Raw genomic sequence first — 72,089 nt, forward strand, 5'->3', positions numbered from 1 at the left:
TAAGACTAACACTTAAGGCATATGAGAGACTCAGTGCTGCTCAGTTTCTTTTTTTTGGGGGGGGGGTCCGGTAGTGGGGCCTGAACTCTGGGCCTGGGCGCTATCCCTCAGCTCTTCAGCTCAAGGATAGCACTCTACCACTTGAGCCACAGCACCACTTCCGGCTTTTATCTTTTTGCTTATGTGGTACTGAGGAATCGAACCCAGGGCCTCATGCATGCAAGGCAAGCACTCTACCACTGAGCCACCTTCCCAGCCCTCAGTTTCTGTCTTCTGATCAGTAGATTATTTCATGTTTCATTTTATCTGGAAAATAAATGATTCCAAAACCATTTTATTAATACTTTGGGGGTTTTGGTGACTGTACTAGGGCTTTAGATTAGGTTCTGGATACTGTCCCTTAGCTTTTTCACTCAAAGCTAGTGCTCTACCACTTGAACCATAGCTCTATTTCTGTCCTTCGCTGCTTGATTGAGAAATTCCAGTAAAGTCTCTTATCTCAAGTTAAACACTCAGAAACTGCAAGTGGAGCTAGGAATCAACTTAATAAAATCCAGCCTTGAGTAAAAAAATTGAGTTCAAAGCACACAACCTGCAAAGTTAATCCAAAGCTGGGAGAAATTCAACCATGGAGCCAGTGAGAAATGAGAAAGAAGATTTAGGAGCAACGTGGTAAACAGGATATCTGAGAACTTAGAACACTTTTGACACAGTATGAGCAATAGGTCTACACTCTTTCAGGTTAACAGGGCACTGTGTTCCTAAACCTCAATTGATTGTCAAGCTGGAGCAAGATGAAGAGCCATATATGGGAGAAACCTTAGACAAGAATTTCACAAGTGAGTTAAAGCATCCAATAGTGATCTTGGATCCAGAACCCAGTTGGTAAGTTCATCTTGCTCTGTACTGACCAATAATATTCCTAGTTCCGCTGAGTCCCACGTGTGGCAGAGAACTAGGGGATCCGTTGTGTTAGATTTGTGAATCAAAATACATGTAGATGTATACTGAACTGTGTATGTCAGTGAAGTGAAAGTTAGCAACTCTTTGTCTTTGTGGAAATTTTTCTGACAAAAAAAAATTAGAAATGTCAAAAATGAGATTTAGTTTTCCTTGAAACTAGGACTAGGTAGGTATAGCAAATGAGTATGCCAATGCTGCTATCCTCTGATGAGAATAAGCTGGGTATAGGCTGGGATACAGAACCAAAGCTTTTAGTCTACAGGGAATGACTAACTAGGTGGTGAGCTGGTGTGGCTTTGGTCTTCAAGGAGTCTGAGGGGCAGGAGTATCAGAAAAATAATTTTGATGAGACTTTTTCTAAGATGGAGAAAAATCAATTTTAAAATTCTACAGATATTTAAAGTAATTAACAGTGAGAACGTAGAACTGAAGTGATGTAGTTATAAAAGCATATTCTCAGGTGAAAGGCAAAAGTTTTTTTTTAATAAAAAGGTACAATCTCCAAAGTTAGAAAATACTCTTCCACTAATGTTTGAGAAGTAAAGTATCACAATATATAAATTATTTTAAGAAAATGAAACAAAGCATCTATTTCCCTAAGATCAAACAGAACAATATTTGGAAAAAAACCCAAGAACACTAAATACTAAAGTATACAGGTGAAAACGCTAGCAGTAAATAGCTTAGTAATTTGTGTAAATTATTCCTCTGATATAAAACAGAAGAAAAAACTGAAACACAGAAAAACATTTTCCATCATAAAATACCAGTATTACTTTCCTAATTAATACATTGTGGTGAATGAAATTTATTTCTCATCAATCAATTCCTACTTTAATATTTTAAGATCTGTAACAGTTAAGATGGGAAAAATGTCTTTACCTTTACATAGAAGAGTATTTGGATCTCATTTATGTTTTTTTCCTTCGTTTAATGATTCAATTTAGATGTGAAACAAATATAGCATGTGATTAAGATTTACCAGGGAGATCTAGACAGATGTCTGGGTGAAGTAGCTGTCACAGATATTAACACAGTGGACCAAAGAGTGCGATTAGTACCAACTTCTAACTTACCCTCAAAACAGAAGCTAGAACTAAATAGAAATGATGAGAATTCCTTAAGGATTAGGACTGTGGAGTTCAGTCAGTGTCAGAACATGCCACCTGGTGAGATGCCGGATGCATATATGCCTGGTGTGCCTCCTGTAGTTAAACAGTCCCTTAGATATTCTGATCCTTTTAGTCAAAATTATGAGGGACCAAATGAGCTTCTATATTTTGAATATGGAGGAGGGAAGATATTAAACTCAGAGACTATATTCTTTCAACATAATTGGGCTTGTGTCAGAGATGCCACCTATATCATAATGAATAGAGAAGAATATGATAACTCTGCTCTCCTTGCCCAAGAAATTTGTCAGGGAGGGAGGAAACACCTGAGAGAACTATATGTGAAAAAACATTCAGAATGAACTCATACATCCCTTTGCATCAGAGAATACACACAGGAGAGAAATCTTATGTATGTTACAAATGTGGAAAGTATTTCAGACAGAAGTCAGACCTTACTGTTCATCAGAGAACACATACAGGAGAGAAACCTTATGAATGTAACAAATGTGAAAAGTTTTTAAAATGTAACTCATACCTTCATCTTCATCAGAGAGCACATATAAATGTGTTCATGTAAATGTAATTCATGTGGAAAGTCTTTCACCCAGAAGTCACACATTAATATGAATGTAAGAGGGGCTGGGAAGGTGGCTCAGTGGTAGAGTGCTTGCCTTGCATGCATGAGGCCCTGGGTTCGATTACTTAGCACCACATAACTAAAACGAAAAAAGGTCAGAAGTGGCGCTGAGGATCAAGTGGTAGAGCACTAGCCTTGAGCTGAAGAACTGAGGGACAGCGCCCAGGCCCAGAGTTCAGGCCCCATGACCGGACCCTCACCCCCCCACAAAGACACAGATGAAGTATGAAATTTAAAAATTCCTTCACCCAAAAATCAAACCTCAACACATAAGAGAATTCACACATGTGAGGAACCTCGGTACGTAACAAATATGAAAAAAATTTTACCTGTATGGTACACCTTCATCTTCATCAGAGCACACGCACAGGAGAAAAACCTTATGAATGTAACACATGTGGAAAGGTTTTTATTCATATGTCACACCTTTGTCATCATCAGAGAACACACAGGACAGAAACCTTGTGAATGTACGAAATATGAAATATGTTTAACCAGTAGGACACAACTTAATCTAAATCAGAGAACACACACAGGAGAAAAACCTTATAAATGTAACAAATGTGGAAAGTATTTCAGACAGAAGACATACATTACTGTCCATCAGAGAATACATGATCTGTTTGAATAGCAATAATAGTGAGCTGCCACGCTCTAAGACCACTCCTCCCACCCACAGGATGCTTTTCACTATTTAAATGAAGAAACTATTAAAGAAAAGATAATGTCAACACCATGAGTTCAAGCCACAAGAGCAACAATGAACATCAAAAGAAAGAAAGAAAGAAAGAAAGAAAGAAAGAAAGAAAGAAAGAAAGAAAGAAAGAAAGAAAGAAAGAAAGAAAGAAAGAAAGAAAGAAAGAAGGAAGGAAAGAAAGAAAAGAAAAGAAACGAATGGAAAAGAAAAAAAAGCTGTAAAGGAAGGGAAAATTTTGGAAACAGCCAAGAACTCCTTAAGATTTCATAAATAGAATTTGGGCATTTCTCAGAAATTGTTAGATTTTTGAAAAATTTAACTGGTGCAAGGATTATGCTGTATATCTAGCAATTCTGCTACTTTATTGTAGTGGATACATTAATGCATGAAAAATGATAGAAGAATGAGTTTAGTTCCTGTGAATAGCTTTTTATAATCAGCAGGGAGCTATTCCAAAATGTAAACAAATCAAATACAGTTTACATTTAACAGAACTTATCTGTTAAACACAAACAAAAACAAAAGTCTCATAACCTCAATTACATTAGTAGATCTGAGAATTAAAAAGCCGACTTATTTCATGCTTACAATGCATGTCCATTTCAACAACATTTTCTTTATTGAGTTCTTAAAGTTCTTTTATTTACAAAATAGTTTATTACTAAATGGTAAACATACATGGATAACTATTACTTTATGTTTGGAAACTTTTTTAAGGACATCATTTGTATTATACAGTATAATGAAATAATCATCAGATTTTTACAATTTTTCTGGTTTATAAATGTAAATTCAAAGCCGGGTGCTGGTGGCTCCCGCCTGTGATCTTAGCTACTCAGGAGGCTGAGATCTGAGGATCACGGTTTAAAGCCAGCCCAGGCAGAAAAGTCCATGAAACTCTGATCTCCAATAAAAACAACTAGAAAACCGGAGGTGGTGCTGTGGCTCAAGAGGTATAGTGCTTGCTTTGAGCTGAGGAGCACAGGGACAGCACCCAAGCCCAGAGTTCAAGGCCCATGAATGACAAAAAACAAATAAATTTAAATTCATGTGAATTTTTGGATCAATTCTTCTATTTCATTGAAAAATGACGTTGAGATATTGACAGGTATCACATTGAATTTATAGGTAGCCTTTGGCAGTATTGTCATTTTCACAATGTGAATCCTCCCAATCCAGGAACATGAGATTTTTTTCTACTTCCTTAGTTCTGCTTTAATTTCCGTTTTCAGGTATTTAAAGTTTTCATCATGGAGGCCCTTCACTTCTTTAGTTAACTCCTATGCATTTTATTTTTTGTAGAGTTATTACAAAAGGAGTTGTTTTCCTGATTTCAACCACGTTCTTCTCATTATTGGCAAACAGAAAAGCTATTATTTTTTGAGGGTTAATTTTATACCCTGCTATTTTGCCAAAGTTTCAGATCAGTTCAAGTAACTTGGGAGAGGAATCCGTGGGGTTCTTTAAATACAAGATCATGTCATCTGCAAAGAGGGAGAGTTTTCTTCATCTTTCCTTATTTGGATCCCCTGTATGTTTGCATCTTGCCTTATTGCTCTAGCTAGGCATTCAAATACTAAATTGAATAGTAGTGGAGAGTGTTAGGTAAAGACTTACAGAGAGACTTCTCTGAAGAGGAAATAAGAGTGGCCAATATACACATGAAGAAATATTCAATTTCTCTATCCATAAAAGAAATCCAAATCAAAACAACATTGAGATTCCTCCTAATCCCAGTTAGAATGACTATAATCAAGAAATCTAATAACAACAGAGGCTGGAGTGGATGTGGCCAAATGGGAACCCTACCACATTGTTGGTGGGAGTGTAAACTTGTTCAACCACTCTGGAAAATATTATAGAGATTCCTCAAAATACTACACAGAGAGTTCCCTTATGACCCAGCAATCCCACTTTTGGGCATTTACCCAAATGATCACAAACAAGGCTACACTAAAGCTACCAGTACAACTATGTTTATTGCAGCTTTATTCACCATAGCTATGATATGGAACAAACCCAGATGTCCCGCATTAGATGAATGGATATTCACACACACACACACACACACACACACACACACACACACACACACAGACGATGAAATTTTATGTCTTCAAGAAGGACATCGCCCCATTTGTTAGAAGTTAAGTACAGGTAAGAGGCTAAAATTATGAATATGTGTTAAGTACAATCTGTCAACTTCACTAAATATAAAACAAAAATTCTAAATCATGTATTGAGATCAAGTTACATTTTCAGTTTCTTTTGTAGTGCCATGCAAAACAATGATGTAATTTATATTTGATGTTGATTTAGAGTAGATAAAATTTAATATTATTGGGTAAATGATACTATTATGTGCAAAGTGCCCTTGCTACTGTAGAAAAGAATTACTCTTACCAAATACATAGTAGAAGCTATACATATGTAATGTGGTGCTCTGCATTGAGTCACAATATAACATACTGGCTACATCTAGATTAGCTGGATTGAATTCTCTCCTCTTCTGTTTTTGCAGCTGTGGTACCTTGGAATGTTACTTAATTTCATTTTTCAGTTTCTCATTTGTTTAAGGAACATAATAATGTAACTTATCATAAAGTATAGAAGTAAATGGAGTTCATTTACATTAAAGTATTTCTGGTGATCTGTGAACTTACAAATAAATGTTACTTGATCTATGTGTTTTCATTGGAGATTATCAATGCATAGTTTCCCTGTAGTCTTTCATTTGGATAAAATGTTTCTTATAATTAGGCCAAAGAAGGGAAGTAAATGTATTTTCAGTGCCTACCATTTTTGAAATTATAATTGACACAAAGTGGTTAAAGGTACTCACAAGAACTATACATGCACATGTAAAGTCTCTATAGGCAAAATTACCACCTGTGAATTTTGTGAGTACCGATCATTCATCATTGCCTCTTGGAGCAATATCTTTGCATATCTTTTTCTGTGTGACCTCTTCTTCCTTGCTTAAGGTCTGCTAATAAGTCATTCACAATTACATTTTAGGCAAAAGTTAAGAAAAAGAAAACATAAAATAAATCTTTGCATTCCTAAACGGAAGAAAATATTGAGTCCTTCTCAAATAGAGACAGTGAATTAGACAACCTCACAGGTAAATATTTTTTCCTGATTTCAATAAAAAAAATTCAGTTTTCCTGCTGTTGTATGGGCAATCCACATTCAGAAGGGCATTTATTGTTTCAGGAGAAAGATGGTGCTTCCACTTCTGTTTAGTAATTCAGTCAGGAAAATTGTATCTTGTGTGTGTGTGTGTGTGTGTGTGTGTGTGTGTGTGTGTGTGTGTGTGTGTGTGTGTGAATCCTTATGTGAGATAAATAACCTTGCCACTTTTCATTCAAACTGCATTGCTTCTATTCTGCTTTCTCCTCCAGAATTCTTTTACTACTTGTTATTTACATCTTTCAGCTATTTGCGGATCATTTTCTTTTTTTTTTAATTTAATTTTATTTTATTTGTGAACATACTGTACAGAGGAGTTACAATTACATGGGCAGGATAATGCGTACATTTCTTACCAAGCATTGCAGCCTCCTCCTTTGTTTACCCTTCACATCCCTTCCCAGCCTCCCCCCTCCCCCTCAATCCCAATCCTTCTCCTTCCCCCCCTTCCCCCCCCCCGCACCGACGTTGTAAAGCTTGTTTTGGACATGACAACTTGTACTTCTCATTGTTGCAACAGGTCCACCTGTATCCTTAAACAACTGGTTTTTCCCCATCTCCTCCACAAGTTATACTGACATCAATATCTCCCTCCCCCACTATAACCCCTGCTTGCGGATCATTTTCATATTCCCTTAGAGAGCTATAAACATCATGTTGCTTTAATCTCTCCCTACAAATCAGACAATCCTTTACCTTATTAAGGTTTTCTTTTTCTTTTTCTCTGACATCTCTCTAGCATTCCTATATCTATCTGCCTGGTATTGAATCTCTAAATTAACAGCACACTTTAGCTGCACTCTTTCTAATGATACCATTAATTCCATGCTAAATGCATGATCTCTCTCTCTCTCTCTCTCTCTCTCTCTCTGTTGCTATATTTGTGAAGATTGTTTCTTTACTTGACAGGGGCACACCACCTTTCTTGATGAAATTATTATAATTAACCCAATGTGTCTATATACCATCACTTTTAGATGCTTTTATTTCTCTAAGGAAAACATAATTTTGGTCATATTTGGTTGTGAGGGCTTTTTCCCCCAAGAAACTCTGTCCTTATGTATCACACTACTATCATTCCATTACTATTTTTTTCTCTTAGAGAACCAGGACTTAATATGGAATGCAAAATAATTATCTACAAATAGATATTTCTTTAAGAAGAATTTATTATTGTTAACTTTATTAAGATGTTCATTAAATTATAAGTCAAAGAAGAAAAAGACTCATTCTCATAATTGAGAATACATGGAAGTAGAATTTTGAAATGTGTACATAGTGACATGGTACCTTGGTTCTATTTGTTGGTTACTTGTTTCTATACTAGTTTTCTTTTATTTCTTTTTTAAATTATTATTGTGAAAATACCGTACAGAGGAGTTACAATTACATGAGCAAGGTAATGGGTACATTTCTTATCAAGCATTGTTGCCTCCTCCTTTGTTACTCCTTCCCATCCGTTCCCATCTACCCCCCTCCCCCACCCCCTTCTCCCCCAACCCCTCTTCCCGCGCCAAAGTTGTAAAGTTCATTTTTTCGACATAATGACTTGTGCATCACATTGTTCCAATGGGTCCAATTGTATCCCTCGTTAAAAATTTTGTTTTTTCCCTTATCCTCCATAAATTATACCAACATCAAATACAGTGAAAACAGGGATTATACATTGGGGGGAGTGACATGCAAAACAACAAAGAAATCATCTTATAAATATGTTAGAAACAATAGCAAGAAAGAAAAATCATTTGACTCCTTATCTTGGGGTTCATTTCACTTAACATCAACTTATCTGACAGTTTCTGCTTGTCCCAGACATATACTTGTTATTGCAAATATGGGAAACCATGTGACCTATGTTTCTTTGGGCCTGGCTTACTTCACTTAATATAATTTTTTTCAAGTCTTTCTAGTTTCTAACAAATGGAGCAATGTCATTCTTTCTGATGGAGGCATAGAATTCCATTGTGTTTGTACACCACATTTTCTTGATCCATTCACCTACAACTATTCTTTTATTTCTTATAAATATTTCTATTTCATTTAAGATGTCATATGTTGGTTTTCAAGTTGGATTTTGAATAATCTTCCATAGTGTAAGTACCAGAAAATTATGAACTTCCTAAAACATACTACATAACCTCTTGTTTGCTGATGTAATGTTGTGCCTCCAGCTCCCAAGGTTCTATCTCTATTACAATATTTGTGCTAAATTATATATATATGTATATATATATGTATATATATGTATATATAATATATATATATATATATATAAAGGTATTCTCTTCGTCTTTCCACAGAGAAGTCTGAATAAAATGAGTAACACTCCATTTAAAATTTTCTCTAATAAATTTAATGTATATTAGAAGTGCAAAGTATGACTATAAAGTTAACCACAAAATTGAAAAGATATATGATGAAAATACTAAATAGAACATACACGCAGAAAAACTCTTAAAATAATGTATTTTTGGCACATCAATTTTGGTTAGATGAACTGTTTGTAGAATTGAGATGCATTCAGGAATAAGTCCAAGAGTCAGGCTTGTCATTTCTCCAGCCAACTTCCCCTTAGCTTGTAGTACATGGGTGTTTTGACAGAGATTTCTGTAAAGCTGTGGAGACAAAAATGGATTAAACCAAATAAATAGCAAAACCTTATCTTTCCTAATCAAATTGTTGATTGCAAATTGACTTAAAGTTAACTGAATTTTTTTCTTATTGCTGACTGAAAGCTTTATTTTTAGTAGACAATTGAATTAACTCAAATGTTCATTAACAAGTGAAAGCTACACAAAATTTACCTATTAATTTGGGAGAAAAATGCTAAAGGAAGTAAACATACAAAAATATACAAAAGCACAACCAACCTGGTGATTTACTAAATAATTTTACCAACTTATAGATGGCAAAACAGGTGATATACTATATTATTTTGTATATAAAACTCTAGAAACTGAAAACTAATCTGTTTTCAATGTAGGCCAAGAATAGAGAGACATTGCTTCTTCTAAAGGACACAGGAAGCATTCAAGAATGGCAAGAGTATAATTTTGTTTAATATCTTAATATTTGGGACACTTTCCTAGGTATAACATTATGTAAAATCTATGCAAATGTGTATATATACATATCCACACCAGTATGAGTATGTATTATACATGTCTATGTACAGATATCTCTTTGTGTGTTTGTTTATATATATATATATATATATATATATATACATATATATGTTATTTTATATTAGTGTTGTATAACACTTTCCCATTTAAATTACTCTCTTTAGCCAGGCACTTGTGGGATCATATCTGTAATCCCAGATATTCAGGAGGCTTGGATATGAGGATCTATGTTAAATGCCAGCCAATAAATTCCATGATACTCTTATTTCCAATTAACCAGCTATGGCTCAAGTGATAAAGTGTCAGCCTTGAACAACACCAACAAACAGATTATCCTTAATTCTTCATCCATTGGTTTTGATAAAGTATCTAAGATGAAACACTGTGTAAAAGTTTCATTTGGATTAAGAACTTTTAAATCAGAATTTGCTTTTGAACAATGGAATCCCCTAAAAACAACAGGACATTTTTATTCTAATATAAAATACAGATGGTAGACAATAATGACATAACAATTTAGCTACACATACCAAGATTATATCAAAATATTAGAACTCAAAGGAGATGGTTAAAATTCTTAGGCCATTTTATCTCTTTTTGTATACTCTTCAAAATACAGTCAAGTAGAGCCAGTATTGTATAAAATCAAGTATGGTTAAACCCATGATAACATTATTTGAGTCATAATATAGACTTCAAAATTTTTCCATATTTCTGGATAAAACTCAAAGAAAATTAACAGAAAATGTAGTGGCATTGTGATTAATTTTTACCGAATTCTCACTTTTAATTTGCCAGTTTCATGTCCTAGACATCATGTTCATGTAAATTTCTTGTTAAAGGCTGTCAGTTTACCATTTGAACCACAGTTCCATATCAACTTTGTGATGGTTATTTTGGAGATAGAGTCTTAAAGTGGTCTTTACCTGGGCTTCCAGATACTCCAGATCTATCTCCCGAATAACTAAAAATATAAGTTTAAAACTCTAGCACTTGGCTCAAATATTTTATGCTTACTGAAATATATTTCTGTTTGTTAATTTTTATTATTCTAAATTACAGTATAATTTAGTAATTCATTGAAATAAATGAATGTCTTGAGACACCTGAATATATGAGTGTTCATACATATGTAATCTATATTATGTATGCAAACTATACTTAGCAATTGCTTAACTAACAGCCTATATATAACTATACAAAAACATAGTTATAAATAGCACATTAATTTACAGTAGTTTAACACTGTAGCACTATATGTTAACTATATTTGCATTGAAATATGTAAATATTTAGTCAAAGTGGAGGAAGCTTAAAAATCATAGCATAGGAAATGACCCTATACTATGCTTTAGGAATTAAAATATGCTTCTATATATTGTAGGTAAATTAGCCCTCTTAATAATTCCATGGTGTCTACTAGTGAAGATAATAAGCTGGGAGCTAGTGTCTAAAAATTGTAATCTTAGCTACTCAGGAATTTGAGATCTGAGGATCCTGGTTCAAATTCAGCCTGGACAAAAAAATCCATCAGTGTCTTATCTCCAATTAATCAGCAAAATGCTGAAAGTGGAAGTTTGTCTCAAGTGGTAAAATGCTAGCCTTGAGGGAAAAAACTAAGCAAAATCACCATGACCTGACAGGCACAAGAATGAAAATAAAAAGAAAGAAGATAGGCAGAGGGAAAGAAAGAAAGATAGAAAGAAGGAAAGAAAGAAAGACACAGAAAGAAAGAGAGAGAGAGAGAGAGAGAGAGAGGGAGGGAGGGAGGGAGGAAGAAAGGAAGGAAGGAAGGAAGAAAGGAGGGAAGGAAGGAAGGAAAGAAAGAAGGAAAAAGAAAAAAGAACTTGAACATATATATATATATATATATATAAGTAGCAAATTAAGTCACTAAAATTGAAAATTATTTACTAACTGAATCTGTAACTATCTACTGATAGTTTTATGAATCTATTATTCGTTATGAATTTTGCTATATTTTATGAATCTATTAATTTTAATTATGTCGATGTAAATGATTATGCTACAAACTCAGATATCAAATATTTCTTACATATTTGAACATCTATATTTTAATTTCCTTCTTATAAAAATCTTGTGATGAGTGGCTGGGAAGGTGGCTCAGTGGTAGAGCACTTGTCTTGCATGCATGAGGACTTGGGTTTGATTCCTCAGCACCACATAAGCAGAAAAAGCCGGAAGTGGTGCTGTGGCTCAAGTGGTAGCTCTAGCCTTGAGTTCAGGCCCCACAACCGACAAAAAAAAATTGTGGTGAGGTTATCATTTTAGTGTCAGTTTTCTATGTGTTTTGATAAACCTCTGTTTGTACACTCCGTTCAATTACCAAGGAATTATCAAATTCTGAGAACTTTTTTTCATTCAGTTCTGACTTTCTCTCAACTGATTCCAAATCTGCTTATTTTAAATGCTTGCAAAATGAATGAAAATCTGCTGAATGCTTAGAACTTTGCTTGTGGAATTAAATGTGAAATAACTGCCAAGCATCACAAATATTCTGTCATTATTTTACTTAATAAGCAGCCCTTTCTCATAGATTTTTCATAGTTTTTATCTAAATTAACTGAGTATGAGCCAGTCTAATTTAGATTCATCTGAAGTAATCAATGACAAAAATGGAGGGTTTTTTTCTGTAGACAAACATGAAATTAAATTGTGAAAAAAAAGAAGAAATATTACAAATAAAAACTACCTTTGGGAAAAGATCTCGAGGCCACTATTAAAAGTTGAACAAAAGTAAAAACACACTGGAAGGTTGACAAAATTTTGTCAAAGGAATATTTCTCAATAAACATGTGGTTATATTCAGTTAATATAATAATATCCTGGACAATAATAATCTTTAACCAGTCTCAATTTAAATTAATAAATGCTGGCACAACTTCTTGTATCATTTAAATGATTTACTTTTCAAGTATTCTCTGAATTGTTTCCATAGTGCTATTAGCCACTTCCAGAGTAACTATTAGTAAAAAAGTCATTTAATCTTTATCTTATTGACATCACACCTATTAAATTTATTGGCTGTAAAGTTCTCCAAACTATAAACTTTTAAGTTTCCCAAGCCAAATTTCTTCCTGTGCCTTAACAGATTATTTCTTCCAGGTTTTATACACCTTGAATTCTCTGTGAAAAAAAGAGATCTATGTATCTAATATATGTTATAGGTAGTATATATGTAAGTGTGTGTGTGTCACTGTTTTTAAACAAAATATAAGTGAATATGTCTTCCATTTCCTAGACAGAAATGATTAATGGTACAAAAGAAATACAAGTGGATCAGGCCATCATGGGTACTGAGTATTAACAGATAAGGGAATTCCCCAGGCAATAGTGTGGAATGTGGGATGTGATTGTGACAGTGTGTGAAGGAAAGTCTGTGAGACTCTTTCTGCAACAAACCACTAGAAAACGAGATGTGATGCTGTGGTTCAAGCGGTAGAGTGCTCACCTTGAGCTGAAGAGCACAGGGACAGCGCCCAGGCCCAGAGTTCAAGCCCCTCAAATGACAATCATAATAATAATAGTAATAATTATTATTATTATAAAGGAAATTAGACTAAGTCCACAACTTAATTGTCCAGTAATGTAAAATAATGCATAATACATTTAGCAATAAGTGCCATAAAAATTAGATCAAATTATTACAAATTCATATTTTATATGTATATAAATTTTTCAGAAGGATTTAAGAGTGGAAGCAGTGACATTGATCAATATCAATGGACTCATAAACTGACATATAGAATTGAAAAAAAAACAAATGAAAAGTGTGCTTCAGAAAATAAATATATATATAAATAAATAAAACCAATACTCAATCACTAAGAAAAATTATATATATATACTTATTTAAATGTTTATTGTTCCAATGTATATACATTTTCTAGTGTCATATTTGACTACATGTGGTTTATATAATTATTTTTAAATATTTCCTTTTTGTTGATCAAAAGCGAATATCCAGCTTTCAAATTATATGGCATTTTTTTTTCTTTTTGATGTATTTTCATTTTGGAGATAATTTGAACCTGTTACAGACCATTTTAACTTTTGGGAAAGCTGTAATCATACCGGATTAGCAGGAAAAATGTGCTCTGTTCATCTGTAATGCCCTCAGAGAAAACCATTCTCAGTGTCTAAATCAAAAAGTTAGTTGCTACCTACTGAAGACTAGCTTGTTGTCTTTGTTTTTCCTTATTAAACCATCTGCATTAGAAATTCGGAGAAAAATAACTGTATACAAAACTAGTTGTGTGTGTGTGTGTGTGTGTGTGTGTGTGTGTGTGTGTGTGTGTGTGTGTGTGTGTGTGTGTGTACATGGGCCTGTCTTGGGGGCATGAACTCAAGGCCTCGGTGCTGTCTCTGAGCTTTTTTGTTCAATGTTGTCACTTAAGCCACAAATCTACTTTCAGCTTTTTGCTGGTTATTTGGAGATTAGAGTTTTGTGGAGTTTCCTGCTGGCTTTACACTACAATCCTCAGATCTCAATTACTTGAGTATCTCGTATTACTGGTGTGAGCAACCAGAGCTCAGATTGAAGGCTATTTTTGTCTACTATTAGGGTTTATAATTGTCTTCACCCTAGCCTACCCTTCTTCCTAAGGTGTCACCAAAGCATTATGTGCTCTTCTCTTACATCATATTTCCTTTCCTTCACTGAATTCTTGCCTTTTCTCCCAGCTTCCACCTAACAATACTGGGCTCATATACAAATCATTTTAGTCAAGTGAACTGTCTTCACATTTTATTTCTATTGTTTGCATTTTCCTGGCTATGTTTGTTGCATTCCTTATAACTCCTCACCATAATCATGTTCTTTGAATTATTTTTCTAGAATATCATATATAATAACTTTTGATTCATTTAAGTGGTTTCTGATTTAGAACATGTGGCTATGGACAAATAAGAAGATACAGGAATATATGAGACTAAAACTAGAAACTAGTACACATCTTTCTCCTCCTCCTCCTCCTCCTCCTCCTTCTCCTCTTCCTCCTCCTCCTCCTCTTCCAACTCCTCCTCTTTATTCTTTCCTTTTCCTCCTCCTCCTCTTATTTTAATATGGATTCAATCATAAGTTTTCTTCAACAAACGTGCTCCCCAAATCCATGACACTTTCTCTAAGTTTCAATAGCCTTTCCTTCCCTCATATTTTTATTTGCATCAATTGCTTGTCTTGAACAAGAGAGTTTCAGAGTGACATGTACGAATATAATTCACCTGGCTCTGACTTGGTTCATCCTAAATCATGCTACTGGTTTCATCGACTTTGTGGTTACAATATCATGGGTGTACTTAGGAAATCAGAGGATTTCACCCCATTGTCTTCACTTTTGAAAAGATGATTTATTGAAGGGAAGATTATCCTCCACATTTATTTTTCCTTAAAGCAAGTGAATAATAGGAAACATTTATCTGTGGAAAAGAGAAAGGGAAATCAACAAAGTTGAAATATTCTGTGCTTGAGAACTCTTATATACTACACATACATGCTTTTTTTTTATGACTATTTGATATTTTGACTCTCCATTCATTGATTGATTTCATTACTTGGTAGGAAATTTACGTTGTCCAAGATGTCTCTGAAGGTTTTCCACAGCAGGAAATTTCACCCATGGAAGATAAGAAGCACACACTTCACAGTAAGCTGGAAATATAATAGAGATCATTCTTTCTTAATACAGTATTTCAGTGAGTTTTTATACTGAAAATGAAGAAGTTTAATTGTAACAAACGTGGTAACGAATTGACAGGCATTCTCTGTATACTTTGCATATATATATATATACATATATATATGTGTATATATATATATATATATATATATGCCTCTATTTTAAAAGAATGACTCAGTTTCCAAAAACTTCTGCAAGGGCTGGGATGTAGCTCCGTGGCAAAGTGCTAGCCTAGCAAGTGCAACGTCCTGGGTTCGATCCCTAGTACCCAAAAAAAAAAAGACAAAACTTCTGGAGAAATGTTTCTTAGGTGTAAGAGCACTAGTAGGTGCCTTTGCAGTAACAGCTCAGAAGGAAACCAAATTAGTGCCAGGGGGACTTTTGTTCTAACTGAAGAGAAGCATTACTGTTGGAGAGAGTCAATCTGAGACTAATTTTTAGAAGATTAAAACAGTTAAGCATTTCAGATTGTACTTCTGTGATATAAAAGATATTATCTTGAATAAAATGTATCTATTATATGGATTAGTTTTAGAAACGGGCAGTAAGGTCTGCCTGGAAACTACATTATGCTTTTTCTCTCTTCTTAAAATGAGGAAAGACGTGTGTGCAGGGATTGCTGGCACAATTACCTCTTCGACACTTTGTACCATGGATCAGTAACTAGATAGCACATTGATTTTTAGTATACTTTTCATTTCAAACAACAGCTTCTACTTTAAACTGGTTTGTGATTCCTCAAGGATTAGTGAGCAAGAAAAACATATAATAATCACATTGCTACAAGTATGTCTATGTATGCAACATAGTCAGGGATCATGGGAAACTGCACTAATGATATAAATCAGGTAAAATGGCCAATTTAACTTTGGAGATAAGGAAAATGCGTTTGAAAAATAACCAGTTTTGCCAGGCACCAGTGACTCACACCTGTAATCCTTGCTACTCAGGAGGCTGAGATATGAGGATAGTAGTTCAAAGCCAGCCTGGGAAGCAAAGTCCCTGAGACTCTTATCTCCAAGAAACTACCAAAAATTCTGGAAATGTAGCTCAAATGATAGAGCACTAGCCTTGGGCAAAAGAAGCCCAGTAACTGTGCCTAAGTCTTGAGTTTAAGCTCCAGGACCAACACACACACACACACACACACACACACACACACACACACAGACAAATCACACACACACACACACACACACACACACACACACACACACACACACACAATAGCGTTCAATCCACGTTTTCAGAAGTCTTTTGCAAACTTATTTTAGAAAAGTATTTAAGTCTTTCCATTTCCGAACAAATGGGGCAATGTCATTCTTTCTGATGGAGGCGTAGAATTCTATTGTGCGTATATATACTACATTTTCTTGAACTATTCATCTACTGAGGGGCATCTGGTTGGTTCCATATTTTAGCTATGGTAAATAATGCTGCAGTAAACATAGATGTGCTAGTAGCTTTAGTATGGTCTTGTTTGTGATCATTCGGGTAAATGCCCAAAAGTGGAATTGCTGGGTCATTGGGAAGCTCTATGTGGAGTCTTTTGAGGAACCTCCATACTACTTTCCTAAGTGAAGTAAGCCAGGCCCAAAGAAACATAGGTCCCATGGTTTCCCTCATTTACAATAACTAGTATATGTATGAGACAAGAAGAAAAGAACAGATAATTTTATGTTAGGCGAAACGATCCCCAAGGTAAGGACTCAAGTGGTTTTTCTTTCTTGCTATTGTTTCTAACATATTTATAAGGTGATTTTTTTGTTGCTTTGTATGCCCCTCCCCTATGGTATAACCCCTGTTTTCACTGTATTTGATGTTAGCATAATTTGGGGAGGGGAAGGGAATAAAAACACATTTTTTAAATAGGGTTACAGGTGGACCCATTTTAACAATGAGATCTAGAAGACACTATGTTGAAAAACAAACTTTACAATTTAGGCTGGGGGTGGAGTAGGGGGTTGGGAGGGACTGTAGTTGTGGGGTGAGAGGGAAGGGATGGTAGGGGAAACAAAGGAGGAGGCAATAATGCTTGATAAAAAATGTACTCATTACTTTGCTCATGGAACTGTAACCCCTCTGTACAGTATTTTCACAATAAAAACTGATTAAGAAAAAGCATTGTAAGCTTTATATTCCTTTGCTAAGGCTTTCAAATGAAATACCACACTCAAGGTGAACTATAACTGAATTATTTGTTTATTCTCACACTTAGAGAGGCTGGAAGTCAAGCTGATGCTGGTGTTGGAAGCATCCTCCCCTCCCTTCCATGGGGGTCCTGTCTCCTCCCTTGCACTTGTTTTCCTGCTACTGTTTTTCCTTGGGCTTGTTTCTCTACTATATTTCCTTGTCAATAATGGATCATAGTTCATTTTCACTGTGTTATCCCCTAAAGGCCTCATTTTAACTTTTTCCTTGGTGCAAAATCTCTATTGTAAGTATCATATTCCTGGGTATGAGGGATGAGGGCTGAAAAAGTAAAGTTGGTGGAGGGTCACACTTCAGCCCAGGCACAGATATAGGTTCCTTTGGATGCCATCACTTGCATTCATAAACTTACTCTCACAGTAATCTTCAGGGGATCTCACATACTCGAATTTGTATTTAATCCACTGTAATTTAATCGATACCTATCTGTGTCACTTCATAAAAATATAGTGATTAGTATAAAAATTTAGAGGGTAAGAAATGAAAAATGTAAGAAAGAGAAAATAAAATTTTCCTGGCTAAGGATACAAATGTTTCACATAATGTAAACAGTGTCACAACCATTGACTCTTGTCAGTACTTGCAAGTTTTGTTGTCTGTGTGCTGATTGTAAAAGAAATCTTCCATGTTTTGAACTTTTTAAAATTGTTTAGGGCAATTAAACCCACAAAAACCCAGAAACAAGACCAAAATATGAATCACTAAATTTGCATATCCTGATTTCCAATTATGTGCCTAGTAATATGCAAATAAGCATTAATTCCCCTTGAATAAGAATTTGAAATTGGATGGTTGCAATCCATCTCCCCAAATTATATGCCTAATGATTTTTAGAATTTTTGAGAACTACTGTGAGATCCCAAATGCTCATATGCAACTATAATAGAATGAAAAAGTATTTGCTCATTTTCATCCAACAACCTTGCTTTGCTATATTTATTCATGCACATGCATAAACATATAGGTACATGTGTGAACGATCATTCTCATAATACCTAGATAATACATAAACATGTTCTCACAAAATCTAGATAATTCAAAGTACAACTAATATAGAAAGAATGGTTAGTTTGCTGACAAATGGTGATGTGATTATGACTTGAATTATTGTACCATGTACTTAAATACTTTAAGAAGTAAAGATAATGTGTCTGATAGATATTTCCTATTCAATTGTTCTGTAGTAGAACGTAAAATTTATTTGCAAACTATTAGAAATTTAATACTTTTATCCTTCTAGGCACTGGTGGTTCACATCTGCAATCCTAGATACTTAAGAGGTTGCGAGCTCAGAAAGAAGTTCTAAGCCAGTCAAGGCAGACAAATCCAAGAGACTCTTGTCACCAAGTAATCAGCAAAATTCAGGAGTGGAGTCCCAACTTAAGTGGTATAGCATAAGTTCTGAGTGGTAAAATACAAGTGAGGCTGGAACCCTGAGTTCAAGTCCAGTAGTAATTTTTATGACTATCATCACTAACAGCCATTGTTTACATAAATGTATAGACTAGTTTATTAATTTTTATGTCCAAGATCAGGACAGTCATTGGCTGGAGCTTTACTAATTGAGTCACCTTTCCAAAGCCTAGTATGTTAATTTTTATAAACATTTTAAAAGATGTTTTGTTGTCTGTGTGTTGATTGGAAAAGAAATTTTCTGTGTTTTCAACCTTTTAAAATTTTTCAAGGCAATTAAACCCACCAACACCCAGAAACCGTGCCAAAACATGGAGTGCTTTATTTGCATATCTGAATTTCAAATCATATACCTAGTAATATGTAAATAGCTTAATTCCTCTTGAATAAGAATTTGATGATTGCAATCCTTCCCCCCAAACTATGAGCCTTATGATTTTTGGATTTTTGAATGAGATTTTTTTATTCTCATGTGTCAATACTTTAATGTTTTGCACTAATTTCCTATTGGACAATTTCACCTATGAAGTGTTTGGCTAAGGATTATTTTTTATCATAAATTGACATAATGTGGCAAAATTATAATGCCATACAAAACATACATACTGAAAATTTCATTAGGACTGGGTAATTATAACTACTTAGGGGCTGAGATCTGCAGGATGGTGATTTAAATGCAACTAAACAAAGAAATCCTCCAAAGAGCGACAAAATATCATCTAATATAATCTATGACATGCTGAATATATTGTATATGTGAGCACAAATGTTATCCTTTATACTCTTTTAATAAGTAATAGTATTCCCATTTTACAAAAAAAAAATAATGCTTGACAAAGAGAATTAAGTTCCCCATTAAATCAGTCTATAAATAAATGAAAGTCCAGAAAGTCATCAGATTTGAGACCCATTGTTGGCATTTCAAAGCACAAAACTATTCAGTGGAGTTTATCTTTGGACTAATATACTTGGATACTGAGATTGAAATACTTCCACGGATGCTCTTTTCCTCCCATTCATAATCAAAATGGCTGTACAACACTTTCAATTAGTAACCAGAGCATTTCACTCTGTACTGTGAGGTCCATTCATAGACGTGGCATCTCATTGCTTAGTCACTTTTGTAATTTAAAAATATTTTAATTTTATAGTCATATTACTGGAATATATGCCATTGACCTGTAATGAATAACTATATATCTCTATACATAAAAATGTTGATTTTGTATTTTTTTAAGTTTGAGTGAATCTATTTCGAAAATGTATGGGTGACAATGAAATGACTCAATTATAGATGAAGAGTTAAAAGTCTAGTAATAGACTATTCAGATAAATGTGACATTGAGAGAAATATTGTGGATTCCAGAACAACAGCACATAAGTTACAGCACAGATATGTCTTGCAAAACCATAGCAGATTCATATACAATGAATTTATTGACTACAAAAAAATAAACAAAAAGGGATAATGGCATAAAAATTTAGTACTTTTTATATGTTAAACAGTTGACTAATTCTGTTAGATCCAATGAATATTTCTAGGAGACAAATTAGTTGTTTTTGCTTTGTTTTGGTGTTTGTCAGTATTGAGACTTGAATTCATGGACTCATGTTGCATATTGTCACTCATGCAGGTGCTCTACCTTGAGCTACATACTTTCAGCTCTTTGGTAAGAATATTGTCTTGGATTTGTCTGCTCAGGCTGGCTTCAAACCAAGATCCTAAAATCTCAGCCTCCTGAGTATCTAGGTTTAGAGGCAGCATGAGCCATTGAACCTGGCTTTGGAATTTAAAAAATTAAAACAGAAATAAGGATTTGCATTCATTGTTTGCGTTCATTGCATTCATAGTGACAATATCCTACTTGAATTCAATTCAACCAGTATGTAGTGCATATTAACATGAAAAATGTGAGTAATTCAAAGCCTGGAAAAATTATTTAAGGACATAAAACTTTTGCTGATTTCATACTATAAAGAGACAAATACTGTAAGCACAATGATTTAATAAGCTATGCTAAACACTGAGATTGTTAACTGATGTATCATGTAAGGATAACAAATCAACTGGTAGTTGTAGATAGACTTCCTGGATAGAATTCATTTTCCGGAAATGAGCACCCAGATGCAGTAGGTAGATTGTTTAAACAAGACAGATAAATTTTACTTTTATGAAATTATATTGAATCTGGCATTTTGTACAAATGATTAACTCATTGTTGAGGAATTTAGTACTTAAACATTATAAGAAATGTCCAGCAGAAGATACTGTTAGAGAAATGCTATTGTGAGTCTGAGGGCATCAGCTTATAACCAAGTTTGTTTCACCAGAGGTATTAAATTAACTTTTGAATGATATAACTAAAGGCAAGCAATAGTTTATATAGCTCAATGGGAACACAAATGCTCACTTAAGCTGAAACCTAGAAATAAACTTTTGGATGAACTGCATAACTCCTTGCTAGAATAAACAATTGGTACTGGATTAGTGAAGAGAAACACTGTATATTTCTGGCAAACTAACAAAGACAAGGCATTTTTTATTGCCTGTACAAAGGGATTTCAAGTCAACATGTCAGCCTATGAGTATAATACATCTTGATTCATGTCATTCCTTCCACCATTCCCACTCCCATCTCTCCCAACTCTACCCATTCCTAAGCTTACATGATTTCATTTTCATATATGTGCATTGAATATAATGTCTATATCTGTTCAACTTTCTTCTTTCCATTTATCTGCCACTGCCTTTGAACAATTCCTCCAGACACCCTACAAAGCTGGTCTCTGAACTTTCTGGTTTTCATTTTGTGAAACTGTTTGCTAGTGTTCCAAGGAGTTATATCACTAAAATCCTCCCCCAAGGATTCTGTGCTGTAGACAATTTTGGGGGGGGGGGCTATGTTACATGACTCCTACATATTTTTGAATAGGTTTATAATTTAATTTATAAACACATGAGAAAAAGCATTCGCTCCTTGGCTGTCTGAGCTGGTTTTACTTCACTTAACATGATGTTTTCCAGGTTCAATCATTTCTTTTCACTAGTTGAGCAAATTCCATTGAAACTATGAACCACAGTTTTTTGCTTCCACTGATCCATTTAAAGACATTTGTGCTGTTTGCATAACTTGGCTATAGTGAATAATGAGCAATTAACATGGTTGTACGTGGCTTTGCTGTGTACTGGCTTGTAATATTCTGGGTAGATGACCAAGAGCTGGATTGTAAGGGAACCCTAGGTTTCTTTCTTTTTCTTTTACTTTTTTTTGAAGAATCTCCAAAAGTGGCTTCCAGAGTGGTTTTGCTAATTTATATTCCTCCCAGCAGTGTATTAGGCTTCAAGCTCTCACATGGCATCTTCAATCAAAACCAAAAAAACCACACTTCCACTTCCATCTTTTCTCTAGTTAATTATATCTAAGAGACCCATGGATTTTTTTTCCTGGCTTTGAAACTATTTCCTCAGATCTCAGCCTTCTGAATAGCTAGAATTATAGGCATCAACCCCAGCACCTGGCTAATACCCATTTACTTGCACCATAGAACTCAATATTTATTAAGTATACATAAATCATATGACTGTAAAAAATCTATTTTCAAAATAACAACAATATCTACAGTGTAATTTAAAATTTTATAAGCCAAATGTTAACCATATGTTCTATAAACAATAAACAATTACAAAGTGAAGAAATATTGCTTTAAACTACATATTCATCCTTTCAGTTTTACAAGAAAATACACTATATCTTCTTAAGTTGTTCTTTAGCATAATACATGCATGCAATGTTTATTCAGAAATGACTTAGCCTAGTCAACATGATTGATACTGCTTAAATTAATTGGACAAGCTTTCCTGTATGATGAGATTGCATGTTTTAAATACATTAGGTGTAAAACATAAGACACACTGAAAATTGGAAAAAGTTAAGTAACCATAATAAATTTTGTGAAGATTATTGGAAACCAGAATGTGCCTTACATACTAGTTTGCAGCTCTTATTTTGCAAGAAGAAAATCCTGTAGCTTATGTTAAATGGAATCTGTTTGTCAATGGAGAGCCAAAGCTTCTGGTTGAAATATATGAAGAAAGAGACAATAATCAATGGAAAAATTGAAAGAGAACTTTTTAGAATATGAGGATGTAAGTAAACTCTATACTTTAAATAAACACATCCTCTAATATTTTAAAATTTTATTTAATTTGATATTTCTTACGAGCATATATGAATAGTTAAATGTAGTATGATTTCATGATTCTGCAGGTGAGTGTGGATATTGTGGCTTGAACAAATTAATAAAATTTAGCATCTATTCTCTTCATTCTAAACATTAACACTGTAGATATTCCACCATCTAAAATAGAATATGCTCAAAGTACATCTAAACTAAGTTTGTTTGTCAAATTAGTATCTAAGAGAAACCTAACAGCAATCTCATTAAGGAGATCATTTAGGACATGATTAGGAATTGTGTTAAAAATGGGGCTGGGATGTACTTTAGTGGCAAAGTGCTCGCCTAGCAAGGGCAAAGTCCTGGATTGAATCCCCAGTACCAAAAAAGAAAAAGCCAAAAAAGATATATAGTTATCCAGGTGCTGGTGGCTCATTCCTGTAATCCTAACTCTTCAGGAGGCTGAGATATGAGGATTCAATTCAAAGCCAGACCACACAAGAAAATTCCATGTGACTCTTAATTCCAATTAACCACCAGAACTGGAGCTGTGACTCCAAGTCGTAGAGCTCTAGCCTTGAGCAAAATTGCTCAGGGACAGTACCCAGTCCTGAGTTCAAGTCCCACAACCAAAATAAAAAAAAAGTTTGGAGAATGTTCTTCATAGAGCAACTCACTTAAATTGTAGCTCTACATATTGTATGTTTACTTATACATCACATATATTGACTGATCTGCATTAACTTCAGAAACAAAGTTTGAGAATTTGATTCAAGTATAAAGATTATTGATATTCAAACCTGATCTTTGCAGTTTGACCATTGACAGATGGTTCCCTTGGCTTCGCTTCTAATTTAAGCAATTCAGGAGTCTGAAATCCAGACAATCATAGTTCAAAGCCAGTAAAGTCCATGATACTCTGTCACCAATAGAACCAACAAAAAAGTCAGGCTGGAGTGTGATTTAACTGCTAGGGTACACTGTGCAAATAAGCCAAAAGAGTAAGAAGCATTGAGCTCAAAACTCAATATAAATAACACTCTTCACACAATGCAATAGTAATAATAATAATTAATATATGACACTGACATGCTGTAGTACAGTATCCTTATACTTATATCCAGTGTCCCTGCTGATTAAGACTCCATTACAGTCTTATCCTAAGCACCTCAACATAGATAAATAAACAAAAAATAAAAAAATAAACAAAACTCTGGTACTTAATATAAATTTAACAGGTAGATTTTGTAAGAGATTATATATTCCAGAAGCAATATATCCACAGTAAAATATCTACATTGTAACATTCAGTCAAAAATGATGGGAAAACAATGCAACAAGAGCCAAATGTAACTAGGAGGATAAGTTATAAAACATAAAAGGTTGAATGCGCACAAATACAACAGCGAGGGTGATTAAAGGTGAGAATCACAGGGAAAACAACTGAAAAATTTTCAAATTTGGTCAGGGATGTTAGGTCTCACCTGGAAGAACTAACTACAAATACCATATAGCTATAGTTTGTTTCTCATCATCTAATCACTAATATGTAAAGACAAATAGGGCATCCTAAAATGGGCAGTTTGAGGTGCCCATTTATTTCAAAGTAAAAAAGACCATAATATCTCAAAGCACTTTTTAGACATGATGAAAACAGAGGAAATGGCTACAATTCTAACCTTCTATTACCATCGTTAAAACTAAAATACATGTTCTTATCAGGAAAAACATAGATAAACCATCAGTAGCTAAATGTCAGTAAAAGTAGTTAAGGAGACAGGAGCAAAGTTATCCAAGCAGAAAGCAGAGAAGGGAAGAAAAGACAAGTAAGAGATTAAATTTAAAGGAAAATTAATTGCATAAACTAATGGTCACAATGTGTTCGGAAGCTGAAAATATATTTAAAGTTTTAAGACATCAACACAAGTTCCAAAACTCGAGATAATAAAATAGACCTAAATATTAAATGAAGCAAGCATGCTGCTCAATAAATTGTTGAAATTTGCCGGGTGCTGGTGGCTCACGTCTGTAATCTTAGCTACTCAGGAGGCTGAGATCTGAGGATTGCGGTTCAAAGCCAGCCTGGGCAGGAGAGTCCGTGAGACTCCTATCTCCAATAAACCACCAGAAAACTGTAAGTGGCGCTGTAGCTCAAATGGTAGAGTGCTCTCCTTGAGCTGAAGAGCTGAGGGACAGCGCCCAGGCCCAGAGTTCAAGCCTCACCACCGACAAAAATAAATAAATAAATAGTTGAAATTTATACATGTTGATAATTGACACTATTTATTGTGAATTGGCAAATGTGTTCCTGAAAAAAATGCTGGAAGAAAGAAACACATTTTTAATGTAATGCTACATTTAGTTATTCAGAAATCATATAGGGAATTTTAATTATGGCCTCAAATCAATGGGAAACATCATATATCAGAATGGATAGATATTCTAAGATAATGTGTCCATACATCTATATGAATGTGTCTATATTTTATAGTTCAGCGCTTTTTTCAGCTAAGACAAATGTCCTTAATCATAAACACATTTTATCAGTGCTGTCTAGTAGAATGCATGAAAATTTATTTTGAAATGATTTATGTTTCTCAAGCAGCCTTCACAATGGCTTGTCACTCTCCAGTCACAGCAGGGTATACTTACGAATCTGTATATTTTATAGTCAGAGAATTTCACATGAATTATTGAAAAGCCAATAGTCTGGCAAAGTCCATGTATCTAATTGAACATTCTATGCACTATTTTAGCGTATATATTTCTGCTTTATTTTAGAGTAATTGGTGCTCTAAGATTCCAATCTTGATAAACCAAGAATTGCCAGTTATTTTCTTTTACAATTATAACCAAAGAATCAAAGCCTTTGTCAACTGACTTATTTCCAATGTGAAAAATGCATCATAATAATTAATTCACTTTGAAGCACATAGATCATGCAATTTAAGCTACACACATTAGAATCCATACCACATTTCTCCAATATTTATTTGCATTTAACAATGAGATCACTCTGTTTTCAACATGGAGATAATTATAAGCTTTGAACAACCATTGTACAACTTGACCCTATCTTACAACTCTGCATCTTAAAATGAAACATTTCTAAAACCTAAAACATTTCTTATTTACTTTGCTTTTAATAACTTATAGATATTCAGATTTTTTAACACATGTATGTAATTTTTGTATGTGTGGTTGAATGACAGATTTGATAGTCAAATGATTAGTACAACAAGACAAGCAAGGAATAATAATAATTAGTTGAGATATGCAGTTGTTAAATCTATGACTCCCAGGCTGTTAGGGAAACGTGATCCAGTTTCCATAATGTCTTATGACATGAGTGAGTGAATATCAGTCAGATGAACAAATACAGCTTCCTAAGCCTAAACTTAGTTTGACTATAGAAAGTGATTATATCAACTGCACAGGGAGTGCATGAGATTTAGCACAAACAAAAGTGAGATTCGGGGAAAAGAAATGCAAGCTTACTAAACTGGTCTTAAATGTTTTGAAAGAGCTACATTCTAGCTTCAATTTTATAAGGTTTCAAAATTTAAGTAATTAATTATGGAATTAATTATTTAACCAGGTAATTAGTTAACTAATTGTTTGTTTGTTCATGCCAGTAGTAGAGCTTCTTGAAGTCAAGGCCTCACACTCTCATTTGGCATTTTCAATCCATTTGGCACTTTACCACTTGAGCCACAGTTCCAGTACCCTAACTTGGGGTTTTGTTGTGGATAATGGAGAATGGTCCAGGGTAAAATTGCCTGAACAGTGTAAGATGTTTCTGTAGATTGGATCTCTCTCTGGTTCCAGAAAGGCTCTCAAACCTACTTATCCTCTCTATTAGATGCAGAGAATAAAACAGAAATATACAAGCTGGGCACCTGTGGCTTATGCTTGTAATCGTAGCTACTATGGAGGCTGAGATATAAGCATTGTGGTTGGAAGCCTTCCAGCGCAGAAAAGTCCATGAGACTCTTACCTCCCTTTAACCACCGAAACCCAGAAGTGGCACTGTAGTTAATGTAGTAGAGGGCTAGCCTGGTGTGTAGGCCCTGAGTTCAAACCCAACGACTGATAGGAAAAGGGTAAATTATAGAAGAATAGAGTGATAATTATCTACATGCAAACAGAGAAATAGAACGAGAAAGAGAGCAAGAATGCATGACAAAAAATAGCCATTGATTATTGAATATACATAGAAAAATGTATATTTACTCATATCTATAAATAACATTTCAATACCTAAATTTAGATTTTATTCTCTGATCTAGGAAAATGGCTAACTCATAAGTCTCAGTCATACTGATCAAGAAATAGTGGTAATAATGACTTAATCAAATCTGTGAAGACAAATTTAACTTCATTTGTAAAAAAATCCATGAATCCAGAAATGCATACTACTTCTATCCAACTCACTGCTAAATGTTCCCAAGGAAAAGAGGTTTAATCAATTTAGCACACTATAGGTTTGGTGGTCATGAGTGGTTACTTATCACCAACCCTAGTTTTATTCTTCCATTCTAATAAAAGGCTTCAATCCACAAAACCACTTGAATATGGCACATAAAACACGTGCTCTGAATTGATCTAGGGCACACAAAAAATCACTAAATAATAGACAAAAATAGAAACGACTCTAGACAAAAAGACTGTTCATAAACAAATATCTATGAAATCAGTAAAACATATATCATACTAGAAATAAATTATGGTATGGAATAAATGTGGTGTTTAAATTTTGAGGTCCAGTGAGGATGAAGTTTCAGTGGGAGATGCCATACTCAAGGCAGTCCTCATTAAGAAAGTGAGATCTAAGCAAGGAATTGAAGAATCAAAATTGGTAGCTAGCCTAGGAGTTGCTGCTAAGTGGTAGAAGTCTATCCTACCAATGGTAAGGCCATGCATGCAAGCCCCAGTACTACCAAATTGATAGCTAGGATAAGAATATTCTAAAAAGATGGGCTGGGAGACAGAAAAGGAGTCAGTCTTGTTCAGTAAACAATATGGAAGTTAAAGTTTTTGAAGTCATAAAATATAAGAATAAGAGAAAACATGTCAAAGAAGTAGGGATGGTTATGAAACTTATGTAAGACCAACTTACCTATAATTCTACATGCATGAGAAGCCACAGAATGGTTTTGAGTAGAAGGGAAAATTGGCAGAATTACAATATAGAAGTTTCTGTTTGTTTTGTTGAATTTATAAAATATGAGAAACAATACAAAGAACTTATTGAACTCTATTGCAATAATTCAAGTAAGAGAGGTTCTGGCTTCAACATACATGTAGCACTAAAGGTGACAGAAGTAATTAGACTTAGTGTACAGTTTGAAAAAACTGCCAAGAGGATTTTTTATGGATTAGAAAAGAGGAACGGTTCCATTGTTTCTAGATTGGACTATTGAAATTCAGAGAGGATGAACCATGATACTCATTTGCAGATTTTAAAGCATTAATAAAATCAGACTGCTTTCTTTCAAAATATCAGAAAAAATGTTACGTTTTTTACTTATTCTTGACAGTTTTATTTTGGATCGCCATTATTTTCAGGTAAATTTAATCTTTAGTGATATATATATATTTAAAACAAAGTACATCTAAGAATGAATTGTTTATTTTTTGTCATAATGAGAAATGAAATATCCATTTTCTCCTCAAATCAACTTAGAATATGAGTTAATGTCTGATATCTCATTAAGTAAAAATATTTATTTCTTCTTTGCATTTGGGAAAGAAATAATAGCTCTCTTAACTGTAGTTTAACAAATCATAAAGAAATGTAATAAGTAAAGAGCCAAGTACCATCAAAAGTTTTAAGATGTACTGAGATTATTTTCTTTAATATATACAATTTGGCCATATGAATATTAGCATGGAATCTACTCTGCTTTATAAGTAATAGAACCTGTCATGGTGTGGCAACAATGAACTCTTCAATGTCTTCTAAGTTGTTTCTTAAACCATAGGCAAATAAAATCACAGGCTTTTATTTAAAAATCACAAAGGAATAAAGTTTAGAGTTTTGCAAAGATGATACTTGTTGTAATTGAAAAGACACATACATAATTGCCTGTGATTTGTGAAGACAGCTGTAAATACAAGATGTTGCTGATACACCTGACAGTGGAAAAACAAAGTTTACGAAAGGGGCTGTGATTTTTCTTTAAACTTCTTCCAAAGATAAATGAGATCCACTGGGAAGAAAAGCTACTAGACAATTAATAACATTACTTTTCATCTCAGTACTTTACTTTTATTGCCTCATTCTTTATAATTTCATGGGTTTGATATTGCCACTCTAATCTTTCCCTCTTGCAATTTTGGGTGGATTTAATATTGTCTTTCCTGTGGCTTATTATTATTATTCACTTATTATTGGACGGATTAGTTCTTCTTGTTTGCCTAGCATTTTATTCCTCTACATCATGGCTCTATTTAAGAGTTTTAAAAAGTATGTAGTACAATTGAAATATGTTTGTAAAAATGAAGGAAAGGTTCCGTGGTAATATTTTAAGAAGCTTAACCATGCTAACAGTGTCAGCGATTATCAAGGGTTCATTTTGCTTGTCAATGCTGCTCCTACATCTCTATGTAAAGACTCCAGATGAGAGGTCGCTTCCAAGGTCAGACACTTATACTGCCAGTGAAAAGCATGAAGAGATTTATTAGGTAACAACATGTGTCTATGCATGCATCTATGCATTTTGCCCTTCTCCAATATAAACACTAAGGAGATGTTTGAAGCTGTGTGTGATTTAATGAATGATAAATGATGATACACTGCTTGATTTCAAACTGATGAGCTCTTCACATGCCACCATTTTTCTACAGAGGGCTACCTTTGGTTACCACTGTCTTTCACGTTTTTAAACGCATGATGAATTATGCAAAACTGGTATTAACGTGAATCAATACACAACAAAGAGAAGAATGCAATATAAATATCAAAGAGACACAAGTACTCGCATACCTGTGCAAACACAACTCACACATGCTCAAGAATACTATTTATCTAGATTTATATATTCCTATGAAAGTTGATGGTCCAATCAAGGATATGTTTAGTTTGATTAAAATGATTATTTTTATTATTGTTTTAAACTTTTGAATGACTTGTTTCAAAACTTTCAAAATTTGAATATCTAAGAGCTGTACTATTTACATAAACTTATTAATGATTTTGAATGTGGGCATTTCATTAATATAACCAAAGTGTTATTTTATGATTTTAAGATGTATATATTCTTATTTAGCTTCTTCCAAGGAAATGTAAAGGAGATACTATATAGTATCAATTTTTTGCACACTATATAAACTACAGAGAAATTCAATATCACTGCATTATTGGTTTTAAGCTGTGTTTAGGAGTTACAATGATTATTACCTCTTATGAAGCATAAATTTTATGAAATTCCACTATTATCACATTTTCTTCCAAAATTTTCCACATTTGTTGAGGAGAAATAATAATAATAATATATGTCTACCAGTCACAGGTAAATTAATTAAGGCATTAACTATATCAAGGTATGATTAATGTCTCCTAGCAGATAGCAAGTGCCTAGAATACCTGTTTTTTTTATAAAATGGATACTTTTTTAATTTAAAGTATGATAAAAATTTAAAAAGTATGTTAAATGCTTCTCACATGAGATAATATTTTCAACATAAATGGAAGAGCAGAAAGCAATGTGTGTGTGTGTGTGTGTGTGTGTGTTTGTGTGTGTGTTTGTGTGTGTTGATCATGGGGCTTGAACTAACAGCCTGGGATGTTGTCCTTGAGTTATGTATGTACTTATTTATTCTTTCTCAAGTCTAATGTTCTGTCACTTGAGCCATTTCTCCACTTTAGGCTTTTTGATGGTTAATTTAGAGGTAAGAGTCTCATAGATGATTTTTTGCCTGTTGGCTTTAAATCACAATCTTCTGATCTCAGCATACTTCATTGTTAGGATTACATTGTGAGCCACTGGCACCTGGTGATCAATACGTTTATAGTTCATTTATATTTACTATTATATCATGGAAAAGGGACACATTAAATTTCAGGAAGGTTAAGAAGAGCTAGTGAATAGATGTTTTTATGTTTGCTTTATACTGAATACAATGGCTAGAATGGTTGAAGTTTTTATTGTCATAAGGGGATGTACACGGGGGTTACAGTTACGTAAGTCAGGTAAAGAGTTCATTTCTTTTTTGACAATATCACTCCTTCCCTCACTCTCTTTTTTAAGAATATTTTTATTTTATTTATTTTATTGTGAAAATATAATACAGAGGGGTAACAATTACATGAGCAAAGTAATGAGTACGTTTCTTATCAAGCATTGTTGCCTCTTATAGAATAAGTTTTAAGGGTAAATTCAAGCTGTTCTCTTTAGAATTTCATCTATTCACGTGGGCATTTGTGAAAAACTTTACATAGTATATTTTTCTGTATTTCAACCTGTTGAATTGTTATCTGTTTATTTATTTTCTATGTTGCTAAGAAATTTCAAATTTAGAAAAAGAACTTGTAACATCCCCATTGACTTCGAAATGTTTAACTTTAAAGATCAATACGCTGATTGCTCAGATTTGATTGTCTAATGATGGAACAAGTCAAAACATATTATATCCTGGTGAGCCTCCACAGTGCGAGTGTGAGGCTCAGAGTTCAATACCAGAAATGCAGAAAGCAAAGCAAAGCTAGAATAAAACAGCTCATTATTCATCTAACGTATATAGAATTGTGATGTGTCAATCAAAAACACTTTAAGAAGAAAAGATAATATGAAAAGAAAAAAGATCTAATTTTTATTTTGTTAAAAGCCCTTATCTAGCAATCTATCCTCAATCGAGAAAAATTTTCTTTGTGATGTTGTCAGAATCTTAGTCATTGTAAGCCATGACAGAACAGTATTATTGTTGAAAGGTCATCGTGGGGAACAAAGGTACAAGTGAAGGAAGGCCAAGACTGAGAATGAGAAGGGTAGACTCTTTTTTCTAGATATATTCTTAAATTTCCTGGTTCTTCTCATAGAACTTCTAATTATGATATGACAGTGATATTTCTACTCATGTGAAAAAATCTCAATGGCTAGTCTTGTTCTCAGATGAGAAACCAGAAAAATCATAATAACAAATATAGTAAAAATTAATAATTATCATGGGACATGGATATAAAAGGGGGTAATATATAAATATATAATTACAATATTGTATTGTTAATATAATATATATTTGTATTGTATTCACATATAGGTATATATTTGCATATGGACATTTCTAGGTATATATGAGGGTACATACATATACACATATCTACATATATATGTGTAAACAATATAAATATATCCACTAAGCACAGTTTAAAAAGCTAGAAAGAGGAAAGGGAACATAGGAAGATGTTGGAGAGAGCAAACTTATTCAGAAATAGATTGTTAATATGTGTACAATTCTCATATTTAAAATCTCAATATAACTAATGCATAATGACTTGAATTATGAAACAGAATTATGTAAAGCCATTACATTTGGTCATGTTAATATAAATATTGTTACATGTACTTAAATTCTTTTCCTCTTTCATACACAAATTAATATCCAGAAAATATTTAAAGGTGAAGACAATGCTTTCTAAGAGTCATAGTTTAAAATATGGACTTTTAGTTTAATTTAGGGATTATGGACAAACGTATACACTTAGTTGTTATATATATATGTATATATGTAATTACAGACATTATTCTCTATATATTGCACAACTATGTATGTATATTTTTATCTATCTATGTATATATATATATATTTATATATAGATATATTTATATATCTATAAAACCTTTTTTGTGTGTATAGAACAATACACTTTTTCTGCTTTAATTTTTTTCTTTACAGTCTTTTCTGCCAAATGATTTTACATTCAAGTGAATTTCAAGAATCCAGAATTGTGATTCTTTAATTTTTTCGTATTAGGGTTTGAACTCAGAGCCATGCTTCCTTGCTCCACTTTAACTGGATAGAGCTTTACCACTTGAGCCACACACCTACTTATATTTTTGCTGATAGTTTTGCAGAGAGGCAGGACATTTCTGCCAAAGTTAGCCTCAATACTCAGTTCTCTAGATCTTAGCCTCAAGTGTGGTTAGATATTTCAGGTGTGAAACCCTGAAAACTAGCTAAAAATTATAGATGCTGTAAATTCAGGCTTACTTTAACGTGTAATGGGTTCTAGATATCATGCCTGTCATAAATTTCAAATTTAGCTGTTTCTTTTTCAATATTTTTCTTACTGTACTCCATAAACTTAGAAAGGTCCCTGTTTCTTCTTTAGGTGTGAGCTCATTCCTCACTTCCCTTTGTTGAAATGTTTCTTCCATCATTTGATTTCAGAAAAAAAAAAGAAATTTATGCCACAATTGCAACTAGAACTACTCATCCAAGACAAGAGTTTTAAGTGAATCAGTCAAGAACATTTGTTAGATTCATGCTTAGTTTGATTTTACAAGTATATTTGATTATCTACCCCTTTAGTCTATACTGTGTATATTGTTCATTGTTTGGAAAACAGATGTTGAAATGCCTTGAATGTAGACAGAGAAAACAAGCAGATAAGGGAGGAAGTGGCACTGTGGCTCAAATGGTAGAGCACTAGCCTTGAGCTGAAGAGCTGAGGGACAGTGCCCAGGCCCAGAGTTCAAGACTCACGATGGACCAAAAAAAGGAAAAAAGGAAAAAGGAAAAGAAAAGAAGACAAAGGAAGGAGACATACAATATTTCAACACTTTAACCCAGGAAATTAGAATGGTTCCTGTAGTTTATGGAAGGTTTTAAATACTTAGTGCACTCATGAAGTGGACTAGGGAATGGTGTACTTGGTAAGCAGCAGCAAAAATCTACTGAAGAGTAATCTTTGTTTTAATAAGACCAAGACAGCACAGGATGAGAAATTTCCATCTGTAATGTACTGCCCAGGGTAGAACTCAGAAAGAAATCATATTTAAATGAGATAAGACTTTGTAAGGCAATTACACTAAAGAAAGCAAGAGCAAATCTGGGTGCTGGTGGCTTACACCTCATATCCTAGCTATTCAGGAGGCTGAGATCTGAGGATCAGTGTTTAGCTTCAAACCATTATCCAAACCATAATCTTCAGAGTTCAGGGCCATAGGAGCCCAGATTTAGGAATTTTTTTAAATCCACATGTAATGTCCAAGAGTTGGAGTTCATTCACAGATATGAAATGTCACCAGTGCTGCCCAGCCCCCACCTTGTTGCAGCTGAGTAGCAGGACAATCATATCCCCTAATAGAGTTCCTCACCATCCCAGAGAGAATGAATATTGCAGACTATCCCCCAGAATGCTCCAGTGTTAAAACAAAATAGTCAAAATATTAACCCAGATAGAATAGACACACAGAAGTAAAGGAGATCTCACCAAGGCAGTTTAGTTCTGTGAGGAAGGGAGCCTAGACATTCTACCCAGAGTCAAGCAGGCATGCCAGGCAGGGTGGCCCTTGAGCTTTTTATCTTAACACAAGGAGTGGTGATGTCTCTGAGACACAGTAGTTGTTGGGCTCACATTTTTTGCTTGACTTTCAGGGGCTGATTTAAGGAATGTGCGAAGCACATTCTGTTCTTTTAACTCCATTGGTAAGGACTTCATAGCCTTGACACCGCTGGCTGGTTATGAACAATATAGCTGATGGTTACAGTTTGAAGTTAAGATATGAATTATTCCAGTAAGTGTGTGTTAACAGATGGTAACTTGCTGCAAGTTGGAGACACTTTGGTTTGACAGAATAGATCGCTTTTTGTCAAAATAGCATCAAGAAAAAGCAGATTACAAATGCTCTATAACTCAAGAACTGGGTAACTTTATTTCACAAAATTTTAGGAGAGTCTATTTCTGGTAATCAAACACACATAAACAAAAAAGACCAGGATTAAATGAGATATTATTCTATGCAAACTACTCACAGATTATTTTTTGTATTTTGTTGTGTTCTTGCTTGTGAGGCTTGAATTTAGAGCCTGGGCACTCTCCCTGGGTTCATTTTGCTCAAGGATGGTGCTCTAAAACCAAAATAGTGATTTTCTGGTGGGTTATTGGAGATAAGAGTGTCTTGGACTTTCCTGTCTGTGCTGGCTTCGAACGGAGATCCTCAGAATTCAGCCTCCTGAGTAGCTAGGATTATTAGGCATGAGCCATCAGTACCCATCTTATTTTTGTATTTTCTAACTTACACTCAAACCTGCAACAAGAAGACGCATTTTAGTATCAGCTAATTGTGCTTAATCATCCTTTTATATGGAGTAGGAAATTAATGAAATGTCTAAGCCTGCTCTATATGATAGCCACTAGTGAATCATACATAGTTATTAGACATGTAAAAATGTGGTTAGTACACAGGACTACTAGAAGAAAATCTTGAAGAAAGCTGAGACAGTTGGCTGCAGTTGGGGCCAGGTGAGACAGAGGAGCACAAGTATACTGTGTATTAGAGAAGGTCCCTGGCAACTTTCCTGTTCTGATGTCAAGACAAAGGCTGTTATTAGAGTTCTTGATTATAGCCATTCTAACTAGGGTGAGGTGGAATCTCAATGTTGTTTTGATTTGTATTTCGATTATGGCTAGGGAATTTGAGCATTTCTTCATGTTTCTATTGGCCATCCTTCTTTCCACTTCAGAGAAGTTTCTCTTCAAGTCTTTAGCTCACTTATTTATTGGGCAGTTGTTTCTTTGAGGATTTGTTGTTGGGGGATTTAATTTTTTGAGTTCCAATTATATTTTAGATATGAGAACCCTTGGCCGTTGTATGGGTAGTGAAGATCTTCTCCCAATCCATGGGCTTTCTATTGATCTTGCTAGCTATGTCCTTTGCCATGCAGATGCTCTGCAATTTCATGCAATCCCATTTGTCCAACATTTCTTTGATTTCTTGTGTTTCTGGGTCTCTATTAAGAAAATTTTGGCCTACTCCAAGGAGACCTAGAGTTTCTCCTATTCCATCCTATAATGTTTTCAGAGTGTCTGCTTTGACTCCAAGGTCTTTAATCCATTTGGAGTTGATTCTGTTGCAGGCTAATATATAAAGATCTAACTTAATTTTTCTACAAGTGATTAACCAGTTTTGCCACTTACTGAAGAGACTGTCTTTCTTCCATTCTACTTTTTTAGCTCACTTATCGGAGATTAGATGGCTATGGTCTGTAGGTTCATTTCTGTGTTTTCAATTCTATTCCATTGGTCCTGAGGTCTGTTCTTGTGCCAGTACCAAGCTGTGGAGGGGATGTGGACAGAAGGGTACCCTACAGAATTTTTGGTGGGAGTGTAAACTTGTTCAACAACTTTGGAAAGTAGTATTAAGGTTCTTCAAAAGACTCCACTTAGAGCTCTCCTATGACCCAGCAATCCCAATATAGGGCATTTTCCCAAATGATCACAAACAAGACCATATTAACGTTCCCAGCACAACTATGTTTATTGCAGCATTATTTACCATAGCTAAGATATGGAACCAACCCAGATGCCCCTCAGTAGATAAATGGATCAAGAAAATGTGGTATATATACACAATGGAATTCTATGTCTCCATCAGAAAGAATGACATTTCCTCATTTGTTAGGAAATGGAAAGACTTGGAAACAATTATATGAAGTGAAGTAAGCCAGGCCCAAAGAAACATAGGTCCCATGTTTTGCTTTATTTGCAATAACTAGTATATTTCTAAGACAAGCAGAAAAGATCAGATAAGTTGATGTTAGGTGAAATGAACCCCAAGATAATTATTGAAATGTTTTTTTCTTTCTTGTGATTGATTGTAACATATTTATAAGATGATTTCTTTATTGGTTTATATGTCCCTCCCCCACGGTATAACCCCTGCTTTGATTGTAATTGATGTTGGTATAATTTGTGGAGGGGGAGGGCAAAAACAAACCGTTTAAATAGGAATACAGGTGGACCCATTGCAACAATGAGATGTACAAGTCGTTATGTTGAAAAACGAACTTTACAAATTTGGCCAGGCAGGATGGGGGTGGGGGAAGATGGGAAGGGATTGGAAGAGGAAATAAAGGAGGAGGCAACAATGCTTGATAAGAAATGTACTCATTACCTTGCACATGTAATTGTAACCCCTCTGTACGGTATTTTCACAATAAAAAATTTTAAAAATAAATCAAATGGGGAACATGGTACACTACGTGTGGGATAGAGACCTGGGAGGTAGGGGGAACACATTCAGAACCAGATTAGAAACTTGCAGTAAGGAGTGAGTGAATTGTGGCACTTGCACAATCTGGCAGTCTGGAGGACTGGATGGAAATTATTTGAACGGTATTTCTGCGATGTAAAATATGTGGACCAAGTTGTTATATGAGGAAACAGATCATAAAATGATGCAGTATCCAGCATCCATACTGTCTGTCACTCACTCATCCCCTAAGCTCTGGGGTCTAATCCCTCCATAGTCCCAGCATAAGAGGGACTATGACAGTGGTCTGAGAGCAACCACTCAGGATAACTTGGTGATTGTAATTATGGGATGGAAGACATTGTCTTGAGCAGTCTCCAGTACAACTAGAGTTAATCCTAGTTAATCAGCCCAAGTGGGCAGGTTAGATGGGGAGGGCAAACAGGAGCTGGTGCTGCCCTGCTCCCCAAATAGGTATGTGGATGGGGGAGGACTGTAGGAGCAGGTCTCATGGTGTCTCTATCCACTGTGTCTGGATTACAATGATCCCACAATGCAAATCTGTTTCTAGCTGACCAATAAGATACAAGAATCAAGGCCACACCCACATTATGTGCTTCCTAGTACCACTGGCATTTCCCTCTATTGGCTCATACCACTACCGGCAGGTGAAGGAAGGTGGTGACTGAGTGAATTTCAGAGATCCTGTAGGAAGTGGGTGATTGCAAGAATAGAGGTGATTTCAGAAAGCCTGGGAATATGGTCCTTCCACCATCCCTATCCCAGTGCTGGGATATCTATCCAAACCAGACACACATGCACAATAAAATTTTCTTTAGGCAAGAAACTATAGAAAGAGTATCTGGAGAGAAATTTTCCTGGTGGACCAACTGAAACCAAAAAAAAGAAAACTAAAAACAGAGGTAACCTCAAAACAAACATTACTGGGGACTGTAAATCAGCTAAGGGTGAGACCAAAGACCATGCATACCTGGAATTTTCCTCTGGTTCCTTTCCTGCTAGTGTACTTTCCACTAACACTGGAATCACTAACAATATGTCAGAAAGCCTAATTCACCCCAAGAGAGTAACCAAAATATAAACAAAGGTAATAGGAGAGAAGGCATGGGTGGAGACAAAGCTAGAGACCATGAAAGAATTAATGACCAAATTAAGGCTAGAGAGAGACATGTTGCAGGGGACTTGAAGTTGGAGAAGTCCATGAGAAAAGACAAAAGGCTCAACAGATGAACCAACTGAGAGATGAGAAAGAGCAATGGTGCGATAAGTGTTTGACCTAGAGACCAACATGGTGGAACTTCAAAGGCAGTTGGCAGAGCTTCCCTCCAAGCAGCAGCATGGAGGACCAACTCAGACCAAGCTACAGCTGCCAGCCAAGACCTATTAGTCGCAGAAGTAACAACAGAAATGGGAGAAGAAGTGTTACATTCAAAGGTGGGAAAACTAGAGCCTCAGTCTCCAGAATCTTTAGCAGCAGGAGTGGCTGTGGTAACTGGAGCATCAGGGAAAGACCTGGGACCTGCATGAGTTCTTCAAGACAATGGGAAGATTACACAAACATGAGGCCATGAGATGCACAATTTTGCATAACCTAGAGATCAAAGAGCAGCTGGGCCAGGTACAGGATGTCTTACATAGGCTAAGAAAGAGGAGAAGGTCTCTACTTTGCTGCACTCACAGCTGCAGGTGAAAGAAGAAGCTGGACCAGCAAGAGGAGAAGTTAGAAGAATGGAAAAAGATGGCTGAGTTAAGGAGCCAAGTGGCTCAACATGAACAGCTGCAGGAGCTCAGAGCTACCTGTGAACAGCACAGGGCCTACAAACTGCAGTTGACCTTAAAGAATGAGGCCTTGCCACAGTACCTGCAGAAGTACACACAACTGCTGGACTAAGTTGGAGGACCAAGAAGGTCCATCAAAAATTACACAACAATTTTGATATGCCTTAAAACACCAGACAGAAACAGGACCAGCTGTGGGCCCCAGCTGAGCTTTTTGGCTTTCACTAGAGAAGGAAGAGTGAGCAAAAAGAAAAGGGGAGACTCTACTTGTTGTGACTGTCCTAGAAGACAGACAACCCAAAGACCAGGTGGGATTTTTATCTTTATCCATTGGTGAATTAAAGAAGGCGAAGCTCAGCCAGCAGCTGCAGGAGCAACATACCTACTGTGGGTGCCTGACCAATCTGGTAGTCAAGAGCCACAGAAAGCTGAAGCAGTAGGGTTTCTTCTTCAGGAGTTGAAACCATGGGATAGAAAGCAGGACACACAAATGCCCAAGAAGACCCTGAAATTCTGCTTCATCCACAAGCTGCCTAAAAAAGGTGGGCTTCCAGAAGCAAGTGGATAAACTCCAACATCGATGCAGCCAGCTGTCAAAAAGCACCATTGAAAAGTCCCTAGAATTCTATAAAGAACAGACGGAAGTACTGGATGAGCTATATCAGAAGAAAGATGAGTGTGTCAACCAGCTCTCCCAGGAGGAGAGGGAGAAGAAGAAGGAGCTGCAGGAGCTACTACTGCTTCTTGCAAATGAAGGCACCTGAGATTCAGGACAAGTTCCTGGCAGCCATCCAAACCCCTGCTGATGAGGGCCCCTCAGACCTATCAGGCTCCAAGAAGAGGGAAGTTATCAAGGAGCAACATGATTATGAAGAGTTAAAGCTTGAAGACTATGTGGAGCCTGCCCAAGGAGAGGCTGGGGTACCTTCGCATCTCAAGGACCTCTACTACAGAGCAGATTGTGCTACAACAGCTTGCTATTCAAGCACCTACATGAGCTTGCAGGCTAGGGCAATGAAGGCTGCAGGACTGAGGCAAATGACAACTTTGAGATCATTTTTGCATGAATACCTGGAGGCGTCCAGCTGGGGAACAGGGCTCTTGTCCTCTAACTTACTTTGTTGCATGAGGACTAGTTGGAATTCTCTCATGCCTAATTATAAGGGATGAGAGAGGGGAGGAGCCAAACATACCAGTGGCCTCTGGGAGGTGGCCCAAATTCTGGAGACATTTAACAGTCCGTTCATTACCAGGAAAGGGGCTCAGGTGTAGGTTTCGACAAAGTGTAAATTCTTTACAAAGCAAGTTGGAGAGTGATGGCATGGTTTTATATTACTATATTATAGTAATAATGGAAAATGTTTGATGTCACAGTTTAATAATAGTGTATTTTAATTTCATGACATTACATATTCTTAATTTTTATGCAATATTTTGATATTACTTTATTGTATACATTATATCAATCATTTCATGATGTATGTTGTATGTCAGTAGCATTACTTAGATTTTTGAAAATGTAAAGAATGCTGAGCTGGGCAATAGTGAATTTTCTTTTTTGTATGTTAAAAAGTTACAATGGTGATAGTGAGATGAAAAAATAATAAAACCACGGAAAAAAGAAAACATTAATGCTGAAATCCTGGAACAAACAGAGATGTGAGATGAACAATTGGAAGTCTAACACAAGACACATGGATTACAGAAATGTAATCCAAAAATAAGAATATAGAATATGAAATATCTATGGATATTGCGTATCTTAATAAATTTTCAGTGGAACCTATTGAAATGATATATGTTGAATATTATTTTTGAACTAAAAAATAAAATTCAAACTAGTATGTTACTTAGTCTTTGTAAAGTGGATTAGATTCTGCAGGTGTAATGATATACCTTTGACTCAGGTAATAAATTGAAAATTCAGAAACATGTATTCAGTATTTAAATAAAAAAGTAATTACACAAATTGATCTAAATGCCAAATGTATCATCTGTCTTAGATCTGTGTATTAACTTAAAATCACATTCCTTATGAAGCAGAATAAATAGCTGAACTAATATTAATGTCTCTAAAGTATTTTCTTTTTTTTTTTAATTTTATTTTATTTTATTTGAGAACATACTGTACAGAGGGGTTACAATTACATTGGCAGGATAATGCATACATTTCTTACCAAGCATTGCAGCCTCCTCCTTTGTTTACCCTTCACCTCCCTTCCCAGCCTCCCCCCTCCCCCCCACCCAATCATACCCCCCTCCCCCCCCACACCGACATTGTAAAGCTTGCTTTGACATGACATTTTGTAATTCTCCTTGTTACAACAGGTCCACCTGAGTCCTTAAACGACTTGTTTGTCCCCATCTCCTCCACATGTTATACTGACATCAAATAAAGTGAAAGCGGGGGTTACACTGTGGGGGAGGGACATACAAAGCAACAAAGAAATAATCTTATAAATGCGTTAGAAACACATGCATGAAAGAAACGAAAACATTAAAATACATATTTAAGGGTTCGTTTTCCTAACATCACATTATCTGATCTTTTCCGCTTGACTCATACCTATACTAGATATTGCAAATAAGGGAAACCATGGGACCTATGTTTCTTTGGGCCTGGCTTACTTCACTTAATATAATTTTTTCCAAGCCTTTCCATTTCCTAACAAATGGGGAAATGTCATTCTTTCTGATGGAGGCATAGAATTCCATTGTGTATATATACCACATTTTCTTGATCCATTCATCTACTGAGGGGCTTCTGGGTTGGTTCCATATCTTAGCTATGTAAAGTATTTTCTTAATTAAAATAATTCCCACAAGAAAAAGGTTAGTGTAAAAATCACCTTTGAGCATACTCTACAACTCTGGTGTGAAAAATTAAACAAAAGTAATGAATTATATATAGCTCCATATTCATAGCTTTTATGAAATTTTAATGAATTACTTTAAAATGTCCTTCATTTTTGAAATCGGTTCAGAATTCTTGCATAAATTAAAATTGGAGAACTACATTACCAATAGAAAATGAATACAGTATTTTTTATGAGATTAGAAGTCCAATGAGAATAGAAAGATTGAAATGGCTCAAGTGGTGAAGCACCTGACAAGCAGGAGGCATGACAATTTCCAAATAAAAAACTTGGATGATCATCTAATAACTCCACAATGTAAGCTTAGCTAATTTTCAAAACCACAAGATACAAAGTCACCTACATTCTGGTGGAAAAGTAATTAATGCATAGTACGAAAATAAAAGATACAAAAAGGTAAGGAAAAAAAAGGTTTTCCAATCCTGTATAAATTTAACCTGCACCTAACCAAAATACACAGCACTTGTCACTGTCTAAGAAAATTGTAAGAGGCATTTCCTTGAAAGAGGAAGTTAAAGGTGTGGTTGCCAGGATGGAAATTCCAACTCCAAATGATATGTAAATCAACCTCCCTAAATGAGAACTCAGGTACACACCCTTTTCTAGGCCCACTGCCCTGAATCAAAGGACCTTTTACTCCTCCTTTTGTGAAAGGCAACTTTCTTTACACTTTTTTTTTACCACCTGCCGACTGCTGACACATTATATAGAGGAGTCACTGGGCCAGGGTGTGGTGTTTCTTTATCTTGACCATGGCAGTGTGAGTTTTTGGAATGTGTTTAAGAGTTCCCTTCTCTGGAGATATCCCATTGGCTATTTCCAATTTGCTGTCAGACCCTTTTTCTCCAATGATAAACCATTATTAGTGAAGATTCTATATGTTGGGAACTCTATAGCAGAGAACCTTTCTCAAATGAAGCAAACCATTAATACTGTACTAATTTGAATTTCTTTGCACAGTAATCCCATTTTGTTATGAAATATGGAGGTAACATATAATAAAATATAAAATGTAAAAAATAATGAAGATAAGATAAAGTAGCAACAATGCAACAAGAGAGCAAAAAACTATTTAAAAATTGCTATAAAAATAAACCCATGCAAAAATGAGTCCCCAGTGACTGTTTTCACCATGAAAGAAGGTGAATCTCAGAATAACAGCAAAAAACAAAACAAAACAAAACAAAAACCATTTAATTCAGTGGGCATTTTTGTTTTCCCAGTAATCCTTGCTACTCAGCAGGCTGAGCAGGATGGCAGTTCATAGCCAGTTCATATAGGAAAGTCCAAAAGACTCATCTTCAATTAACCACCAAAGTGGAGCTGTGGTCCAAGTAGTAGGAGAAAAAAAAAGCAAAGCAAACAACAACAACAACAACAACAACAACAAAAAACCCTCACGAATACTGCTCATGCCCTAAGTTCAAGCCCCAAGTACATCCTAGAACAAAAAAGCAGTATTAGTTTCGTTGACTCAACGTTCTAAAGCAGGCTTTTGATGACTAGATCCTGTTATCCATCCTGGGAAGAAAAAAAAAGAAACACCTCTATACTAGACCATTGGGGTGTTTAAACTTTCTATTAGATTGGATTCTTTAAGTTGTAGTACTAATTCCTAAAAATAAAATAAAATGAACTGGAATACTTAGAGAAATTGCTGGTAATAATGGGGAAGAAAGAAAGTGAATGGTTGAACACTAAAGATGAAGGAATGGCTTTAGAAAAAATAAGTCATAATGTTTTAGGGTAAAAATGAAGAGAACATTAACTCAGGCTAAGAGATTAATAATAACAATGGCAAAGCTCAATTTATACATTAGGCATACTGAGAGATTAACAATAGCCAACAATTGTAACAATACAACAGTTTGCTGTCCAGTTGTGATGGCTCTTTGTTGGTGTCTGTCTTTTACTCTATGTACCCAATTATCGTGCCATCATCCCTGCTGTCATTATCATATGAAGATAAAAAATAATGCTTAGCCAGCTCCAGTGGTGCACTCCCTGTAATCCTAGCTACTCAGGAAACAGATCTGAGGATCTCGGTTCAAACCCGGCCCAGGCAGGAAAGTCGTAGACACTCATCTCCAATAAACCACTAGAAAACTGGAAGTGGTGCTATGGCTCAAGTGGTAGAGGGCTCACCTTGAGCTGAAGAGATGAGCGAAAGCACCAGACCCAGAGTTCCGCAGCACTAATGACAAAAATTTTTAAAAAAGAAAAATTAAAAAGATTGTTTGATAATCAATGCCTGAAAGTCAATGATACAAACATAGTGTTAGGCTACTATTTAGCTTCTGGCAATTCAGATAGGGGATTATGCTTTCAAAGCTAATGGATCAACACCAAGAAAGGTACAAGATTGATTATAGTAACAAAACCACAAATGGGAAAGGTTATGCCAAGGATACTACAGAACCTGTAACCCTAAAGAGAATATTCTGATAGGATAAAACTTATTGCAAATTGAATATTAATAATGTGTTCTTGAAATCCAATGTATATAATATATATATGTTTATGTCTATGATAATTTTTAGATCATTCTCAAAAATGGCATGGAGTTATTAAATTATATATCAGAATACCACATCATTTTATAATAAAAAGGCATAAATGATATTTAAAATAAAGATAAGAGAAATAGAGTGGAAGAAGAGCTCAGGGACAGATCTTCTACCCTGAGTTCAAGTCCAGCACTGACAGACAAACAACAAGAACAACAACATCGGAAGGATGAATTTGTATGGAAAATGGACTTGGGAGGAAGTGACCTAGGAGCCTAGGATGTTTGTTGACTCACAGTCAGGTGATCATCGACAGTCAGGTGATTACTGGTCTGATTAAAGCAGGTGATGGGAAAGCTGGGAGGGGCTGCTCTGTGGGCAGACTTAACCCTGATCACAACTCAAGCAAGAGATAATTCTTGTCCTCTCAGCTTTGTGCAAAGTGTGAATCAGAAGATCTCAGTCCAGGGAACCTAAGCATAAACTCAATTTTCTATTCCAAAAGCAAAAGCAAACAGAAGAGGACATGGCTTAAGTGGTAAAGTACCAACCCAGCATCAGGCCTGACAAATTACAAATTAATGAAGACCCACAAGATACAATGGATGATGCCACGAATGTGTCCTACAGTCCGGTGGAAAAGTAATAAACTCATAGTCCAAAAATAAAGCATACACAGAAGTAAAAAACAAAACAAAACAAAATAAAACAAACACAATAAACTTTTCCAACCCTGGACAAACCTAAGTTGCACCTAACCCAAATCACCTAACCAAATTGCAAGTCCTTGAAAGAGGAAGTAAAAGGTGGGGTTGTCAGGATGTAAATTCCAACTTCTATTGATATGTAAATCAGCTTCCCTAAACAACCAATCAGAGACACTTCCTTTCCTGGGCCCACCCTCTTTCAGTATAAATAGAGTGGAAGTCTGAGACTCAGGCATTGCTGAAGATCCCTCAGGAGGAGGAGGCTGTTTGGAGCTTGGATACTCCAGGTGAGGATCAGAGTGGGAGAATCTACTCCTCTTTTAATTCTTCTTTCCTTGGTTTGGTGTTGTTGTTGGTGGTGGTGTTTTGTCGGTTGTGGGGATTGAACCCAGTGGTAGGGCAGTGTTGCTGGGCCTCTTTGTTTTCAAGACTGGGCATTATCCCTAGGTCACTTTGTGGACAAGTTTAGTGCTTTACCACTTGAATCACAGCCCACTTGTGATTTTGGAGTGGTAAATAGGAGATAAGAGTCTGTGTCAGGGGGACTTTGGTGCCCAGGCCTGCTTCAAAGCTTGATCCTCATATCCCAATCTATTGGGTAGCTAGGCTTTTAGGGGTGAGTCACCAGCACCTCATTAGATTCTAGGAATGATGGATCCTGACATTGTCCAGGCCTTCCAGAAGGAACTGAGCTGTGGCATCTGTATGAATACTTTCATAGAGCCAGTCACCCTAGAGTGCGGGCACAGTTTTTGTCGACCTTGTCTCTTCCTTTGCTGGGAAGAGACTCCAGCCAGGTGCCCAGGATGCAAGGGACCCTGCCAGCAGACAAACCTGAAAACCAACGTGGTTCTGAGGAGCCTGGTGGCCATTGCCAGAAGAGCCAGACTCAGGCAGTTCCTGAGCTCTGAGGAATACATGTGTGGGACACACAGGGAGACCAAGCAGATGTTCTGTGAGGTAGACAGGGCCCTGCTCTGTAGGAGCTGCTCCATGTCTCAGGAGCACAGGGCTCACAAACACCATTCTATAGAAAGGGCTGCTGATGTGCAGAGGAAGATGATTTCAAAGCAGGTGCATGCTGTATGGGAAAAGACTCAAGAAAACCAGCACAATTTACAGGAGAAGAAGAGACTCACCAACCAATGGATTTATTATGTGAACCTCTACCGAGACATGACTAAGGATGTTTTTAGAATGCTGCAGCTTTTTGTCCAGGAGGAGGAAAGATATCATTCCCAGCTACTGATCAATGAAGGAAGAGCCATGTTACAGCAACTCAGAGAAAGGGAAACCTAAATGCTTCAGAAGAAGCATCAGCTCAGGAATATGTTTCAGGAGCTGATCGAAACATACCAGAAGCCAGATGTGGAACTGCTTCAGGGTGTAGAGTTGACCCTAGAAAGCTGTGTGTCAGTGTTGGTCTTCATGCCACTTCCTCTGAGGCCACAGCTCAGTGCCCCTCCCATGCCTGGAATGAAAAAGAAGCTCAATCAGTACCGGGTGGAGATTGCCTTCAATGAAACTATGGGGAATCAAGGTCCTGGGAGCAGTGTTAGACATGACCATCAATATGCGGTTTTGAATTCTGAAGACTCCCTCCACTTCACTGCTTTTGGATGCCAAGTCTTCAGCTCTGGGAAACATTACTGGGAAGTTAGTGTGGATGAGTCTTCGACCTGGCCCTTGGGAGTTGTTACTGATTCTGTCATAGGGAGCAACCTCAGTGAATCTGAGGACGTTTTCCTCCTTTTGTTTGTGAAAGAGAACACACTTTACACCCTTTTTACCACCTTCCCATTGCTGTCTCAATATGTAGAGAAGCCTCTGGGCCGGGTTGGTTTGTTTCTTGATCTTGAGCATGGCAGTCTGAGTTTTTGGAATGTGGCTAAGTGTTCCCTTATCTGGAGATACCCCAATGATTCTCTCTGATTTCCTGTCAGGCCCCTTTATTCCAGTGGTATCCCGGTGTCTTAAGTGAAGAGACTCTCTATGTGTTGGGAACTCTATGGCAGAGAACCTTTCTCAAATGAAGCAAACCACTAATACTGTACTAATTTAAATTTTTTCATGAAATATGGTGGTAACTATAAAATGTAAAAACCAGTATTAAATGAAGATAAGATAAAGTAGCAACAATGCAACAAGAGAGCAAATAAATATTTTAAAATTGTTATAAAAATAAACCCATGCAAAATTGAGTCCCCAGTGATGGCTTTTCACCCTGAAAGCAGTTGGAATCCAGAATAACAACAAAAAGCAACATTGAATGCAGTGGGCACTGTTGTTTTACCAGTAATCCTTGCTAATCAGCAGGCTGAGTTCTGAGGATGGCAATACATAGCCAGGAAAAACAGATAAATCCAAGTGACTCTTATCTCCAAATAACCACCAAAGTGGAGTTGTGTTCACATGGTACAAGAAAAAAATTCCCACAAGAACAAGGCTCATGCCCTAAGTTAAAGCCTCAGGAAAAGCTAGTACAAAAATACAGTACTAGTTTCAGTGACACAAAGTTCTAGAGCAGCCTTTCTATTAATAGGTCCTATTATCCATCCTGGGAGGAAAAAAACAAACACCTCTCTCCTAGAGCATAGGGGTCTTTACACTTTCTATTAGATTGGATTCTTTAACTTTCGGTACCAATTCCTAAACAAGGGGGAAAAATGTATACTCAGACAAAGAGCTGGTAATAATGGAGAAGAGACTAAATGGTTGAACACTAAAGATGAAGGCCTGTCTTTAAATAGAAGAAATAAGTCATCCTTTTGGGGGGTAAAAATGAGCAGAGAGATTCATAATAATAACTATAGCAGGGCTGGGAAGGTGGCTCAGTGGTAGAACGCTTGCCTTGCATGCCTGAGACCCTGGGTTTGATTCCTCAGCAACACATAAGAAAAAAGAAACAGCCGGAAGTGGCGCTGTGGCTCAAGTGATAGAGCACTAGCCTTGAGCTGAAGAGCCAAGGGACAGCGTCCAGGCCCACAGTTCAGGCCCCATTACCGGACCCCAAAAAAAAAAAAACCAAAAAAATAAACACAAACCATAACTATGGCAAACCTTAATTTATATATTAGGCATACTGAGAGGTTAACAAGAGCCACCACTTGTAACAATATAACAGGATGCTTTGCAGGTGTGTTGGCTCTTTTTTGGATAATTAATTGTAGTTCTTTGATCCCCTGTGGCATTATCATATGGAGTTAAAAATGCTTACTTTTTTGTTTCCCTTTCACCCTATATATTTAATTGTTGTGTGTTCATCCCTTCTGTAATTATCTTATTGATGGGCAAAAGCTGCTAACTTGAGATTCAATGATATGAATGTAGGGTTAGACTGCTACTTCCCTGTTGGAAATTCAGATATAGGAGAATTTGCTTTTAAAGCTCATGGTTCAACAAACAAGAACAGATAAGGTTCAAGATTGATTCATAGTAATAAATCCTGGAAGGTGAAAGCTTATGTCATCGATACTATAGAACTTACTACCCTAAAAATAATATCCTAGATAATTTTCTAAAGTTTATAGCAAATAGAGTATTAATAATGTGCTCTTATAAAACACACACACACACACACACAAACACACACACACACACACACACACACACACACACATGAGCATTAGTAGGTTCTCTTATCAGTTTATCATATATATTAATTTACCATTTCATTTTAATATAAGCTTAGTCATATATGGTGTTTATTAGCCTTTTGCTCCAACATAAAACTCAAGGACAGTGCATAGATCCTTAGTTTAAGCTCCTAAATGGATAAGTCACAATAGAAAATAGACATGGAGAAAGTAACCTCAGATTCAAGGATCCTTTTCTGACTCACAGTTAGGTGATGGACAGTCAGGTGATTACTGGGTTCAGGCTGGTGAAGGAGATGGGTGTAGGCTTCCTGCAGACCCAACAATGATCACATCCCATCCAATAGCTAGTCAAGTTAGCATATGTCTGCCATCTCAGCTATATACAAAGTCTCAATAGGAAGATCTCAGTCCAGGAAAGCCTAAGCATTAACACATTAATACAAAAATAAACTAAAAAATGGTATGTTGTATACAGTTCTGGTACTGTACTGTTGAATTCATACCATTTGCTTAAACTCTGCTAACCAATTTACTTAACTCTAAATGTTAATAACAATGCAATGATGTTGGTCCAGTTTTTCAATTTAGAAAACCATAGGCAGGTGTTAATAAACATAAGGTGGTGCTGAGTTTATTAGAAGAATGTTTGTGTGGTCATGTTTCACTGTATAAATGTGAGTATAAAGAATTCAGTGCAGTCTTTACCTTCCCACACGTGTTTTAGGGTGACCTCACCTTTCTAGTATAGGATTAAAAGTAGTGTTTGTGACTTTGACCACATTTGACTGTTGTCCTGTGAACTGTTGTTTTTATTTTTCTCTCATTTCCGAGAAAAAAAGATAAATTACTTGCTGTAATCATGCTGTATTTCCCTGGCTTATACATTTAAATTTCTATTGTTTATTTCTGTGAAATCTATGATACATTCTGACATCATTTTGATATTTTATCTAATCATACAAACATATACTATTCCATCTTTCTGCAATAATATCTTTGCATTAGTAATTAGTAATATCCTGGATACTGTATTGTTCATTTCAGAACTTCATGATTATTTTTACTACCGGCATAATTAATGCCATTGACAAAAGAACTCAATAAATTAGATGTAGTCAAAATTTTCTACCTTATATATCTAGAAGCACGAACAAAACTACTTTATTCTTGTTTGGGTTATAAATTTGTGGCATATATTGTTATGGATCTATAGTTTATTTTTTATTGTATTTTATTTATCTATTCATTATTTATTTTTGTTTAATTAATTTATTTTATTTGCTAGTTTTTAAAATATTTTATTTGAATAGTTGGAGAAAGGAGTTGCAATTCAATAAAGTAGTTTTTGAATACAATACATCTTGATCACTTTAATCCCTTTTTAACATTTCCACTCATCTCTCCCAACTGCTTATTCTCTGATTTTTTCTTAATTTTGTGGAATATGCATTGATTTTTTTTTTACTTGCTCCTGTTTTCCACCAATTTGCTATATTCTATGTCTACTTTCATAGTAGAACACTTTAATTTTATGCCTAGCAGGAGAGACTGTGCAACTCCCAAATTCCAGAACATTTATTTATTTTTACTTTTGTTAAAGATTATCTATTATTCCATTTAAAAATCATTTTATGTGTAATTGAAAAATGTTATATTTGTTAAATTAATTCTATAAAATTTAGGGATTCTTTGTATTTTGAAAGTATATTTGATCATTATCACCTTGGAATATTCTCAAATATTCGTCATTCAGAAGGAAATCTTATACCTGTCTGCAGCTATTCTGAATTCTCCTTAGACTTCCAACGCCAAAGAAACTAATATTATGCCTCATTTTGATAATTCAAAAATTTCATGAAAATCAAATCATTTTATGTGTTATTTTGTGTCTAGTTCTTTCTATCTAGCCTGTTGTCAGTGTTTCCACTAATATCAATTCTCCATTTCTCTTTTTTACTTGATAATGGGCTATTTCATGAGTATAATATGTTTTGTGATCTGTTTTCCTATTGGTCAGCCTGAAATTTTTTTTCAATTCTTTGGCTGTCATAGATAATATTGCTGTGATGATGCACAAGTTTTGAACTTAAGTGTATAAAAACTATAGGCAAACTTTCTAGGCTGTACAAAGTTTCTAGGCTGTTTGGTGTTTCTGTAACTAACTTCGTGAGGAACTTTTACACACTAATTTCCAAGATGAATGTGCTATTTTACAGTGTATGAGAGCTTCAATTTCTTTACATCCTTGCCAAACCTACTAATGCACATCTTCTTTTACCCATTCTGGTGAGTATCAAATGACATATCATTTCTATTTTATAAGTGATTTTACATGTGCTAATGCTATTAACCTCCTTTCCTCTGTTTACACATTGTTCGATTAAGAAATTTCAAGTCAAATTCTTTGTCCATTAATTTAGTTACTGGTCCATTTTTTCCTTGCTCTCCAATTCTTTTCTTTTGGAATAGGAGTGTTTACACCATGTTATTATATATTGAAAGTATGGTGCTCCTCATCCTCTCTGTCATCCTCTTCCTCTTCTTCTTCTTTTCTCTTCTTTCTCCTCCTTGTTCCTCTTTCTCTACTTCTTTTTTCTCCTCTTCCTCTTCTTCCTTCCTCTTACTCTACCTCTCTGGTTCCTCTTCTTCTTCTTCTCTGCCCCTCTTCTTCTTTCTTGGACCAAAGCTTCATACTGTCCTAGTAAGCACTCTACCACTTAAAACTGGACAATCCTAGTTTGTTTTTCACATAGGGTCTAGTGCTTTTACTCAGGCTTCCCTAGAATTGTGATCCTCCTGTCTTCACTATGAGTAGCTTTAATTAAAGGCATGTGTCTATATACTTGGCATATAATTGGTTTTGCTTTTTTTAAAAAAAATTATTTACTTTTTTTTGTTTTGGTCATGGGGCCTGAACTTGGGCACAGTCCCTCAGCATTTCACTTCAAGCTATCACTTTACCACTTGAGCCACAGTGTCCATTCCAGCTTTTTCTGCTTATATGGTGCTGAGGAATTGAACCCAGGGCCTCATGCATACAAGGCAAACACTCTACCACTGAGCCACTTTTCCAGCCCTATTTTGCTTTATTTTCATGGCAACTCTCAGCTAAAAATTTTCTTTGAGTCTCTGTGCACATTTTGAACCTGGAATTTTGAATGATGTTGGAAGTCAAGGCTACAAAGAATTTTGGAGAGAGGCAATGCTTTCTGTTACCTCTCCTTTTATGCTAGTGTCAGAAGATGAATGTACACCTTTTGGAGACAAAAGTGGAACGTTTTTGGATAAGGAGATGTGTTTGGGTGCTGTGTTCAAATGAAATGGTTAAGTCATATTGTCACTTTGATTGGATTGAAAAATATGCAGGAGAGCAATAACATACACAACTAGGTGTATGGGGGACTGAGTTCCCAGAGAAGTTTAGCAAAGTGGAAAAACACATACTGATTGTGTACTATCCTCAAGTCTAAGAACTTAGAATCAAGGGAGGGAAAATGAGAAACACACTTATTCAGGAGTTCTCTCTCTGCTTACAAATCACCATAATGTGTTACTTATTTCCTTGTCTTGGCCATTTTCTCTCAGCCAAGATCAACTAAAACGGAACCATAAAGCAACATAGCCTTCCCTCCTTTAACTGGTTTTGCATAGGTTATTTCTCAGTGATGAGAGTCTAACACATTGCTGAATTTAAAAATTGATTAATAAACAATTTGAATTAAGTGATTAGAATTGACTTAGTTACAGTGATGAAAATTGACATGCATTTTTAGAGAAGAATGACTGCCACAGTTGTGCATTAAAACTTTCTGAGCTTAGAAATGTATAATACATTACTCAGAGGAATCTTCTGGGAATAAAATCATTGCAATTTTTTAATCAGAAAAAGTAGGAATAATTTTGAGAATATAATTTAAGTCCACTTTTTGAACTTTGAGAAAACAAACACAAAGCTATTTTAATTAGAAAAAGTGTGTTATCTATTAAAGCTATATCAAAAGCTTTTTTAAAAGAAATTCATGTAAATAGGATCTCAGATCAAGAGGAACCAATTAAGAGCTTTACTATTCATACAAGTATGAGATAATTAGGACTAAGTTAGTATAAATAGGAAGAGATGATAAATTGATATGAAGAACACTTAAGGAATAAAAAAATTTTTATTTTCATCTTTATCAAAATCTATTTTTTATATTTATGTACTATATATTCTATATTAACATCTATATGTGTGTATATGTACATATATATATATATATATATATATATATATATATATATATATATATGCATTCACAAGCCTCATGAGTGACAAAAAAATCCAACCAACAAAAAAAACATGGGGAATGTAGTGAAAAAAACACAAATTCAGATATCAAAAGTGGCGTGGTGGGGTCAAGGGGAAAGACTAGACAAATGAAGAGGAAAAGGGGAAGAAAATGCAGGCAAGAGTCTAGTGTATAGCCTACCAAACAGAAGGGGATGGTAGAAGAAAGACTGGTGACAATGTTGAAAGAGGTAACACTGATCAAGGCATATTGTGTTTGTAAGCTGCTTTGTTTTCTGCCAATGCCTTTGTCCAATGACTTAATGATAAGACTAAAAAAATCACAATAAATTACAACTTTTAGCCAGTTACCTGTGGCTCATAACTGTAAATCTAGCTAATCAGGAAGCTGATATTTCGAAGCCAGTCCTTGTAGGAAAGTCCTTAAGATGATTATCTCCAATTAACCAGTATAAAGCTGGAAGTGGAGTTTTGGCCTAAGTCTTTGACCACCAGTATCAAGTGGAAAAGCCAAGAGAGAGTATGAGGTCCTGAGTTCAAACCCTGGGGCTGCTCCCCCCATGTAACACTTCAGTAAAAATTTATTTAGACAAAATATTTAAGGATAAATTTGCATTTTTTATGAGAAAGGCTGACAATTGATATTACTTCTCTAAATTCTGTAAGCAATCATTTGTTAAGGTTAGTTGGTATTTTAATTAATGAGTTGAAATTTTGAGATTAGAATTTTATAAACCTACACAATACTGGACTACGTAGGAATGGCTCCATTTCAATTTATTTTCTTTCTTTTTCTTATTTATTGTTTGTTTATTGTATGTTTATTTATTGACATGTCTTAGGGCTGGAAGTCTGGGCCTGGGCTCTGTCTCTGAGCTCTACTACTTGAGACACAGCTCCATTTCCGGCTTTTTTGATGGTTCCTTCGAGATAAGAGTATCATAATAGACTTTCTTGCGAAGGCTGGCTTTGAAACTCTATTCTCAAATCTCAGCCTCCTGAGATAGCTAGAATTACAGGCATGGGCAAGCATCACCTGGCATTCAATTTCAATTAGTAAAAATATTAAATGGTAGAGTGGTAAAGTATTGCAGTAAAAATCTTAAATTTATTTTGAAAATTTCTTTATATAATCACATTTCTTAAGATGAAATAAAATTTCTTTATATAATCACATTTCTTAAGATGAAATACTTCACATTTTAAGTAATTTGTTGCATGTTGAATCAGATTATTCAAATCATGTTTCTATCCTTTAATGTTATAGATTACTATCTAATCATGGATTTAGATTATCAGCAAAGCTTTCTACATATTCAAATAACTATTCTCTGTATGTTGTATTTTTTTTAGTTTGTTACAATATGGTATAATTCACTACATTTTATTCAAATGAGTTTTGTGGTCATATAATTAAAAATAACCTATAATAAAGTCACTACAAAGAAGGCAACTCTGTTGCACAAATGCAATATTGTGTGATCAAGAATATAAGGTGCACACAATCAAACCAGTAAGAAGTTAAACATATATCACCGAGTGTGTGTTTGTGTGTGTGTTTGTGTGTGTGTGTGTTTACATATGTAAGTTTTAAAATAAATTTTTATCGTGAAAATACTGTACAAAGGGGTTACAATCACATGAGCAAGGTAATGAGTACATTTCTTATCAAGCACTATTGCCTCCTCCTTTGTTGGTGTTTCCTCTATCATCCTTTCCCTCACAACTCCACAACTACATTTCCCCCTACTCTCTACCCCCTGCTCATTACCATTCCCCCCTCCACAAAAAACAGTTTGTTTTTTTCCTTCCTCTCCATAAATTATACCAACATCAAATAGAGTGAAAATAGGGATTATACCATGGGGGAAGGACAAACAAATCAACAAAAAATTACCCTATAAATATGTTAGAAACAATAGGAAGAAAGAAAAACCACTTGAGTCCTTATCTTGGGGTTTCTTTTGTCTAACATTAAGCTATCTGATCTTTTCTGCTTGTTTCAGATATTTCAAATAAGGGAAACCATGGGACCTAGGTTTCTTTGGACGTGGCTTATATCACTTAATATAAGTTTTTCTAAGTCTTTCCATTTCCTAACAAATGGGGCAATGTCATTCTTTCTGATAGAAGCATAGAATACATTGTGTATATGTACCACATTTTCTTGATCCATTCATCTACTGAGGGGCATCTGGTTTGGTTCCATATTTTAGCTATGGTAAATAATGCTGCAATAAACATAGTTGTGCTGGTAGCTTTAGTGTGGTCTTGTTTGTGATCATTTGGGGAAATACCCAAAAGTGGGATTGCTGGGTCATAGGGGAGCTCTATGTGGAGTCTTTCGAGGAACCTCCATACTACTTTGAAAGTAGCTGAACAAGTTTACATTCCTATCAATAGTGCAGTAGGGTTCCATTCTGGCCACGTCCCCTTCAGCATCTGTTGTTATGAGAGTTCTTAAGTATAGCTATTCTAACTGGGGTGAGGTGGTATCTCAGTGTTGCTTCGATTTGCATTTCTTTTATGGCTAGGGAGGTTGAGCATTTCTTCATGTGTCTATTGGCCATCCTTCTTTCCTCTTCAGAGAAGTTTATCTTTAAGTCTTTAGCCCATTTATTTATTGGGCAGTTGTTTCTTTGAGGATTTGTTGTTGGGGGATTTAATATTTTGAGTTCCAGGTATATTTTAGGTATGAGTTCCATGTCCGTTGTATGGCTAGTGAAGATCTTCTCCCAATCCGTGGGCTTTCTATTGATCTTGCTAGCTATGTCCTTGGCCATGCAGAAGCTCTGCAATTTTATGCAATCCCATTTGTCCAACCTTTCCTTGATTTGTTGTGTTTCTGGGTCTCTATGTTATAACCCATGCTTTCACTGAATTTGATGTTGGTATAATTTGTGGAGGGGAAGGGCAAAAACAAATCTTTTAAGTAGGGATACAGGTGGACACATTGCAACAATGAGATGTACAAGTCATTATTTGGAAAAACAAACTTAACAACTTTGGTCGGGGGAGGGGGGAGGATCAGATAGGGGGAGATGGGTGGAATATGGGAAGGAATAGGAAGGGGAAACAAAAAGGAGGGAACAATGCCTGATAAGAAATGTACTCGTTATCTTGCCCTTATAATTGTAACTCCTCTGTATGGTATTCTCACAATAAAAAAATAATCGGCCTATGCCAAAGAGAGGTAGGATTTCTCCTATTCTGTCCTGTAATGTTTTCCGAGTGCCTGCTTTGACTCTGAGTTCTTTGATCCATTTGGAGTTGATTCTGGTGCAGGGTGGTATATAAGGATCTAGCTTTAGTTTTCTAAAGGGGGTTAACCAATTTTGCCAGCATCATTTACTGAAGAGGCTGCTTTCTTCCATTCTATTTTCTTTTCTTGCTCCCTTGTGGAAAATTAGATGGCTATAGGTATGTGGGTTCATTTCTGGGTTTTCAGTTCTATTCCATTGGTCTTAAGGTCTGTTCTTGTGCCAGTACCAAGCTGTTTTTATTACTATGGCTTTGTAGTAGAGTTTAAAATTTGGTATTGATATTCCTCCAGCACTGTTCTTTCTGTTAAGGATCATTCTTGCTTTCGGGGTCCTTCATTGTACCCTATGAATTTTTGGATTGCCTCTTCTATTTCCTTGAAGAATGAGGTTGGAATATTGATAAGTATGGCATTGAATTTGAAGATAGCCTTGGGAAGTATTGCCATTTTCATGATTTTGATCCTTCCAATCCAGGAGCAGGGAGGTTTTTCCACGTTCTAAGTACTCTTTTGATTTCCTTTTTCAGGTTTTTAAAGTTTTCATCATAGTGGTCCTTCACTTCTTTGGTTAAGTTAATTTAGTGAAAAGACCTGAATCAAACTTGTAGTTATAAAATTCAACGAAAAGGTAATCATTTCACTGAAAAAATTATTGGCCATATTGTCAATTAAGGAAATAACAAATGTTGACCTCACTGACATTGCCATAGTACCATCCAACATGAACTATGTAAAGAGAAAATGAAATAAAATGACTCATGTATCAGTGAGTAATGAGACATCATAAGAGGACCAATGCTTGTGTAATAGAGTAACATAAACAAGAGTATGGACAATATAAAAAAAGAGAAGTCAATATCTTATCAGAAATTTGATTAAAAAGTAAATATCCAGTGATTAAAGGAATTCACTAGTCCACCAAACAAGAAAAACAAAGTAAATAATTATAGGTATATCTTGATGAAATAATAAAAAAATCTAAAAATAAATATCATTAACATTTACAACAAGGAAAATGTATGTACAGAATAAGATAAACTATAGAAAACTACATTTTTGTTATTGATATAGTATTTTGCCACGTATGACAAACAGTACCCTGTTCCTGTGGAATACTACATAAACTACAATCCCATAAAGACATAGGCAATCTGACCAAAAGAAAATGTGAATGTAGGAAGGAAATGATTACCAACTGAAACTCACAGCAAAATAGTGGCTTGTAACCTTACAGTTGAACTTCTGTGGCTCCAAAGATTAAATAACACAGTTCTTTTTTTTTTAATAATAAAGACACAGCAAGGTATGTAGTTGAGAATATATGGTTTTCACTTAATGAATTGAGTCAATTTATGAAATACATAAAATTGAAAATATTTTATCAAATATTTGCTATATTTCTTAGATATTGACTGACAGTAATAGGACTCATCTTTCATACTGATATTTTAAAAAAAGATTTGTGATTTGTGCATGCATTATTTTAAGCATAATCTTTAACAGTATTAATGGTCTATTTTATATTTATCTGAACACATAAGTAGTGAAAGTCTAGCAGCTGATTACATTATTGTCAGGCCATAGTACTCTTTTTTTACACTATACAAGGATGACAGATCAAGGATCCTAGAAGGAAAATGTTTTCCTTCTGGAATTTAATTAGTTTGACTTTAACTCAAGAGAAAAAGATTCTGCTAGCTGTCAATTTTGATTTAGATCTCCAGCTAATTAACGCTCCAAAGAAGGCTAATAAAACTGTTCACAACCCATACCCCCATTGAGATATCTTCATCATGCCATTCTAGGAATGCTGGGGATGCTATTTCCTTCAGATCTTGTGAATTACCTTTGGTTTTTTGCCAAAATTGTCATCTCTATAGCGTTGTTCACATTTTTGCATGTATATTTAAAATGTGCAGTACTTTTACTATATTGTTATATATCATGTAATATGATATGTATACCATGAGATAAAAGCCATTTAGTCTTTTCTCCCAAAATCCATTTCAATAGTGCACCATTTCTTCCTACTTTCAGAACACTAGTTACTACACTTATGAAGATTCCTGTTGAAATCAGAATTGGAAGTATTTTTAACTGATTTTACTTTATCAAGGTACTATCAACAATAAGCTATCTCCTCGGCTCAGGGACATGACAATATACAAACTGAGATTTTTAAACTTGAGACTTAAGGAAATTAAAGGATATACACTGTCTATAAAATATACACTGTCTATAAACCTTAATTAAATTACGCTAACACATTTTATTTTTGTTTCTTTTTTATTCAGTTTTGTATATTTTTTATTTACATACTGTACAGAGGGGTTACAATTACATGAGCAAGGTAGTGAGTATATTTCCTACAGAGCATTGTTGCCTCCTCATTTGTTTTACCCCTGCCATCCCTTCCCACCCACCTCCACCACTACCCACCCAAACCCCCGCCAAAGTTGCTAACACATTTTTAGAACATAGAGTCTATTGCTGTTAGAAATATTATCCTTGAGAAATAAGGAGATGATTAACACATTAAAAATAAAAACAAGGAAGGAAATTCATTGCCTCTCTTCTTTGGTTCCACTTATTCCTAGATTTATTCTGTATTGGAAGGTCTGCTACCGACCTGAGGGACATTGATAATAAATCCTAGTCTTCCCACATTCTCAAGCTCACAGTTTAGTATTTGTGCACCATGGTTGTGAGTTGAATTTTATGAGAAGCTTTCCTTCAATATTCTCTGCAGGGATGTGGCTATGACTTTGAAGTACTGAAGCTATCTTTCACTCTAAAGTTATTGTGTGGGCTCATATGTCTTTGGCATGTCTAGTCCAAATTTAAAAGAAAGAGACTAAAAGATTATTTCTCTTAGGAGAAACTAATTTATATTTCAACCAAGAGCTAGAAGTTATTGCTTAATATTTGAGCACAGAATGCTGAAATAGTATTGGAAAAGATAATCTAGCTGTCCCCAGCAATACAAGCAGAAATTTTACTTAGTCTGAGCATCTTGTATATTACTACATTACTCCTACTCTGGTCACCTTCAACTTGTTTCACCCTAAATTTGTTTAAAAGTGTTCTAGCTTCTGTCACACCAGCAAATGTACATATTATACATTGCTTCAATATTACTAAAGGATAAGCTTGTAATTTAAGTATATTAGTCTAGAGTCAGTAGCTGCAAAATTATGTAACAATGTTTATACTAATACATATATTGGTTTTGAGAGCAGAGATAAATTCTCAACAAAATATATTTATTATTTAAGACATTTTATTTGCTTGTCTCATTTCTGTGCAATGAAAAGAAATACTATTCACAATTACTTAATTGAAATAATGTAATATTTATTCAAAAAACCCCATAAAATAGTAGCAACCAGTAGTAGTCCAAAGGAAGATTAGAAAAAAAGAAAATTATCCTGTAGTCTTTCTTTAGCTAGAAATTATTTCAACATGTATGTTAGCTTACGTCTGAACATCTAGTCCCAGATTCTAAAATATAAAATGTAGTTGTTGAATACCAGGCAAGATTTTGGTAGGCTCATTTTGGACAAGGCTAATTAGGAAATTTAAGGAAAAGAATTCATAAATACTTCACTGAGGATTCATTATAAAAATGAAGTTAATTAATTATTTGAAAATTTGAGTGTAAGAAAGAAGAGTTTCTATAGAGTATCTTTTGTGTAACTGTAAGTATTCTGAAATAATATACAGATGACAGATAGATACGTACATGCATAGATACATAGATGTTACACTGTTGGAATTCAAGTCTGAAAATTGGGGTAGGAGAGTTTGTACAGTGGTTGTGTCCAGAAATGTGAATAAGAGTATTATGGAAAGGAGAACAAGTGCTGACTAGGAAAGGCTTGTGGTGCAGTGAAAGACCATTAAATGAAAATCCAGGGGAGTAAAGAAATGAGGGTTAGAGAAGACACAAAATATGAAAAGTCAAGGTGACGTGAGTTTCTAGAAGGTGAGAAAATGAGAGGTTAAATATTGAAGCAACATCTCTCTGAAGAGTGAACTACTTAGGGACTAAACCAAATCCTTTAGTTTTGTTTATTAGTAAACTTTTGAGAATGTTAATTGTTAGTATGGAAGTAAGACAACCTTGGTTAAGGTGTAGTAATACTTAAGAAGTTTAGTTTGTGTATGTGTGGGTATGGGTTTGTTGACTATAAAATAAACTTTGTCTAAAACTCGATCCAGAAGTACAGGCACATGAGGAAATGGAGAAAAATTAGAGCATGGATACTTGTGAAATATTCAAGCTACCAAGAAAAAAATGAGACATTAAATATAAGAGAATGATACAACAAACTTTGGAATAATGAACTGAACAGGCAAACTAAAGAAATAAATATAAAAGAGACAAAAATAAAGCTGAATTATTATGAATGGTGAAAAGTATGATTATGTTTTTCCACACAAATAATTATCCAAAGGTTTAAATTGTTAATTATCCCAAACTAATGACCAATATAACACCATACCAAAAAAAGCTGAATGAAAAGAGTAATTCTGTATTAATCTGTACTAGTATGATGAAAAAATTACCCTTTCAAACTGGCCAGGAGAAAAGATATATTAACAAAGATAGTGCAGACCAAAAGACAAAATATAAGGAAAATCAAAGCCAACTAATATTTTTAAATCAACATTGATTAATTAATTATTGGTTCCACCATTTGATCTGACTTCATACATGTTCTAAACAACTATCATCAGAGATGTAAATGGTGGTTCAATAAGGCAAGTCTGAAGGCAAAACAGGCCTTTTCTAAAAATCTGAATTTTCAATGTGTACGACACTATTACCCACAAGAGGCAAATGAATCTAAACCGAGTTTAAGTCACAAATTCTTTCTTCATTGGCCATTTATTTTTTAATATTAATCCACTTTATGCTTTTAGACCTGATAATATATAGTTTCTCTACTTTAAAAATAAAATTTTAATACATTTTGAAATATAACATTTCATATAAAATTTCAGATTTAGACGCATGGTGAATGAATAGTAATACAAACACATTTCTCTTTCAAAGCAGAATAGAAAATGATGGCTAGGCTAATATTCTTAAGTACTGTCATTATTTTTAGTTAAGTTTCCAACCAATTGAGTGCTTTAGAATTGAGCTCTTCTGTAAAATACAAGTACTGGTTTGATTTAATCACAATATACATCCAGTATTTATTGTGCATTATTGCCAACTTTTTGGTTCAAGTTTACCTATGACAAGGACATATGTGATTGAATGAAATTTAGCACATATCCTGTGAGTAGAGATGTGTTTTTATTTCTGAAAAATTTGAATCAAATGAAAAATAATGTAATTGATTGAAAGTCAATTGCAACTACACAGAGGCTGCTATTTGAAGTGAACCACCAAAATAAGTGGAAAATCAATTTATAAAAAGAAAGGAATGGTGGGGATGGGAAGGGTTGGGAAGGGGCAACAAAGGAGGAGGCAACAATGCTTGATAAGAAATGTATTCATTCCCTTGCACATGTAAGTGTAACCCCTCTGTACAGTATTTTCACAATAAAAGAAGAAAGAAAGAAAGAAAGAAAGAAAGAAAGAAAGAAAGAAAGAAAGAAAGAAAGAAAGAAAGAAAGAAAGAAAAAGAAAGAAAGAAAGAAAGAAAGAAAGAAAGAAAGAAAGAAAGAAAGAAAGAAAGAAAGGAAGGAAGGAAGGAAGGAAGGAAGAAAGAAAGAAAGAAAGAAAGAAAGAAAGAAAGAAAGAAAGAAAGAAAGAAAGAAGGAAACAAGGAAAGAAGGAAAGAAGGAAAAAAGAAAGGAAAAATAAATACAGGATCAAGTTAACAGTAAAACAAATGCTTGTAGTTGTGTGTAGAATTCAAAGGAAATAAGGTAATGGAAGACATTTAAATGGCAAAATGAATAACATGGGATTTGAATTTATAACTATTTATACTGCTATTAAGTACCATTTGTCAAGAAATGGAAAGACCTGGGGAAAATATTACATTATGTGAAGCTAGGCCATAGTGACAAATGTTGCATGCTTTCACATACATTTGAAAGCTAGATTTTATGTATAAATTTGTAAGTAAATTTGTTGGGTGGTATAGAATTACATACAAAAATATTAACTGAAATAGAGTTGATTCAGGGGAGAACTCCAAGAGTGTAATTCCCAATCATGGGTCCACTGGTGCCAACAGCCTGAGCCTGAACTCTGCTCACTCATGAAAGTGATGTAGAAGAGAACATAAATATGGTCTTACAGACTAATGTATCCTGGTCACATGAACCAGTGAACTTTGAAGAAACAGCACTGACTTTCACCCTGTAGGAGCAGGGCCTGCTGAGCCTCCAGAGAATTCCTTGTACAGGAAAGTGACACTGGGAAACTACAGAAAGCTGGTCTCAGTGGAACTCTATCTTTCCAAAGCTGATCTGATATCTCCATTACAGAAAGCAAAAGACTGCTGACCAGTGGAGAGAGAAATTCTTCAAGACTCCTTTCTAGAATGAACTGGGGCTATAGGAGTACTTCAACTGGATTTTCTTCCTGCCATGAATCCATTGAAGAAAAATAACGTGGTGGAAGTTCTTACCCTGAACCAAGAAGTGGCTTAGTCCCGGGAATGCTCAGGTTCATGCCTTCTGTGCTGAAGATGGAGGCTGGAGCCTAGACATTCCTTCTAGAACGTTCGTGAGCAAACGTAGCTTGAGAGGTAAAAACATAATTCGTGGTTCACATGTAAAACTTCTACCAGAAGGACTGTGAAGTGGGCAGAGTCAAGGAGAGCAGCGGTTCTGTGGCAAGCAGGTCCCCTGTGAACATTCACCAAAAGGGCTCTGAAGGAAGCAAGGGAAACAGTGGTTTTAAGAAAAGCATTTCACCATTGAGAGCAGCAGATTCTTTTTTAGAAGGGTTCACTATGTGAGCCAACTTTGACGATGCAACGAAGAGATTCAAATGTTCCGGAACCCAAGGTAGTTTTCAGTCCATAAAATGACCCACACTAAAGATTCATAACCTGGTCCTACCAGAATGGACTTCGTGAACTTGTGGACATTGTGCAAGCAAAATATTAACTCATCTTTTGAAATCATATCAAAGTTAGATCCACACTGGAGAAAGCGCCAATGTATATCAGAACTGTAGGAAGGTGTTTGTACAGATCTCCTCCCTTAAATAACACCAGATTTCATGGTGGACAGAACATTTGAGTGTGGGAGTGTGAGAAGACTTTCAATGTCTGCTCAGCCCTCTTGCAGCACCTGAGTACTCACACTGAAGCCAAAGCCTACCCATATCAGAACTGTCTAAAAGCATTCCACAAGATCTCTCATCTCATTGAACATCAGAGAACTCATACTGGGAGAACCCCTATGTGTCACCCAGAGCTCACATCTTACTGGGCATTCGAATATACACAGAAGGAAAAAGTGTAGAAAGAAGAAACCCAGTTCACAGCCCTAGAGTCTGTGGAAGCATTGCTGATCCTGCTGCTTCAGCCTCCTGCTGCCTGAATATTATGGGTGTGCACCATTATTGGTAGGTAAGAAGCTTAGAAAAGTGAGATGAGTGAAGGAGTAGGAAAACTATAAGGAAGTTACTAATGAATTCATTCATTTTTTTAATGTTTTCCTTTGGTCACTAAGTAACGATGAAATCTAATAATGTTTCTAAATTTTTAAAGCCAGGTACCAAATAATCTATTCACTTGTAATTATGTCCAGGGTAATGAGTTTATGTGTTTGTATGCAACCAGGAAAGAATTTAAATAAATAAAACTGTATTTCTGTGTGGAAAACTATAGTGTAATTCCTCAGAAAGGTAAAATTATAGTTCACCACCCAGAGGCAGGTATTCATATGGGAAGTGTCAGGGCAAAGCAGTGGATAAGTGAAAAGGAAAGATGGGAAGAATGCAGTCAAGAATCCATTGTGTATCCTACAAAATTAAGAAGAGTATAGGAAGGGACAGGAAGAAAAGGGATGGATCAGAATGTTGAAAAGGGTGACGTAGATCAAGATGCATTGTATTCTTAAATTTATTTGTTAAATTGCAACAAACTTGGTACAACTCCTTAAAGATAACTAATAAAAAATAACAAAAAAGAAACAAAATTGACCATTGACAAGCTCTCAGACTCCCTTCAAGTCTGTTTCAGATTATTAACAGCGTCATAATATGGCTAAGTTGTTCTTTAAATTTTCTCTGAAATACATCACCAAAAATAAGTAATATTATGAATTATTAACATTTAGTTACTAGCAAATTCTGCAGGTTATTCTTGATTTCAATTATGGGCACAAACAACAAAATATTAGTCAGAAATAATAGTTTAGCCAAACATATTACAATGCATATTTTGCCAATGTCCACAGCTGAAAATTATTTTTCATATTTTACTTTTGTTTTACACAAAATGTAACAGCATTTTTTACTCAAAAGTTTTATTGTACACAAAAGTACATAATTAAAATGATTTTGTTGGACTGATGTATCAATTTTTTAAAAATATTATTTTATTTTATTTGAGAACATACTGTACAGAGGGGCTACAATTACATGGGCAGGATAATGCATACATTTCTTACCAAGCATTGCAGCCTCCTCCTTTGTTTACCCTTCACCTCCCTTCCCAGCCTGATGTATCAATTTTTAATAGCTTCTTAGGAATGTTATTATATAGTTTATCAGGATGTTCCATCTTTCAGTAGGATTATTTTGGGAAAGGCTTTAGCTAATAATAAGTTCTTCAATACAACAGTGTCAACAAAAATGTCATAATACAAAGAGATAAGGGAGATTTGTCAGTATTCTGACTAGATTAAGAAAGATGTTATCTTGCAAATTTTGAAGTTGCTATAAATACATTGCTACTAAAGTTTGACCCTAACTATACATTTTTAAAATTAGGACAAAAATTAAACTTGTGAGAACATATGTTCAGATTTTTTTGTTTATTGTTACTAAATATATAAACTGAAATTTCTTAAATATATGTCAATGTCATCATTGAACTAGCCAATTGATAATACTGGTATTTATTTAAATGCCAATATGATTTTCTACTAAAAAGTGGTGATATAGTATGCCGTTTTTTTTTATCAAGTTAGCAAATATAACGCATTACATGAAAGTATGAAAGCTACTTGATTTTTTTTTCTGAAATGTATTCATAGTTTTCAGATCTAGAAAATTATCATTATTAATTAAAGCTCTGATAAAAATTACTATAAAGCTAATTTTTTCTTTTTGTTTTATTTATTTATTTTAAATATTTTTGTAAAAGTGATATGCAGAGAGGTGTCAGTTATATGAGTCAAGTAATGAGTGTATTTCCTTTTGAACCGTGTCATTACCTCCCTCATTCTTTCCCAGTTTTTCCTCTCCCTACTTCCCTCCCCCAAAATTGTATAGTTCCAACGTAGTATCTAGCAATTTCTGCTAAATTGGTTGACCCTTTGTCCCACCATTTCTGTGCTTAACCCTTCCACACCCCACATCAGATAAAGTTATATACAAGACAATTTTTGGCTTGATTTGATTATCTTTTGTGTATGTGATAGAGTGTGTTGGTTCTGGAGCTTGAACTCAGGGCTTGTCCTCTGTTCTTCAGCTTATAAAGCTAATTTTTAAGTTAAATGTCAGCAGGTTAACTTGTGGGTCAATACCAATTTTATAGAATTCTTTAATCTTTATAACAAATTTACTTGCTATACTATCGAGTTCACATCTTTAGAACAGTACTCATTTTTACGAATATTACAGCAAGTGTTTTTCCACATTATTGAAACTGAAGATAGCATATCATTTAAAAGAAGAGAAAGCACTGATAATTTTTCTGTCATTGAGTACAAATTTCCCATAGCATTGAAATGATTGCAAACAGAGGAATTCCATTCTTTATGTGTAAGTGTATTTTATATACATATACATATAAATATATTAGCATTGTTTGGTTATTTTCTTCAGTATATCATCAGCTTAAGCATAGGAGCAATGCACTATATAGTTTGTAATCCAAATACCAGAAAAATACTAGTTAACAAAATGTTTATGAACAAAATATAATATATTTAACATGAGATGGCACCTTTAATTCTACCAAAGCCATCTGGCTTTTTTTAAATAAGTTATTCAATGGCAATTAAAAATGACCAATACAGCCAGATGGCCAAGAGTAGTGGACAAGAAGCACACAAGAAACATATGTGTTTTTACAGTCATATTCCAAATGATTTGAGGGCCCTTAAAGGGCTAAATTGCCGGATCATCTCACCTCTGATAGATGAAAATAACATGTAAAGTCTAAACTTTGTGCTTGATAAAAGAAAAAAAAAGTATGTCTACGCTTAAAATGAGGCAATTTTTCTTTTTCTTTCTTTTCTTTTTTTGGCTTTTGACCTACAGTTCTTTTTAATTGCTTTTTTTATTATCTTTAAGTAACATTACAAAGGATTTGCTATTCACAAAGCAGTTTATGAATACAGTGAATCTTGTTCAATGTTGCCCCTTTCAATGTTCTTAACCACCCATCTTAATCTACCCCTTCATTCATTTTTCTTTTTATGTATTGATTTTTTTGCCATAAAGCAATTGATGTGTATGATGCATGTTGATCCATGTCATCCCTTCAACCTCTTCAACACCCTTTGACCCACCATTTCCCTATTTTTTCTCAATTCTATGGTATATACAATGAATTCTTGGCTGCTTTCTCCCCACATCCCCCTCTTTAAGGCCACACTAAAGTCACCAGCACAACCATGTTCAAAACAGCATTATTTACCATAGCCAAAACATCCAATCAGCCCAGATGCCCTTCAGTGGCCTAATAGGTAAAAAAAAAATATGGTATATATACACAATATAATTCTACTCATCCATCAGAAGGAATGATATTGACCATTCTTAAAGAAATGGATACTTGGAAAAATTATTTTGAGATAACATTTCTTGGATCAAGGAAATGACACACACACACACTTTCCTGTTTACAAAGCATTGTATCTCTACAGTTCATTTGCAAACATCTTATATGAAACAGCATATATACCTGGGCTGACTATATCTACTTTAATACTGAAATAATCACTAGTAAAATTATGTTTGAGTATTAGACTCAATGTGAGGTGTTTAGATGAGAAGGGTTCCCCTATATGAATGGATTAATGGCAATTAAAATCTGCTTGAGTTTGTGAGTTTGACTTCTTGTCCTTTGTTCACTTCTCTTTACTTGTCTGCCATAGGATGAAAGAACATGTAAAGAATCATTTTATACCGATCACAAATTTTCCAGAGATATGGACCAGTATAATTTTGTTCAGTATAATGGGCCCAGTCTCAGGAATTCTGTTACAGCAGCACAAAATGGACTATGGTACCTATGTTAATATTATTTATATATGTAGAAAATGGATTTGTAGGGGCTGGGAAGGTGGCGCAGTGGTAGAGCGTTTGCCTTTCATGCATGAGACCCTGGGTTTGATTCCTCAGCACCACATAAGCAAAAAGAAAAAAAGCCGGAAGTTGCGCTATGGCTCAAGTGGTAGAGCGCTAACCTTGAGCTGAAGAGCTGAGGGATAGCATCCAGGCTCAAAATTCAGGCTCCACAACTGGACCCCCCTCAAAAAAAGAAAATGGATTTATATTTTATAGAACTGTTCAGTTTAAGTTCTAATAGATACCCTTTGAATACATAAGTTTTCATTTAGCTGTATTATAAGAATAACACTGATGAAAGAAACTAAAAATAGCTAAATTAATCTGATTTGGGGAGGATAAGAAGAAACACAGAAATAGTGGGACAAGAAGTGAACTAATTTAGCAACGATACTCACTAGACACTATTTTGGAATTGAACTATACAACTTGGAGGGTCAGATCAGATAGTGGGGAGGGAAAACCTGGGAGAAAACAAGGGAGAGGATAATACTGTTTGAACGGAAATGTAATTGTTATCTGATTTTTGTAACTTTAAGCTCTCTGTATATGACCTTTACAATAATAAAATTAAGAAACAAAACAAAAAATAACATAGGGAACACCATATATATGAAATGGACATTTGTTTAGTGATTGTGTCATTATGGGTCAATAATAACTCATATCTACTCAATAACACAGAGCTTGAAAGAACTATTTCAGTTTTATTTAATTATACTTACAAATACACTGAGAAGTTTCTATGGCAATTATTTGTTATGAGTTTACACTAGTATTGATTTCTTTGATTGATATATGTGTTATTCTATGTATGAGCAATTATAGCTTATTAAGAGTCATATTTAAGTCATAACATAACTTTCAAAAATCAGCCAAACCAGACATAAATAGAAAAGAACTCATGAAAGTGATATCTGCTGTAAATAAAGAATTACAGAAACTTTTTTGGGGGGAAAGCAATAGAAGAAATATAGAGGTAAGATAAGAAAATCATCAAAAATTTAAAAATTGATGGTAGTTTGTGAGATACTTAAAAGAGTAACAAAATATTATTTGAAAAATGTACTACGTATGAGTGTGGAAAATAGTAATAAGGATAGCAATTTAAAAACATTGTGAATGTCTAAATACAATATGTTCAACATATCACTATAATCATTAAAATATGTTTAAACACTGTTATTCAAAAAATTAAAATAATTATGATCCATGGCCTCAATTCTTATGTTAAAATGTCAATAATATCTCAGGTAAATATATATATGAAAAAGAATATATAATATGCTTTCAATTAAAAAATATGATTGTTATGATTATAAAACCTCACATAAATTAATCTGTCCATAAAAATCAATAAGCAAAAATATTTAGAACATCATTATAACAGTTACATATTTCTTATGACAACATATTCATCAAAATAAAAATTGTACCGGTTCTTTTTTTTTAATTTAATTTTATTTTATTTGAGAACATACTGTACAGAGGGGCTACAATTACATGGGCAGGATAATGCATACATTTCTTACCAAGCATTGCAGCCTCCTCCTTTGTTTACCCTTCACCTCCCATCCCAGCCTACCCCCTCCCCCCACCCAATTATACCCCCCTCCCCCCCCACACCGACATTGTAAAGCTGGTTTTGACCTGACATTTTGTACTTCTCATTGTTGCAACAGGTCCACCTGAATCCTTAAACGACTTGTTTGTCCCCATCTCCTCCACATGTTATACTGACATCAAATATAGTGAAAGCGGGGGTTACACTGTGGGGGAGGGACATACAAAGCAACAAAGAAATAATCTTATAAATGTGTTAGAAACACATGCATGAAAGAAACGAAAACATTAAAATACATATTTAAGGGTTCGTTTTCCTAACATCACATTATCTGACCTTTTCTGCTTGACTCATACCTATACTAGATATTGCAAATAAGGGAAACCATGGGACCTATGCTTCTTTGGGCCTGGCTTACTTCACTTAATATAATTTTTTCCAAACCTTTCCATTTCCTAACAAATGCGGAAATGTCATTCTTTCTGATGGAGGCATAGAATTCCATTGTGTATATATACCACATTTTCTTGATCCATTCATCTACTGAGGGGCATCTGGGTTGGTTCCATATCTTAGCTATGGTAAATAATGCTGCAATAAACATAGTTGTGCTGGTAGCTTTAGTGTGGTCTTGTTTGTAAACATTTGGGTAAATGCCCAAAAGAGGGATTGCTGGATCATAGGGGAGATCTATGTGAAGTCTTTTGAGGAACCTCCATACTGCTTTCCAAAGTGGTTGAACAAGTTTACATTCCCACCAACAATGAAGTAAGGTTCCTTTCTGTCCACATCCCCTCCAGCATCTGTTGTTGTTAGAGTTCTTGATTTTTGCTGTTCTAACTGGAGTGAGGTGATATCTCAACATTGTTTTGATTTGCATTTCTTTTATGGCAAGGGATGTTGAACATTTCTTCATGTGTCTATTGGCCATCCTTCTTTCTTCTTCAGAGAAGCTTCTCTTTAAGTCTTTCGCCCACTTATTTATTGGGCAGTTGTTTCTTTGAGGATTTGTTGTTGGGTGGTTTAATTTTTTGAGGTCCAAGTATATTTTAGATATGAGACCCTTGTCCGTTTTATGGCTAGTAAAGATCTTCTCCCAATCGGTGGGCTTTCTATTGATCTTGCCAGCTATGTCATTTGCCCTGCAGAAGCTCTGCAATCTTATGCAATCCCATTTGTCCAACCTTTCTTTGATTTGTTGTGCTTCTGGGTCTCTATTCAGAAAATTTCGGCCTGAGCCAAGGAGACCTAGGGTTTCTCCTATTCCATCCTGTAATGTTTTCAGAGTGTCTGCTTTGAGTTCAAGGTCTTTGATCCATCTGGAGTTGATTCTGGTGCAGGGTGATATATAAGGATCTAGCTTTAGTTTTCTACATGTAGTTAACCAATTTTGCCAGCACCATTTACTGAAGAGGCTGTCTTTCTTCCATTCTATTGTTTTAGCTTCCTTATCAAAGATTAGATGGCTATAGGTCTGTAGGTTCATTTCTGGGTTTTCAATTCTATTCCATTGGCCCTGAGGTCTGTTTTTATGCCTATACCAAGCTGTTTTGATTACTATGGCTTTATAGTAGAGTTTGAAATTTGGTATTGATATTCCTCCAGCAGTGTTCTTTCCGTTGAGGAGCGTTTTTGCTATTCGGGGTCTTTTATTGTTCCATATGAATTTTTGGATTGCCTCTTCTATTTCGTTGAAGAATGAGGGTGGAATTTTGATAGGTATCGCGTTGAATTTGTAGATAGCCTTGGGAAGTTCTGCCATTTTCACGATGTTAATCTTGCCAATCCAGGAGCATGGGAGGTTTTGCCATTTTTTAAGTTCTGTGTTGATTTCCTTTTTCAAGATTTTAAAGTTTTCATCATAGAGGTCCTTCACTTCTTTGGTTAAGTTAATTCCTAGGTATTTTATTTTTTGTGGGGCTATTACAAATGGAGTTGCTTTCCTAATTTCAGCCACACTTTTCTCATTGTTGGCATAGAGAAAAGCCATTGATTTTGGGGGTTAATTTTATAACCTGCTACTTTGCCAAAGTTTTGAATCAGTTTGACTAATTTGGGAGTGGAGTCTATGGGATTCTTTAAATACGAGATCATGTCGTCTGCAAAGAGGGAGAGTTTTATTTCTTCTTTCCCTATTTGGATCCCCTTTATGTCTGCATCTTTTCTTATTGCTGTAGCTAGGCATTCTAATACTAGATTGAAGAGAAGTGGAGAGAGTGGGCATCCTTGACTTGTTCCTGAATTAAGAGGAAATGGCTTTAGTTTTTACACATTGAGTATAATGCAGGCTGTAGGTTTGTCATATATAGCCTTTATTGTATTGAGGAATATTTCATGGATTCCTAATTTTTCCAGAACCTTCATCATAAAGGGGTATTGGATCTTGTCAAATGCTTTTTCTGCATCTATTGAGATAACCATGTGGTTCTTATTCTTGCTCCTGTTGATGTGATGAATAATATTAATTGATATGCGTATATTGAACCAGCTTTGCATCCCTGAAATGAATCCTGTTTGATCGTGTTGTATGATTTTTTGGATGAATTGTTCAAGTCAATTGGCCAAAATTTTGTTGAGAAGTTTTGCATCAATATTCATCAAAGAAATGGGTCTATAG

At 35.0% G+C, this 72,089-nt stretch overlaps 1 pseudogene; it reads left to right on the forward strand.

The window, feature by feature from the left end:
* The first annotated feature begins 45,967 nt into the window (after nucleotides 1-45,967).
* Nucleotides 45,968-47,248, forward strand: LOC138827367 (tripartite motif-containing protein 43 pseudogene; annotated as a pseudogene).
* The last annotated feature ends 24,841 nt before the right edge of the window (nucleotides 47,249-72,089 follow it).

Source organism: Dipodomys merriami, unplaced genomic scaffold (genome assembly GCF_024711535.1).
Source record: "Dipodomys merriami isolate MVZ:Mamm:240054 unplaced genomic scaffold, mDipMer1.0.p SCAF_1545, whole genome shotgun sequence".
NCBI lineage: Eukaryota > Metazoa > Chordata > Mammalia > Rodentia > Heteromyidae > Dipodomys > Dipodomys merriami.